The sequence below is a fragment of the Rhodamnia argentea genome, chromosome 3, assembly GCF_020921035.1.
Source record: "Rhodamnia argentea isolate NSW1041297 chromosome 3, ASM2092103v1, whole genome shotgun sequence".
Lineage (NCBI taxonomy): Eukaryota > Viridiplantae > Streptophyta > Magnoliopsida > Myrtales > Myrtaceae > Rhodamnia > Rhodamnia argentea.
Window position 1 is genome coordinate 33,257,889 of NC_063152.1, and position 66,384 is coordinate 33,324,272.

The 66,384-nt window shown below is 40.7% G+C and overlaps 6 protein-coding genes across 9 annotated transcripts; 4 read left to right on the forward strand and 2 right to left on the reverse strand.

Annotated features, from left to right (window-relative positions):
- Positions 1 to 551: 551 nt before the first annotated feature.
- LOC115748065 (probable trehalase) lies at positions 552 to 5,187 on the forward strand. 2 transcript variants are annotated; one of them, XM_030684452.2, is made up of 11 exons: positions 552 to 1,275; positions 1,565 to 1,684; positions 2,055 to 2,170; positions 2,248 to 2,345; positions 2,440 to 2,549; positions 3,677 to 3,749; positions 3,843 to 4,010; positions 4,086 to 4,173; positions 4,392 to 4,491; positions 4,613 to 4,826; positions 5,004 to 5,187. In XM_030684452.2, the coding sequence occupies exons 1-11, from the start codon at positions 698 to 700 to the stop codon at positions 5,088 to 5,090; spliced, it is 1,752 nt and encodes a 583-aa protein (XP_030540312.1). In that variant the 5' UTR covers positions 552 to 697; the 3' UTR covers positions 5,091 to 5,187. The 2 variants fall into 2 exon arrangements, with proteins under 2 accessions (XP_030540312.1, XP_030540311.1); XM_030684451.2 differs by having other exon boundaries at positions 4,919 to 5,113.
- Positions 5,188 to 11,609: 6,422 nt separating this feature from the next.
- Positions 11,610 to 15,745, forward strand: LOC115748067 (probable trehalase). Its single transcript, XM_030684453.2, has 11 exons — positions 11,610 to 12,308; positions 12,601 to 12,720; positions 13,093 to 13,208; positions 13,286 to 13,383; positions 13,478 to 13,587; positions 14,200 to 14,272; positions 14,366 to 14,533; positions 14,609 to 14,696; positions 14,922 to 15,021; positions 15,143 to 15,356; positions 15,534 to 15,745. The coding sequence occupies exons 1-11, from the start codon at positions 11,731 to 11,733 to the stop codon at positions 15,618 to 15,620; spliced, it is 1,752 nt and encodes a 583-aa protein (XP_030540313.1). The 5' UTR covers positions 11,610 to 11,730; the 3' UTR covers positions 15,621 to 15,745.
- A 14,345-nt stretch (positions 15,746 to 30,090) lies between these two features.
- On the forward strand, positions 30,091 to 32,819 carry LOC115748073 (short-chain dehydrogenase TIC 32 B, chloroplastic). Of its 2 annotated transcripts, none has more exons than XM_030684471.2 (8): positions 30,091 to 30,570; positions 30,680 to 30,911; positions 31,030 to 31,109; positions 31,230 to 31,386; positions 31,671 to 31,752; positions 31,868 to 31,955; positions 32,047 to 32,093; positions 32,541 to 32,819. In XM_030684471.2, exons 1-8 carry the CDS (start codon positions 30,450 to 30,452, stop codon positions 32,739 to 32,741), a joined length of 1,008 nt encoding a protein of 335 aa, XP_030540331.1. In that variant the 5' UTR covers positions 30,091 to 30,449; the 3' UTR covers positions 32,742 to 32,819. The 2 variants fall into 2 exon arrangements, with proteins under 2 accessions (XP_030540331.1, XP_030540332.1); XM_030684472.2 differs by having other exon boundaries at positions 30,315 to 30,570; positions 31,230 to 31,390; positions 31,675 to 31,752.
- Positions 32,820 to 35,158: 2,339 nt separating this feature from the next.
- On the forward strand, positions 35,159 to 40,652 carry LOC115748053 (rsm22-cox11 tandem protein 2, mitochondrial). Of its 2 annotated transcripts, none has more exons than XM_048276894.1 (13): positions 35,159 to 35,424; positions 35,560 to 35,825; positions 36,263 to 36,336; positions 36,417 to 36,511; positions 36,840 to 36,937; positions 37,127 to 37,210; positions 37,346 to 37,426; positions 37,560 to 37,640; positions 37,755 to 37,850; positions 39,088 to 39,167; positions 39,528 to 39,616; positions 39,799 to 40,144; positions 40,236 to 40,652. In XM_048276894.1, exons 1-12 carry the CDS (start codon positions 35,292 to 35,294, stop codon positions 40,134 to 40,136), a joined length of 1,515 nt encoding a protein of 504 aa, XP_048132851.1. In that variant the 5' UTR covers positions 35,159 to 35,291; the 3' UTR covers positions 40,137 to 40,144; positions 40,236 to 40,652. The 2 variants fall into 2 exon arrangements, with proteins under 2 accessions (XP_048132851.1, XP_030540286.1); XM_030684426.2 differs by having other exon boundaries at positions 40,289 to 40,652.
- Positions 40,653 to 51,545: 10,893 nt separating this feature from the next.
- LOC115748056 (transcription factor MYB1-like) lies at positions 51,546 to 53,083 on the reverse strand. Its single transcript, XM_030684427.2, has 2 exons — positions 52,784 to 53,083; positions 51,546 to 52,517 (listed from the first exon to the last, which is right to left on the reverse strand). The coding sequence occupies exons 1-2, from the start codon at positions 52,914 to 52,916 to the stop codon at positions 51,649 to 51,651; spliced, it is 1,002 nt and encodes a 333-aa protein (XP_030540287.1). The 5' UTR covers positions 52,917 to 53,083; the 3' UTR covers positions 51,546 to 51,648.
- Positions 53,084 to 61,993: 8,910 nt separating this feature from the next.
- LOC115748043 (ORM1-like protein 2) lies at positions 61,994 to 65,542 on the reverse strand. The gene is made up of 3 exons (XM_030684412.2): positions 65,109 to 65,542; positions 63,448 to 63,596; positions 61,994 to 62,425 (listed from the first exon to the last, which is right to left on the reverse strand). Exons 1-3 carry the CDS (start codon positions 65,283 to 65,285, stop codon positions 62,287 to 62,289), a joined length of 465 nt encoding a protein of 154 aa, XP_030540272.1. The 5' UTR covers positions 65,286 to 65,542; the 3' UTR covers positions 61,994 to 62,286.
- Positions 65,543 to 66,384: the final 842 nt, after the last annotated feature.

Below are 66,384 nucleotides of genomic sequence, written 5' to 3' on the forward strand. Positions count from 1 at the left end.
GAACGAATTTAAAGTTCATGGATCGTAATACTCATTAGGTCAAAGTTCGGGAACTATTTATGTCATTATCTCGGACCCAAATGATCCCTTGCAATATCTACTACAACACCCTAATTGTTTTAAAACTACCAAACTTTCTTACCGACTTGCCAATGTTAACCCGCAATCGCCTCTCATGTTAGATTACCAATCTTAATTTGAGTTACTAATTTCTATAGAGTCTTATTCTTTGTAATTTCCCCTCTTCCCAATTACTAACCTATATTCAGCTCCATAATTTCTCAATGTCTTCAAATTTGCCATCTTTTGAATGGAATCATCAACCGCAATTGGAGCGCATTACCAATTTTTTTCCTATTAAAACTACCAAAGGTTTTTTTTTTTTTTTTTTGGTCTGAACTACCAAAGGTATTTGAGTCACTATTATTGGGATTGATTCGCTAATTAATTGGGTTATTTCAAAATTATCAATTTTCGTGATAATTAAGCAAGGAATTTGTCCTTTGCGTGCCGACGAAGGCCGCGTCACCCGGTGCATCACACGACAACACCCCAACCGGAAATCCCCAAGTCAAGTCAACCGTCGGTCCCACCCCTCTCTCTCTCGGCCCGGCCGTTATCAATCCTCCGAAGCTCCAACCATGCTCTCCTCCGCCTCCTCCGCCGCGTCACCGTTGGGTAGCGGCCTCCGACGACGATGCCGGACGCTCTCTGCTCGCTCTCGCTGCTCCTCCTCCTAACGACCTCCTTCGCCTTCACTACTGGTTGTCCCTCACGCACGTCCGCAATGCCCACGGTTGCCTCCACTCCCTTGCTCACCTTCCTCGAGCGCCTCCAGGAGGCCGCCCTCGCCTCCTTCGGACCCCGGAACTTCGATCCCAAGCTCTATGTCGACCTCTCCCTCAAGTCCGACATCGAGACCGTCGAGCGAGCCTTCGCCGACCTCCCGAAGTCGTCTAACGGATCCGTCTTGGCCGGGGACTTGGAGAAGTTCATCGCCGTCCACTTTGGGGGCGCGGGGGACGATCTGGTGTCCGTGCAGCCGGCTGATTTCGTGCCCGAGCCGGAAGGGTTCTTGCCCCGGGTGAAGAACCCGGCGGTGAGGGCGTGGGCGCTCCAGGTGCACGCGCTGTGGAGGAACCTCAGCAGGCGCGTGGATGATGCGGTGAGGGAGAGGCCGGATTGGCACACCTTGCTTCCCCTGCCTGGGCCGGTCATTATTCCCGGTTCCCGGTTCAGGGAGGTGTATTACTGGGACTCTTACTGGGTCATCAGGTCAAACCTTTTCCATTTTTGGCTCTTTGATTTTCACGTTTCGTTTTGGTTGATGAACTTGCAAGTTACAGTCTCCTTTAATGGGTACTAACACGAGGCATGGATTAGAATCAGTAGTGCCAGTTGCCAAATTTCACATGAGCAGCCAGACACATGATTTGTTTGCTTATAAATATGGTTTTTTTTTTTTTTTTGGGACCATTAGCCGGAAAGAAGACAATGCATAAAGAAGCTTGTGTGAGTATCGAGATTTGATTTCATAGGACTAATATTAGCAGTCCATGTGCAGGGGCTTGTTAGCTTCTAAGATGTATGCAACGGCGAAGGCAATTGTGACCAATCTTGTCTACCTCTTAGAACAATATGGTCATGTCCTAAACGGTGCAAGGGTCTACTACACAAACCGGAGGTAAATGCTTCTCAATCATGTAAATATGAGTTTATCTTCTTGTGAAATGAGGTCTTTGTTTTATTTGGAAGCTGTTTAATGTGGTTTTTTGTCCACATACATGCCCTTGGATGGAGCTCATTTAGACTAGCCTACTGCTTCTGCGTGATTACTTGTTAAAAGGATGCCACCAATTCTACTGAAATTCTTCAAGGCTAAGTTTTGTCTAGTTGATGTTCTACTGAGATTTCTAATCCAAGTTCCAATCTTTTTTCTGTCTTTTTTGTTTTTGTTTATGTTCTGTAATCAGGATTTGTGATCCACTCATCTCATAAGGTGTGTCATGCTAATGGTTTGAAATTTGAGTTACATTCTGGGTTACTTTTTGCAGCCAACCTCCCCTTCTGAGTGCAATGATTCGTGCCATATATGAAAGGACACATGATGTGGAATTTGTCATGAAGTGTCTCCCTGCTCTTCTGAAAGAGCATGAATTTTGGACGTCGGGTATCACAACATCCTTCACTTTGATGTTTTGATTAATGTGCATTGTCCCTGTCACCATGTCTGTGCTTATTCCACAGGTCTTCATCAGATTACCATCCAGGACCGTCAATGTAGTCATAATTTGAGTCGCTACTACGCAATGTGGGATAAACCCAGGCCTGAATCTTTCACAATCGTAAGTCCTTTCCGATTTGGCTATCATAATGTGTGGTCTGCTATCTGAAGCAAATCTAAACCTTATGAGTAGCTGTTCATTGCCCATTTGACAGGACAAGGAGTCTGCTTCAAATATATCAGGTACTTCTGAAAAACAGAAGTTTTATCGGGAAGTAGCTTCAACAGCTGAATCTGGGTGGGACTTTAGTACCAGATGGATGAGGTAGTTTGACATTAGCAATCTATCAGTCTAATCCTTTTTGTTTGCTTTCTTGGATAGTTATGGTTTATATAATGACCCAAATTTCAGTTGTTATTCAAAGAATGGTACTTGTCTTATTGTTTGATGAGATGTAGTCAGTTTTTTAAATTTGTGGACCCAATTTTGAACCGTTCGTGCCAAGTGTTAGATTTCCCTCCAACAAGTATGTTCTTGCTTCTATTTGCTAAATTGCCGTGAGACCGTTACATCCTTATGCCTTAGAACAGCTTCTGAAATTTTTTTCGTCTTGTCTTGTTCCTAAGCTTTTGCTTTCACACACACAAATTATCCTTTTGCTTTGGAAACGGAAGAATTCTGATTTTATAATTCTTTCTTTTGTGCAAAAAGCAATTGTCCTGATGTCTGCATCTGAGATGTTTCAGTCCTCTGCTATTTAGAGGGTATGATGTAGAAGAGCAAGATCTATTTGGGCCCTATAGTTTGGTCATTTATTGTAACAATAGAAGATAACAAAGAGCTCCACATAATCAAATTTGACATGCTAGTGACATGGGCCGAGATTTTCGTGCCCCAACCAGTCGTGCTGATGGCCGAGATGATCCCCAAGACTTGCTGTGTCTTGGTCCCCTAGGGTTTGTCTAGGATTTTCTACTATCTTCCGTAATATTCTAGAAGGTTTCCGGGACGGGCGAGTCGGTAATTTGGCAAGGTTCTGAAACCTTTCTATTTAATGTTGGTAGTTGAGGAGTCGGTAGATAAAGTCTTAGCCGTTAGATGAGAGATTGATCTACGGTTGTAATTTGAGGCCCCTCCTATATAAAGGGGAGTCCTCTTCTCATTTGATCATCCCCTAGAGAAATACAAAGCATTCCTCCCCAAAGCCTCTCCCTCTCGATCATTTCCTCTCTCTACGCGATACAGGTTAGATCATCTCCTCTCTCTATGCGATCCAAATTAGAAAGAAGGCAAAATATAGAGAAAAGGCTTGGCTCAGGCGCTCCAGCGATCCAAAGGAAGCCCGAGTCGTTGCACGGGTCGATCACGATCTCCCGGCCCGTGACACTATCATAATTGCTTGTTACTTTTTATAGCTAACAAATCGCGTAAACTCCAATTGTCTTTATTAGGAATCCTGAGGATTTTACTACTCTGGCAACAACATCAATTATACCGGTTGATTTGAACATATACATATTAAGGGTATGGCAATGTCACTCTTTAGTTGCACTTGAAATCCCTTATCAATCGACTGTCCACTTCCTATAAGGAGTTCTCTGGAATGTGTTGGTTCAGATGGAACTTGACATATCCTTCTTTGGAAAAGTTGCTGGGAATCATAACATTGCCAAGCATTTCTTAGAAGCTTCAAAGGCTAGAGAAAAGGCTGTCAGCACCATTTTCTGGAACGAAAGGATGGGACAATGGCATGATTATTGGCTTGGCAATAGCAGTTCGTGCATGGTATTACAAGCGCAATAAATTATCTGTGTATTCCTTGGTGTAATAGTATTGCGATATTCAACCTATTCCTGACAGGAAGGTCAACACTGGGATGCTGCAAAACAGAACCAGAATGTGTTTGCTTCAAATTTCATACCTCTGTGGATCGATGTGTTCAATTCAGGTTTGTTGCTTGCTATAAACCTACTGTAGTCAGTCTCATAAAAATCAAGCCCTTCTTAATTTTATGTCAGAGGTAGTCACTGAATTTCATCTTTAATTTGCATCTTATAAGCACTGGTCAGGGATGTTTGATTTGGGAGGAGTTATTAGTTGTCGATATCATGTCATGTTGCACTGGTTGATTAGTAATGAATAGCTGTTGTTATGAATGAGATGTAGATAAGAATTTGGTAGACAAAGTTGCCAAGAGTTTACGGAGTTCAGGTCTGCTCCATCCTGCTGGAATTGCGACTTCATTGACAAATTCAAGCCAACAATGGTTAGTAGCCAATTCGACATTATGAACTCTACTCGATCAGTTTTCTGATACCTGCAGAGGGACAAAGATGTTTTTGAAGGTATTATTTATTTTCACTGGCTGGACTTGTATATATGTGCAGGGATTTTCCAAACGGCTGGGCCCCTCTGCAGCATATGATAGCTGAAGGCCTGGCTAGATCTGGGTCTAGCGAGGCAAGGTCTTTGGCGGAAGACATATTCATCAGGTGGATAAGGACCAACTACGTTGGCTACAAGAAAACTGGCACAATGCATGAAAAGTACGATGTGGAAAAATGCGGGGAATTCGGGGGCGGTGGTGAATATGTACCTCAGGTATGTCTATGTCACCTCATTAGGCCAACTGATGAAGTATTTCGAAGACAAGGGTTGATGCTTGTCTGTTCTCTTTTTGGGATTATTGGCAGTGGCCATTGTTTACGCAGCTGCTCGAATACGGCATATATATGTGCTTTAATCTGATCACAACTTCGCCTTCATGTTGTGCAACAGACTGGTTTTGGCTGGTCGAATGGCGTCGTGTTGGCTTTCCTGGAGGAGTTTGGATGGCCAGAAGACCGGAAGATAGATTGCCAGTGAGAGATTAAACCTGTCAATAATGAATTGGGCATTTCCGGTGTGAAGTGTTCTTCCCACTATGATCTGAAATTTTGTGGGATTGCTACCAAAGTATTTTAAAATTTAAGCTAATGAATAAAGTTTCAGACTCTTCCTTGTGATTGGGCTTATAGCTCTCCTCAAGCCTTATGGGACCTTGTATGTTCCGAAGCCCGTCTGCTATATTTTTCAAATGTTAATTAAAGAAGATGAAAGTGAAATTTTTTCTGGAAAAAAAAAATTGCAGCTTAAAAGAAAATCTTCATATGTTGATTGATGTGCCCTTCGTAGATCAAATGCTTTAGTCATTTTCTTCAATGTCCGGCACATGGTAAATGTTTGGCTCTGTCCATCTTTAATGTAAACTGGCGTTTATTGATGCTAGGAATCGTTGATTGGTCGGTCACAACACGTCACTATTATTACCCGTTACATGAAATACTTTATTCTGAATTGACGGCCTTAATCCAGAGTGATACCTACGAGACATTGTACATTTGGGAATGTCAATAGCAAGTCACTACACTGCCTGCACTGAACATGCTTGTTGATTCGGAAACTTCTTCGGGATTGATCTCGTCTCTCAGGGCCCAATTATTTTGCAGTGTATCCTTTTCTGCTTCTATACTTCATGTTTCACAAAAAAAAAAGAAATTCCATGGTTCGGCCAGTGATTCTTTTTTCACCTTACGTTCGTTGAATACAAATAGCTACTGATTTCTGAAATTACGAACGGACTAAAGCGCCAATCTTGGGAGTGCTCTCGTATAAGCAGTTCATAGATGATGCGCCGATCTAACTCTCCATGCGACGAGCGCGAGAAAGATTCGTATCTCCGGTTCGCTCTATCGACTAAGTTCTGTTGTTTTGCTGGGCAAAGTGTCTCTGTCTCATTGAATCTGTATGTGCTATACTCTTTGCCCTTCAACACCTAATAATGTAAAATTTCGCTCTGTCCATGCAATTTTCGGGTTGCATGGCCAGTTTGCTTTGGTTTGGACAAATGGTGCCTCTTGTCGGTTAGACCTTTCGATTGGGTCGAGAATGTCCTAACCCAAATAGACCCGTTTATGCCGTTTTGACCCATCTCCATGCAATACAAATCTAGTTAGACATATCCAATCGGACTCATATCCCTAAATACTTCTATTATTCATCCCAAAATTTAAGAAAACTCATATCTAAAGTGAGGTGAGAGTGTTGAGCGAGCGAGCGCAAGGTCGAACGGAAATGAAAAGAGAGTTATAGAAGTGAGTTAGATCTAACTAAATTGTAAACTCATTTATTACCCATTTAACACCTATATTATACTTAAATTAATATATGACCCATTTATTATATATAATTTAGCCATATAATCATTCAGCTCATCATATATGAATTAAAAAATTAGATTCACGATCCCTTTTGGCAAGTCATCGTGTCACTAAAGTTCTCACCTATCCTTGCCCCATACGTTGGAATTTAAGCTCTCTGTCTCTTTCCGTGGGCTTTATCTACAACTGCGAATCAGTACATCGATCGATGGTGTGCTTATACAGGAATAGGACGATGTCATGAACTTTACTCTAGGATTATCCAAGGCATCATTGGCCATAAAGTTGCGATTATCCGACATATGCAGGGATCGTACCACATCCCAGGAAGTTTCCACTCCCCCCCTCGCCAAAAGGAAAAGTCCGAATTAAAAGATTAGGCTATGGGTCACGACAGAGATCTCGGATTGGATCAAGAACCACTGTGTAATTTTCCGAAAAATAATGAAAAAAAAATTAAAAATTAAAAAAAATACCCATGTCATTATCATGTAATGTTGTTCCAACGCTGGTGTAGTTCGCCTCGCAAATTCTATGTCGACATATAGAGCCTCGAAGGAAAAGACAAATGGGTTAGGGCGCAAAAAGAACTGGACAAAAAGATGGCAACACTAAATCAAATCAAGATCCACACAAGCTTCTAGATTCCTCATGAACTACTCGTCTCTCCTCCTAAATTAGTGTGCGTGGTTGCTTTGTGGACTCTTAATTAAGAAAAGATTAAGCCATTTTAGTGTGTTATTAATCAAAATCATTTGATTGTGGTGGGCCCCCAACTCTTTTGTCTTGGGCACTGAAGGAGACTCTTAAGGATAACCGGGCCACTCTAGTTTGTAAAGCCTAATTTGTAGGGAGATTAGCATGTGTTTTGGTGGAAAAGGAGGAAAAGAGAGTTGACAAGATTGTGCAGCATTTCTCATACAAATCATCATAAGCAAAAGGAAATGGTAAAGGAAACTTGATTAGTAGCGTCATAATTATTATACATGTGGAGCACTACAAGTTTGACAAGCTAGAATTAGGGTTAGCGTTATGTAATCCTCACGCTCCGATTGATTAGGTCTATTGAACTCGGCCGTGGGATTGACCTCCATGAATAATGCAACTGGAGAAAACCCCCACGTGCGATTCCCTTTTGACCAGCCGAAGCACCTCGGCCCGCGTGCCCCACCCCCCTCAGCTTCGTGATTTGACTAATCGCCAGCTCCACCGATTAAAACGAATTTGATTAACGATGATAATCGCCGATTGATTACGCAAATTGAGAGTAGCGAGCACTTCAATAGCATTCCTCTTAGTGAGAGGTGCATATTAGATGCGATGGATGGAAATGGTAATGATCAGCTTTTTTTTTTTTTGGTCGGAATAATAAACTTTCGTTACTAAAGAATCCCGAATAAACCAAAATTTTCGACATCAAGACATAAAATAAGTAAAAGGGATTCGGGAATAGAATAAAGCCAAGTAGAGGGACGAGTGTCGGATAAGTGGGCTTTAGCGATCCAATCAGCAGTCCTATTAGTAGCGATCAACTTGAGTTGGTGTCCATAATAGGATTACCGAAAGCAACAAGTCGACTTTGAATGTGACGTTTCGTTTCCCAACATTGATTTACCTAATCGGGTCAATCATAACGAATGTCGTAGCGAGTGTGTGTAAACTTAGTGTGGTAAAGGATTGTGAATGCTATGCCACGAGAGTAGTCTCGATACTTCAAAATTCATGATTGGTACAATTCAAGCTTTTGTCCACACAGTACTAGTCATTATGCGTTCGATAAAATTTTAGAGGAGATGGGTTGTACAATTTAACATCATCTATCAATTGAGCAGTCCTAGAGAGAGAGAGAGAGAGAGAGAGAGAGAGAGAGAGAGAGAGAGATCTCCTCTTTGCTTTCCTCCTCCCTCTTTCGAAACTTTTCTTTTGTGCGGGTGAATAAATTTCTGCAGCTCATCTTGAGTGAACTTGGAGATCGGTTCGTTGATAGGCACCGAGGAAGATGACCGTGATGTGATTCCATAACATATTCGAGATTAGGCCATTCTCTTCTCTCAATTTAGTAATGATATAGACTTAAGAGTTTTTTTACGGTTATATTGATATTGGTGTTTACGTACGACGATGGTAATGAGAACGTTGAACCTATATGCGTACCGCACGCCCTTGCAAATGGAGTGGAGCATCTCGGCGCGTTCTCATCACTAAATTTGGTGATTGGCTGCAGAAGTTTTACGGTGACAGATTTTTTTTTAAGATACGAGAGTGTACTTCTAGTTGCGGACCGTGCTTTATTATTCTTGGCTTATGCCATTATTTAGGATTTACTATGATGGAAAGATGTAACTCTCAAGTATTAAATAAGTGACACATATTCGAGTATGCAACGTAATGTTACTACATAAACAGACTTCATGGAAATACTATTTTTCCCCCTTATTCTATCATCTACCCAATTAGTGGCGTTTCGATCTTGTGACCTATTTAATCATATATGTAACCAATATGTAATCGCATGGGAAATGGTGCATGAATTTGACAACGTGATTAACGGAATTCAAGGTGAATACAGATGGTTTCTCGGGGAAAATAAAGAAGATTTTATGAGTCGCCTTTGTCCCACGTTTCGACCATCCCATGCATACGCCGATTCCATAGCGATGCTTGCACGTCGTTAATTTGACTCGTCCTAATCATTAAATTAGGGTCGAAAATGGAGTGTGAACCGTTCGTGTCTTTAAGCACACGTCGAATCCCATCGTAATTGATGCACGACTAATGATGCCGGTTGTGATTCTTATGCTTCTAAGGGAAAAATTATCCAAAAAATCATAAATTTATTGTATTTTTATCAATTGAGTCATGAACCTTTTTAATTTTGCCAATTGAATATCAAACATTTTTATCTTTAGCCAATTGACTCCATCCTGTCAATTTTGATTGAAAATCACTCACAAAATTATTCACAAAATCACGGTTGGATGGATAGGTTCATTACCCAAAACCACAATATCGGTTCCAAATGTTGGGACTGGAAGCCGGACCCGATTCCACTGGAATCGAGAACCGGGCCTGCTTCCGTGGGCGGTTCGGTCTAGCTCCCGGGTGAAAACGGACCGCTTGCGCGGCCCTACTTTTCATGGCATCATTGCCTTCGAGAAAATAATTCCAGCCCATGTATTGTCCGGGCAAGATGGGCCGAGACCGAATCCCACTTATTGCTCGCTAGATAAAACCAAAACTAGGGCGTGCTGGGGAGAGGGATTCACTGTTCAGCTTCGAAGTCCCATGGTCTTTTCAATCTTTCTCATTTTGGTCGTCGATGGAGCTCGAGTTTCAGAGCAATCGAGCCACCATTCGTCGTCGTATCTTCTCTTACGATGCGTAGTTCCCGGACTTAAAATTCTCTTTCGATCTCTGATCTGTGTCGCTCCAGTGATGAATGCTGTATGATGTCGTTCCAATCCCTGAAGCTCCGATCTTGCGGATCGGAGCTCGATTCCGTGTGGAGCTGAAGAGACATCTGAGGAGCTTGATAATATCCCCACCGCCTCCCGCTTCGATCGAACACCGATTCTTCCTTCGATTGTAGCTGACAGAAAGGGAAGACCTTCTTCTCCTTGCTTCGTCCTTTTAGCTTCTTCCGTTCCGTTGGTCCGGGAGACACGATTGCGGCAGACTCATGCTCTTGCGCCTCTTTTCGGCAAATCGTTTTTTTTTTTTCTCTTTGATTTGAGCTTTGGTATGAGCTAGGGTGAGCAGTTACCGGTTCAGGCCGATTTGATACCGGTTCAGTCCGATTTGATGGGACTGATGGTCTCGAGAATCAGATCGGATGGACAGGTGTGGTCTAATTTTCAGGCGGTCAAATAGAATCAGTAAAATGTCTGATAATCAAAGGAAATAAATACCAAACAAGAAATAAGCTCAATTTTTATATAATCTCGTTTCATTTGGCCTCGCGATATTTGGCCTCGCGATATTATATTATGATCTGAGAAGGATGAGATCGTAATGTGAGTGAAGAGATCGTAGGAGCAATATAAAATTCAAATTTTTTTCAAAAAATTGGTGGTGTGGGTTGGTTTTATATCTTGGAATCGAACTGTAGGACTATCAATTTTAATTTTAAAGATGGAAAATCGGACCGCAATCCTCTAGAATGGCCAATTGGATTGTCGGGCCAGTGTCGATTTGATTGGTCCAATTTGCTCACTCATAGTTTGAGCTACATGGACTCCAAACAAATCCCAACATAGGAACTGTTCAATGTTTGATTATGATATTTAATTACGATGATACACTGTAACATTTTATGGTGTAGCTGAAGTATCGTACAAATGTTCGGCGAGGTGGAACTTGAGTAGCGTTTGGATCATTGGATGTCTGTTTACTTAGGGGATGTTTTGCAGAAAGACTTTGAAATCTCGGTGCATAGCAGCTGACAAAAATCTATCTCAGAGTCTCCCTCGAAGATATCTTGATGAGGACTTCATGGGTGCGCTTTCGCGGGCAAACAGTCTTATATTATCTTTCACGACGCAATATGATATTCAAAGTGCATCGTTATCTAGAGTCTCGTGATAAATCCAACTGACCCCTTGCATATTTACTTCAACACCCTAATTGTTTTCAAATTACCAAACTTTCTCACCGACTTGCCAATGTTAACTTGCAATCGCTTATCATGTTAGATTACCAATCTTAATTCGAGTTACTAATTTCTACACAATCTTATTCTTTGTAATTTACCCTCTTCCCAATTACTAACCTATATTCAGCTCCATAATTTCTCAATGTCTTCAAATTCACCATCTTTAAAATGGAATCATCAAGCAATTGGAGCGCATTATCAATTTTTACCTCGATTAAAACTACCAAAGGTTGCCAATAGGGCGCTGGATGAGTTGATTGAACTTCCTGAACTTTAGATGGTTAATTTGATAAGGTCCTAAGTTCGACTGCCAACAATCGTGTCTTGGGGACTAACCTGGCGGGATTAGCATACCCCCACTACCTTGAAGAATAGTTCATATGGGAAATCTCGATTATAAAAAAAAAAAAACCACGGCTTTGTATTTTTCCTCTTTGTCCTTTGCGTGCAGACGCAGGCCACGTGTCACCCGTTGCATCGCACGACAACACCCCAAACGGGAAACGACACCAGACATCGACAAGTCAAGTTAAGTCAACCATCGGTCCCACCTCTCTCTTTCTCGGCCCGGCCGTTGTCAATCCTCCGAAGCTCCATCCATGCCTTCCTCCGCCTCCTCCGCCGCGTCACCGTTGGGTAGCGGCCTCCGACGACGATGCCGGACACTCTCTGCTCGCTCTCGCTGCTCCTCCTCCTAACGACCTCCTTCGCCTTCACTACTGTATCTCCCTCACGCGCGTGCGCAATGCCCACACTTGCCTCCACTCCCTTGCTCACCTTCCTCGAGCGCCTCCAGGAGGCTGCCCTCGCCGCCTTCGGGCCCCGGAACTTCGATCCCAAGCTCTACGTCGACCTCTCCCTCAAGTCCGACCTCGAGACCGTCGAGCGAGCCTTTGCCGACCTCCCGAAGTCGTCCAACGGATCCGTCTCGGCCGGGGACATGGAGAAGTTCATCGCCGTCCACTTCGGGGGCGCGGGGGACGATCTGGTGTCCGCACAGCCGGCGGATTTCGTGCCCGAGCCGGAAGGGTTCTTGCCCCGGGTGAAGAACCCGGCGGTGAGGGCGTGGGCGCTCGAGGTGCACGCGCTGTGGCGGAACCTCAGCAGGCGCGTGGATGATGCGGTGAGGGAGAGGCCGGATTGGCACACCTTGCTTCCCCTGCCTGGGCCGGTCATTATTCCCGGTTCCCGGTTCAGGGAGGTGTGTTACTGGGACTCTTACTGGGTCATCAGGTCACTTCTTTTCCATTTTTGGCTCTTTGATTTTCACGTTTCGTTTTGGTTGATGAACTTGCAAGTTACAGTCTCCTTTAATGGGTACTAAAACGAGGCATGGATTAGAATCAGTAGTGCCAGTTGCCAAATTTCGCGTGAGTAGCCAGACACATTATTTGTTTGCTTATAAATATGGTTTTTTTTTTTTTTGTCTGGAGAACATTAGCCGGAAAGATGACAATGCATAAAGAAGCTTGTGTGAGTATCGAGATTTGATTTCATAGGAGTAATATTAGCAGTCCATGTGCAGGGGCTTGTTAGCTTCTAAGATGTATGCAACGGCGAAGGCAATTGTGACCAATCTTGTCTACCTCTTAGAACAATATGGTCACGTCCTAAACGGTTCAAGGGTCTACTACACAAACCGGAGGTAAATGCTTCTCAGTCATGTAAATATGAGTTTATCTTCTTGTGAAATGAGGTCTTTGTTTTATTTGGAAGTTGTTTAATGTGGTTTTTTGTCCACATACATGCCCTTGGATGGAGCTCATTTAGACTAGCCTACTGCTTCTGCGTGATTACTTGTTAAAAGGATGCCACCAATTCTACTGAAATTCTTCAAGGCTAAGTTTTGTTTAGTTGATGTTCTACTGAGATTTCTAATCCAAGTTCCAATCTCTTTTCTGTCTTTTTTGTGTTTGTTTATGTTCTATATAATCAGGATTTGTGATCGACTCATCTCATAAGGTGTGTCATTCTAATGGTTTGAAATTTGAGTTACATTCTGGGTTACTTTTTGCAGCCAACCTCCCCTTCTGAGTGCAATGATTCGTGCCATTTATGAAAGGACACATGATGTGGAATTTGTCATGAAGTGTCTCCCTGCTCTTCTGAAAGAGCATGAATTTTGGACGTCAAGTATCACAACATCCTTCACTTTGATGTTTTGATTAATATGCATTGTCCCTATCGCCATGTCCGTGCTTATTCCACAGGTCTTCATCAGATCACGATCCAGGACCGTCAATGTAGTCATAATTTGAGTCGCTACTACGCAATGTGGGATAAACCCAGGCCTGAATCTTTCACAATCGTAATTCCTTTCTGATCTGGCTATCATAATGTATGGTCTGCTGTCTGAAGCAAATCTAAACCTTATGAGTAGCTGTTCACTTCCCTTTTGTCAGGACAAGGAGTCTGCTTCAAATATATCAAGTACTTCTGAAAAGCAGAAGTTTTATCGGGAAGTAGCTTCAACAGCTGAATCTGGATGGGACTTTAGTACCAGATGGATGAGGTAGTTTTGCATTAGCAATCCATCAGTCTAATCCTTTTTGTTTGCTTTCTTGGATAGTTGTGGTTTATATTATGACCCAAATTTCAGTTGTTATTCAAAGAATGGTACTTGTCTTATTGTTTGCTGAGCTTTAGTCAGCTTTTTAAATTCGTGGACCCAATTTTGAACCATTTGTGCCGAGTGTTAGATTTCCCTCCAACAAGTATGTTCTTGCTTCTATTTGCTAAATTGTCGTGAGACCGTTACATCCTTATGCCTTAGAACAGCTTCTGAAATTTTTTTCATCGTGTCTTGTTTCTAAGCTTCTGCTTTCCCACACACACACAAATTATCCTTTTGCTTTGGAAACGGAAGAATTCTGATTTTATAATGTCGTTCTTTTGTGCAAAAAGCAATTGTCTTGATGTCTGCATCTGAGATGTCTCAGTCCTCTGCTATTTAGAGGGTATGATGTAGAAGAGCACAGATCTATTTGTGCCCTATAGTTTGGTCATTTATTGTAACAATAGAAGATAACAAAGAGCTTCGCATAATCAAATTTGACATGCTACCGTAATTGCTTGTTACTTTTTATAGCCAACAAATCGCGTAAACTCCAATTGTCTTTATTAGGAATCCTGAGGATTTTACGACTCTGGCAACAACATCAATTATACCGGTTGATTTGAACATATACATACTAAGGGTATGGCAATGTCACTCTTTAGTTGCACTTGAAATCCCTTATCAATCCACTGTCAACTTCCTATAAGGAGTTCTCTGGAATGTGTTGGTTCAGATGGAACTTGACATATCCTTCTTTGGAAAAGTTGCTGGGAATCACAACATTGCCAAGCACTTCTTGGAAGCTTCAAAGGCTAGAGAAAAGGCTGTCAGCACCATTTTCTGGAACGAAAGGCTGGGACAATGGCTTGATTATTGGCTTGGCGATAGCAGTTCATGCATGGTATTACATGCGCAATAAATTATCTGTATATTCCTTGGTGCAATTGTACTGCGATATTCAACCAATTCCTGACAGGAAGGTCAACACTGGGATGCTGCAAAACAGAACCAGAATGTGTTTGCTTCAAATTTCATACCTCTGTGGGTTGATGTGTTCAATTCAGGTTTGTTGCTTGCTATAAACATCCTACTGTAGTCAGTTTCATAAAAATCAAGCCCTTCTCAATTTTATGTCAAAGGTAGTCACTGAATTTCATCTTTAATTTGCATCTTATAAGCACTGGTCAGGGATGTTTGGTTTGGGGGGAGTTATTAGTTGTCGATATCATGTCATGTTGCACGGGTTGATTAGTAATGAATATCTGTTGTTATGAATGAATGAGATGTAGATAAGAATTTGGTAGAGAAAGTTGCCAAGAGTTTACGGAGTTCAGGTTTGCTCCATCCTGCTGGAATTGCGACTTCATTGACAAATTCAAGCCAACAATGGTTAGTAGCCAATTCGACATTATGAACTCTACTCGATCAGTTTTCTAATACGTGCAGAGGGACAAAGATGTTTTTTAAGGTATTATTTATTTTCACTGGCTGGACTTGTATATATGTGCAGGGATTTTCCAAACGGCTGGGCCCCTCTGCAGCATATGATAGCTGAAGGCCTGGCTAGATCTGGGTCTAGCGAGGCAAGGTCTTTGGCGGAAGACATATTCATCAGGTGGATAAGGACCAACTACGTTGGCTACAAGAAAACTGGCACAATGCATGAAAAGTACGATGTGGAAAAATGTGGGGAATTCGGGGGCGGTGGTGAATATGTACCTCAGGTATGTCTATGTCGCCTCATTAGGCCAACTGATGAAGTATTTCGAAGACAAGGGTTGATGCTTGTCTGTTCTCTTTTTGGGATTATTGGCAGTGGCCATAGTTTACGCAGCTGCTCGAATACGGCACATATATGTGCTTTAATCTGATCACAACTTCGCCTTCGTGTTGTGCAACAGACTGGTTTTGGCTGGTCGAATGGCGTCGTGTTGGCTTTCCTGGAGGAGTTTGGATGGCCTGAAGACCGGAAGATAGATTGCCAGTGAGAGATTAAACCTGTCAATATGAAATTGGACGTTTAGAGTGTGAAGTGTTCTTCCCACTATGATCTGAAATTTTGTGGGATTGCTACCAAATTATTTTAAAATATAAGCTAATGAATAAAGTTTCAGACTCTTCCTTGTGACTGGGCTTATAGCTCTCCTCAAGCCTTATGGGACCTCGTATGTTCCGAAGCCGTCTGCTATATTTCTCAAATGTTAATTAAAGAAGATAAAAGTGAAATTTTTTCCGGAAAAAAAAAATTGCAGCTTAAAAGAAAATCTTCATATGTTGATTGATGTGCCCTTCGTAGATCAAATGCTTTAGTCATTTTCTTCAATGTCCGGCACATGGTACAGGTTTGGCTCTGTCCATCTTTAATGTAAACTGACGTTTATCTATCGATGCTAGGAATCGTTGATTGGTCGGTCACAACACGTCACTATTATTGCCCATTGCATGAACGTACGTTTGGGAATGATAATTGCAAGTCGCCGCCTGCACTGCACTGCACAGGCTTGTTGATTTGGAAACTTCTTCGGGATTGATCTCGTCTCTCACGGCCCAATTATTTTACTGTGCATCCTTTTCTGCTTCTATACTTCATGTTTCACAAAAAAAAAAAAAAAATTCCATGGTTCATCCAGATATTCTTTTTTCACCTTACGTTCGTTGTATAAAAATAGCTACTGATTTCTGAAATTACGAACGGACTAAAGCGCCAATCTTGGGAGTGCTCTTGAATAAGCAGTTCATAGATGATGCGCCGATCTAACTCTCCATGCGACGAGCTCAAGAAAGATTCGTATATCCGGTTCGCTTTATATATGTTCTCTGGTTTTGCTGGGTAAAGTGTTGCTGTCTCGTTTAATCTGTATGCTATGCTCTCTGCCCTTCAACACCTTGGGGATGCAATCCTGATTTCACGGCCACATAGCAGTACTAATTTCACGGCCATAAGTTCGTTTTTCTTATGTTATTGTTCTTGAAATATTGAGTAGAGTCAAGTCAAGTATTGCCCCAAATGTTTCTGCAGCGATCTAATAGGTACTTGGGCAATTTTATCTTCTTAAGCTCATTTCTACTTGACGGATTGCTAGAAACTCGTGCCTATTGCATAGATAATCCTCTGTTGAAGTACCTTATTTTTTACTATGTTATTTTTCTTGAAATATTCAGCAAAACCAAGTCAAATATCGATCTAATATGTACTTAGGTAATTTTACCTTCTTAAGTTCATTTCTACTGAACGAATTACCGGAAACTCGTGCATATTGCATAGATTGTCCTAACCTAAGGGTTATGACACTTCAAAAAATTGAAGAGATTAATTCGAAGCTTCAAAAGTCCGATCAAGGTCCAGATTGGCTTGAGTCCGGATCCTAGGAGCAAGAAGCGATGATTGTGCAACAAGCTGATGAAGGAGAGTTGTTGGTCATCCATAGACTTTTACACACTGTGGTTGGCCCAAAGGCGAGAAAAGCAAAAGGGAAAACATCTTTCGAACTCATTGCACAATTAACGGGAAGGTGCGTAATTTGATCATTGATGGTGGGAGTTTCACCAATGTGGAATCCCCGGCATTGACAGAGAAATTAAAGCTAAACCATTAGCTCACAAATTCCATTATGAACAATTCAAGTTTGCTTTCACAACTCCTCAATCATGATGCCAAATTCACATGCCATGCATGTGGCTCCGTTTGTTACGGTCTTTATACATTTCGCACCCCATCACGATGCTGCTGGGTCGTTGGCTAGCTAGCTCGTGTGGCCATCTCATTCTAAGGTTACCCCGATCACACAAGCAGGACCTTCTCCAACTCACATTTGGACGCACACACAACCGACTTTCACCAACTTCCCATCAAGCGTTTTCGGGCATTATTCACTTATCTAGCAGCATCTCAATCCCTTCATCCTTTCACTCACAGAAATGCAATGTAATGCCATGCATTTTTTTAAGACACTTCATATTTTGAAAATCATTTCAACTTTAAAACAATGCAGTTTTCAAACACAAATCAAACTTAGCCCGATACCTAGATCCACCTTTTTTAATGTATGACTTGGTTCATTCTTGCTCCTATCGTGCATCTTAGAAGTCGCCAGGAGCCGCATCTTGCTCAAGCTTCTCTGTCCCGACATCACTCCCCACCCTCATTAGACTAGTTAGTTACGGGGCCACTAGCTTACGTCTGATTTGTTCCCATGCCACACATCTAAGAAAGGAGTCCCGTGAGACTTGTAATCTAAATTTTGCTCTGTCCATGCAATTTTCGGGTTGCATAACCAATTTTCTTTGGTTTGGGCTCAAATAGTACCTCTTGTTAGTTAGACCCATCAAATAGGTAGATTGGGTCGGCTCGGTTCGGGTCGAAAATGATTTGTCCCAAATAAACCCATTTGACTCGTTTTGACCCATTTTCATGTAATACAAATTTATTAATTCATACCCGACCCGATCCATAATCAACTCATATTCCTAATCACTTCCATATTTGACCCAATATAGAAAAATTGATACCCAAACCGAGGAGAGGCTGCGACAAGAGTGAGGACGAGAGATAACGAAGAGAAAGTTATAGAAGTGAATTAAGTCTATGCATATTTGTAAGCCCATTTATGACTTATTTATGACATACTTAACACCCATATTATATTTAAACTCTTTTATGATCAATTTATTATATGCAACTAACCCATATAATAACTAAGCTCTTCGTATATATATATATATATATATATATTTTTCAATATTATATATGAGTTAAAAAATTAATATATGGTTCATTTTGACAGGTAAGTACAGTTCTCCCGTTCCCTTACCTCCATGCGTTGGATTATAAGCTCTGTCTCTTTCCGTGGGCCTTTATGCAAGGCATCATTGGCCATAAAGTTGCGATTATCTGACATATGCAGGGATCGTACCACATCCCAGGAAGTTTCCACTCCTCTCCTCGCCAAAAGGAAAAGTCCGAATTAAAAGATTAGGTTTTGGGTCACGACAGAGATCTCGGATTGGCTCAAGAACCACTATGTAACTTTCCAAAATATAATGTAAAAAAAATTAGAAATTAAAAAAAATACCCATGGCATTATCGTGTAATGTTGTTCCAACGCTGGTGTAGTTAGTCTCGCAAATTCTATGTCAACATATAGAGCCTCGAGGGAACAGACAAATGGGTTAGGGCACAGACAAATGGGTTAGGGCACAAAAAGAATTGGACAAAAAGATGGCAACGCTAAATCAAATGAAGATCCACACAAGCTTATAGATTCCTCATGAACTACTCATCTCTCCTCCTAAATTAGCTAGTGCGCGTGGTTGTTTTGTGGACTCTTAATTAAGAAAAGATTAAGCCATTTTAGTGTGTAATTAATCAAAATCATTTGATTGTGGTGGGCCCCCAACTCTTTTGTCTTGGGCACTGAAGGAGAAGGATAACCGGGCCACTCTAGTTTGTAAAGCCTAATTTGTAGGGAGATTAGCATGTGTTTTGGGGGAAAAGGGGGAAAAGGAGGAAAAGAGAGTTGACAAGATTGGGCAGCATTTCTCTTGTATACAAATCATCATAAGCAAAAGGAAATGGTAAAGGAAACTTGATTAGTAGAGTCATAATTATTATACATGTGGAGCACAACAAGTTTGACAAACAAGAATTAGGGTTAGCATTATGTAATCCTCGCGCTCCGATTGATTAGGTCTATTGAGTATCACGTGATTCTAGTAACAATAATTGTGGCGTGTTACGATAAGAAACACTATCTATTTTCTTACACTAAAAGATTGAAATAATTATCCAACAAGTCCTAAACATATTGTACGGCGGCCAATTCAATCATAAACCTTTTAATTGTGCTAATTTAGTCCCAAACTTTTGAAATTTTGCCAATTTTAGTCCTAAACCTATTATTTGCATAATTGGCAAAAAGGACTATTGGCAAATTCCCAAAAAGGTTTAGGACTAAATTGGCAAAACTTCAAATATTTTATGACTAAATTGCATAACCGAAAGGTTTAGGACTAAATTGATAAATCGCCAAAGATTTAGAACTACATTAGCACAATTGAAAGGCTTATAACTAAATTACCCATCATACAATAAGTATAAGAATTTTCGGACTGTATTGGCGCAATTGAAAATCTTAGAATTAAATTGCCCGCCGTTTAATAAGTTTAATAATTTTTGGACAAAATTTCCCTAAATTTTTTTTCTAGTTCATCAAATGAAGCTGAACTTCATAGTTCATGCCCTCCACTTCCCCTGCCACCTAGCTTGCTTTGCCCTATGAGAAAATGCACTATTCTCTGCTATATAGAAGCAACTTGGTAACAACAGCTTGATATTGACATCTCTGGTTCAATTCCAATCAAACCAATGAAGCAATCGTTGCACAACTGACACATAGCTCAAGATATTTTTCTGTTTTTTTCTTTTGGTCTTTTATATTGGAGAAGGTGGGAAGATGATTAGGCTCATCAAAGACTAAAAGAATAAATCTTAGACACCGAGAGATTGTGTGAACCCTAAATCTCATATAATTTTCAGGGGAGGGGGGACCCTATGAGATTAGGGTTTCCCACAGAAAGGAGAGGGCAATCATTGAAAGCTAACCCTATTGAATGGCACAATCCATATGTGCTGTTCTTATTAAAATCTTGATTTTCATTTGATTATTTGAGGGGAATATGTAAGTGTGAGCATATAACTTAAAAAAGATTCGATCCACTTTGGATGCGCCACACTAGTCAAATGGAGTTGGCTAATTGACATTGAAATGAGGGAAAAAGGGGGTGAGTTATTGGGCTAAGGAAATACATATAGACTATTCAGATTTGATTTAATTGTTTAATTAGCTGCATTTGTTTCATGATGGGGTTTGTATCCGCCCATAGGAGACAAATCCTAGTGAAAGCTGCCTTGATGGACTGCAAGGTGGATCCCGGGGGGAGTCCCCCTTTTGAATTTTTGCTGATTTTCACAGCCAGAATAATTAAGAATAGTCTCTGCTAAATTGGCATTGTTAATCAAGGTGCCTTTTTTGTACTTTTAGGTATCAAATTAGTAGTACTGTGGAAACACGTGTGACATGCCAAGGTTTAAGAAGCTCAAAAGTTGCAGTCTAATGGAGAGTTTGGTCATAACTGGTCATAACAAAGAACTTGGGTTGGAAGCTGAGTTGCCAATAATACAAATGCTTTCACTATGGACTAAAGACCCTTTGGTTAGTTTTTCATTAATTAATGCATTTGTAAGTCATGTGATATAATCATGTTCTTCGGAGGCATCAATTATATTGATGGAAATTGTTAGGATTAAGCGTACAATTACAGTGAAGTAAAGAGTAAAGGCAAAAAAGAGAAATCGAGAAATAAGATTTATCTTTGTTCACTTACTGGGACTATATCCACCGGGATTTCACTATAATTAGCATATTTCATCTCTTGTAAAGAGATTATATATAAGAGTAACTATTCGTAAGTTCATACCCAAATTACGATGCTTTACTGTCGATGGGGAGTATAAACCACATCTCAATAAAAATGACCAAATGAGATTAAATCAACTCAAATGCTCATAAAAAATGGTGATCCCTTGGGATTTGGTTTGGTGTATGATTTGATTTCAATAGACAACATGCGTGCATGAACCTTAAAATCTGCTATAATCACTTGTTACCATAATTCTGTGTGCAGTGAACATGAAGTGTTAGTCGACAAAAAGAACTTGTGGAGTTCAATGAATGAAGTACTTTCTATCTTTCTTGTGAGCAAATTATGGAGGATGGTTGACCTTGTTCTTCCCCTCTTATGATCTCTCTCTCTCTCTCTCTCTGGAGGAAGACCATAGCATGCATTACAGCAAGGAACCGACCAAAAATTGCAATGAAAGTCAACTAAAACAATGTCATAAGCCCTAAGAATATCTTCTAATCATAATCTCATACAAGTGGGAGACGATTCATAGAGTAAGACGAGTCAAAAAAAGTTGGTGATCTTAAGGAGGCTGATACAATGATTTTGCAAGGGATAGGGATCTGGGCTCGATGTTATGTGCTGTACTTATTTTATTTATCATTATTTTAGATAAAAATACAATAAAATTAGGGTCCATGAGGAATCTAAGGATGGTCGGGTCGATGTCTTCCCATGTGCTTGTGTTTGAACAAAAATTTGCCGCCCGAAAATGCAATTGGGTCCTAGAAACATGGATGAGGGGGGAGCTTAATACCTAGAATTAATAATTTACCTCGAGAATCAAACATATATTATCTCAGGATTGACCACGATGCTTCCTTTGGTTGTTGACTATAATATCTTGATCATACTTTCCACCCAAAGTACATATGCAAATCCACCTACTTTGATTGTAATCATAGCCATCTATTCAGATGTTGATAGCTAGCCAGACATGTACAATAATGTACTTGGTACAAGTCATATTTGCTAGGCATCTTGATCACAAAAATGAGCATCTAATTCATGCTCTCCACTCAGCCTACAAGAGATGTTACCAATCCCACTTACACAAAATCTCTTTCTCGTTTGGGCTAATCTTGGCAAACTAGGGTTTTTGTTCAAATCCTCCTCTCACTATCTCTCTTTCCCATCCCTCGAAACAAAGAATTGTCCTCGACATGTGAGCGAAAAACATCACAGCTTATTGATAAGGAGGATCTCACATACGATCCATCAAAATCTATGTCCGTGATGCACCGAACTCACCCGAACCCGATGCGCGCTAGAACTTTCGTCGAGCGATACCTGTTTTGCCACGTGGATCAGCAACGGTGCCTCAAGTTATGCATTCCCATCTCCCTTTTTCTTTTTTGGCTACTTGCGAATCATTTGTTTCCATAGTTGGTGCACCATTGTAAAGTTGTGAGCCTCTTTTAGCTTGGGCCACGAAGAGCACTACCACATGTTTCTATCTCAGCTTTGAAACTGGATAAAAAGGGACACATTTTTTGAGCTGGCCAACAATTACAGCATGTGTTGGCCATGCTTGACATGTCGGATAATGTACACATGATGACGAGCAATTTGTGCAGGTGCAGTTTTTGGCCAATGAAAGTACAACAAAACTAGTTCTTTCTTGCTGAAGATCTCATCGTATTGTCAGTACCTTACTTTTACAAAATTTTTTTTTGGGGGGGGGGGAGGAGAATAAGTTTTATTCGATTCTAACAAAAAAATGAAATTAAGTTAGAAATGTGATACAATATATGAAAGAGTATGTGAGGCCCAATTTGATAAGATCAAATTGATTTTTTTTTGTAAATGTGGTAAACAAAAGAATTGGGTGAAGTTGAAGGAATATGATGTCACTTGGCCTGGCCCCTCCACTGGGCCACGGGGATGCGAAGTGCTCCTAAAAAGCTGAAAGGTCTCCAGAAACTTTTTGCTCATGATCAAGGCCCTCCACCTACCTTCTTCTCCTTCTTCTTCTTTTTTTCTTTACATATAGTCACAAATTGAGGCTTCCTTTATTGGCTTTCAGGATTTTACTCATCGGCCATTGCTGTCTATATTTGCTTTTCTGTCTTCTTGTCCCAAGCTTGGCATGTTAAAGAGAGTTGGTGATGAAAGAAACCGAAAAAGGAGGGTTATACACGATCTCGAGATCTAAGTTTTGCGCAGTTAGATGGGGGCATCAAGGAAATTTGAGCTGGGAACCGAAGACTATTTGTTCAGACCCAACCGATCGCGTGCAAACTATTTAAGATCGGGGTCACATATTCAAACCAAAAGCCTAACTTAATCGATTCATGGAATATGATCTTTAGATAGTCGAGTCTTTGAATCCATGCCTCTATCTTTGTAAAAAAACAAGAAAAATAGTAGGAAATTAGTTACAATGACAGGAAAAAAAGACTCTAACATTTGATATTTCCAAAGTAAATTTCACTGGTAGTCGCTCACTAAATAGATTAGGTATTGAAGCTTAATGTTGTGTCCGGAATTAGTCAATGAAGGGACAAAGGAGAGGTTAGTAACTTAGTAATATGATATGCATAATATCTCGTTTATTCAAGCCTCAATAATAATTTAAATCCGGAACCACATGGGTTCTCGGTTTAATCTTCCGTTTCCACCCCTTTAATACTAAAGTAATCGAATCGTTGACCATCAAGAACTCGGCCGTGGGATTGACCTCCATGAATAATGCAACTGGTGAAAACCCCCACGTGCGATGCCCTTTTGACCGATCCTTCCATCTCCAGCCGAAGCACCTCGGCCATCGTGCCTCCCCTCCCGCTCCGTGATTTGACTAGTCGCCGGCTCTGCCGATTAAAACGAATCCGATTAACGATGATAATCGCTGATTTATTACGCGAATCGAGATTAGCGAGCACTTTAATAGCATTCCTCTTAATGAGGGGTACATATTAGATGCGATGGATGGAAATAGTAGCGATCAACTTGAGTCGGTGTCCATAATAGGATTACCGAAAACAATGGATTAATTTTGAATTTGACGTTTCGTTTTCCCCCATTTGGTCCACCCAATTGGGTCAATCATAACGAATGTCGTAGCGAGTGTGTTCAAACTTAGTGCGGTAAAGGGCTGCAAATGCTATGCCACGAGAGTCGTCCCGATACATCAAGATTCAAGATTGGTACAATTCAAGCTCTTGTCCTCACGGTACTAGTCATTATGCGTTCGATAAACTTTTAGAGGAGACAGGTTCATTTACCAATTGAGCAGTCCTTTAGAGAGAGACATAGGTCTCCCTCTTTGCTTTCCTCCTCCCTCTTTTGAAACTTTTCTTTTGTGCGCGTGAATAAATTTTCGCAGCTCATCTTGAATGAACTTGGAGATCGGTTCATTGATTGCCACCGAGGAGGATAATCGTGACGTGGCTCCATAACATCTCCGAGATTAGGGCATTCTCTTCTCCCAATTTAGTTGTAGGTTAAGATTTGATGGTTTTACTCTCCCGAACTAAATCTAGATGTGGACTTGAGAGTTTTTTTTTTACGATTATATTGATGTTGGTGTTTTTGTACGACGATGATAATGAGGACGTTGAACCTATATGCGTACCGCAAGTCATTGCAAATGGAGTGGGACATCTCGGCTTGTTCTCATCTCTAAATCTGATGATCGATTGCCGAAGTTTTACGGTGACAGTTTTTTTTTTTTAGGGATGAGAGTGTATTTCTAAATGCAAACCGTGCTTTGTTATTTGTTTTCTTGGCTTTTGCTTTGTTATGTCTATATTTGGGATTTACTATGATGGAAAGACGTAACTCTCGAGTATTAAACAAGTGACACATATTCAAGTTATGCAACGCAATGTTACCACGTAAACAAACTTCATGGAAATACTATTTTTTCCCCCCTTACTCTATCATCGACCCACTTAGTGGCGTTTCGATCTTGTGACCTATCTAATCATATATGTAACCAATATGTAATCGCGTGGGAAATGGTGCATGAGTTTGACTACGAGATTGACGGAATTCAAGGTGAATAGAGACGGTTTCTCGGGGAAAATAAAGAAGATTTTATGAGTCCCCTTTGTCCCACGTTTTGACCGTCCCATGCATACGTCGATTCCATAACGATGCCTGCACGTCGTTAATTTGACTGGTCCAAATCATTAAACTAGGGTCTAAAATGGAGTGTGAACCGTTCGTGTCTTTAAGCACACGTTGAATCCCCACCGTAATTGATGCATGACTAATGATGCCGACTGTGATTCTTATGCCTCTCAAGGAAAAATTATCTAAAAAATCTTGAATCTATTACATTTTTATCAATTCAGTCCTACATCTTTTAATTTTGCTAATTGAATATTAAACATTTTCATCTTTAATTAATTGAGTCCATCCGATCAATTTTGATCGAAAATCACTCACGTGAACGCTGTCTTACATGACACCTCTAACTTGGATGAGTTCTTAATAATATTTCAATATTTTTTTTAGTTTTTTAAAATTTTAATTATTTATTTATCTATTTTTATTTTTATTTTCTATGTTTATTTTTACAACTATGGTCGACGATGTCACCGGCCGACCATTTTCGACCACGGGTAAGGGCGTCGGGCCCTCGCCCAAATCCAGGCAAGGGTCGCGATGCCCTAACCCACATCACTCAATGAGCAATAGGTGACGACCTGATACTCTCGCCTCTGGCGAGAGAGGGCATAGAGGCCCTCCCGTAGACTAGGCGAGGGTTGCTGGCCCTCGCCCGTGGTCGATAACATTTGTTAAAAAAAAAATACGAAGAAAATAAAAAGGGAAAATAATATATTATAAAATAATATTAAATTTGCGTACATCGGCGTCGGTCCTATCATGTAGGAAGGCCGGTGTCCACATTAATGATTTTCGATCAAGATTGGCTAGATAGACTCAATTAACAAAACTGAAAAATGTTTAGAATTCAATTGATAAAATTAAAATGCTACGTTTAAATTAGTAAATGTGTAATAGGTTCAGAACTTTTTAGACAATTTAATCTACCTTCAAGCGTAGATAAGAATATAAATTGCATATTGCTCGCATAACGGCTAAAACAACGTGAATCTTTATGTTCTCCAGTTATGATCGATGTCCTTATGTCTTCCACTTTAATAATTCCGATATGTTACTAAAAGAAGCAAGAAAGATTGAATTTTTACAAATTTTAGAGGAAATAATAAAAAATTTCTTAAACCTATTTTAGTGCCAGATCTTTAAATTTGGCAAAATTAGTCAAATATCTTTTAACAATTTGTTGTTAAATTAGTTCATTCATCAATTTTAACCGAAACTTGCTGACATGATAATTCAGTTAGCACCGGCCATCATACATAGCATGGTCAGCACCAACATGGATAATTATTTTTTAATTTTTCTTTTTAAATTTCTTTTCCAACCCTCGCTACCACAGGCGAGGGTTGGCGACTTATTTTTTTTTTTTTTTTTCTGTTGGACTAAATCAATTATGCTTTAGCTAGCACTAGTGTATTTATCAATTACATGTATATTCGGAGTGGGATTATTCCAATTACTCTAACTGTTTTAAGGAAGAGGAGTTAAAAAAGAAAAAAAGGAAAAAAAGATAAATAATAATGAAGCTAAGAAATTCTAAAAAAAATTAAAATTATAAAAATTGTCTATGTCAATATCGGTCATGCCACATAGGATTACGGACGCTTACTAGACCACCATATCAACAATTTTCGGCCAGACTCAGCCTTAAGAATTAAATTGGCAAATCGCATTTAGAATTAGATTGGCAAATCATCAAAGGGTTTATGATTAAATTAGCCAAATTGAAAGGTTCAAACTGAGTTGGCGTAAGTGCAATATTCTATTACTTTTTTAATAATTCTCTCATTTTTTTATAGTAATCATGTCTTCTTCTTCTTCTTTTCTTTTTTTGGTCGGCAGTAATCATGTCTTCACGATGATGAATGAGTGCATCTTTTTGTTACATCGAATGCACCCTTGTTTGCGGAGGTAACTAATAATCATTCGTCGTCCGATAAGATTGTGCATAGTAGTTATTACCAATTTCGCAATCGAAAAAGGGAATTACTAAACTTTCAAGCAAGATATAATTATTAAAAAAATTTGAAATAGCTTTCCCTTAACTACTTTCGGAGATTGCGTTGATTTTTTATCTTATTCATTTTTTTTTTCGTTTATATGAGATCTCCCCAGTAGTGGCTCCGACATTTTAGGCAGCCTTATTCGCTTTTTTTCTTAAGTTTGTTCATTTTTGTCTACATAGTAAAACTAGAATTAGTCCTTAATTGTTGGGACTTTTTTTATGACATTTTGAGCTTTTTGTTGAGGTATGGGTCATACTCCCCATCAACATAAGAAAGACACGTGGGTCCTGCTCCATGGTGAGCGGGCAAACGTTCGAGGGAGCCGCCTCGATAAGGGTCGCGGTGGCAACACTCTCGAGCTGCCAAATGATTTTTATAGTTTGAGTCCATATTTTTTATTTGATACTTTCGGCTTGAACCCAAGAAAAGCTACTATTATCCTTGCTTGACGTAGCTCTAGTTTAAGGGTGAATCAAGATAAACCTTATGACTTGATTTCCTTTTCTTGCTTTTACTTTTTACTTCGTTTATGGTTTGTATGCCGAATCCTAACACTTTTTAAGGTTTAATATGCCATCATCATAATGTTAAATGTGTTAGAATGAGGTCAAATTTACTAGCTACGAGATTGAAAAACTTGAGGGTATGATGGTCTGGTGAGAATTAGCTTCATACTGACAACAATGATTTCACTAAGAGAAGATTTTTAATTCAGCCCCTTCGATTTTGGGGTTGGTGCACATTTTTTTTAATCGAAAGACAAATTTTCATTTAATACATAACTTCAAGACAAAATCAATCCAAAGAGTTACAATTTAGTGCAAATCTGAAAAATTAATGAACTCGGTATAGCTTATAATGACTAGCTCATTCCACAAGAATGGACTTGCCATAAAATCCTAATACCATCGGCCAATCACCGAAACTTGCATCACCATTAGTGACGGGCACACATCGAGAATTGCCAAAAGGCGATGCGTGTCTAAGTTTGACATCTCCAGCACCATCGTCGTGTAGAAATAACAATAGCACTCAAAGGTTGAAAGAGTACAAATAATGCCTTGTAAATTCCGGAGAGAAGAGCTGCAAATCGGGAGTTTTGGAGATTTACAGAGCTGCAAAATAAATACCAGTTGATTAGAAAATTTCAGATAAGCCCGCCATTGAATACCGTGGGTGAGGAGTTTTGGAGATTTACAGAGCGCTCGTTTTCGAGAGCAAGCATCTAAATCCAAAGCGAATGAGCAAATACGGAAAAAGCAGCTTCTTTCGAGTTGCTCGCGCCTCGATCTTCAGAACTTATAGGGACAAATTTTTCACCTCGGTGGGGGAAGTCGACAGCATCTACCACGAAATCAACGAAAAAGCTTGAACAGAAATCACGAAGGGGCTGGTGGCTGGGAGACGGGAAGGGAGAAACCCTGGGAGCTGGTGCACATTAAACCCCGAATTTTTTGTTAAACAAATCGCTTTTTTTTTTTCCTTTAAAGTGTCAAATGTCCTTTTCGCCTCTAAGTCATTTACATAAAGTATAATATGTGTACAATCTAAAATTGCCACCATTAAATGAAAAGTTCACTTGTTTAATCTATTCAATAGACAAAAACACATAAATTAATCGAAGATACAAAATACTTGTATGGCATGGAAAAAATTTAGAAAAGACCTACTTTATAAACTTGAAGTTGATCCATAAGTTAAGATTGATTTGAAACGAATGGATACTTTAGCATCTCCTAGTCGTTTTCAATTGCATAGCTTTCGTTGACAGCACGACGACACCTAATTTTAAACGTTAACGACGCTCTTTGTCTCTTCACCTCGAAGCTATACCAGTTTGTAGCCAAAATATTCTTCTGTTATTTCCAAAAAAAAAAAATCTCAGTTTGTATCTTATCTTATCAAATCTCAACATTAATAGAAGAATATTTGGGCTACAAACTAATAAGCTAAATCACATTAGTAAGGACCATTTCAAAAGGTTGAGGAATCTTGCAATTTTTTTTGCGAATCAGGAGCAATTTACTTTTGATACTATTTTTCTATCTATCCTCCTTTTAAATGTTTCGGAATGTTTTCTAAATTATCTTTTTTTTTTATGTATATTGTTTATTATTTGTTTAAATCGAGGGCAAGAAGCGCATTTCAAATAATTTGAAGAAACGGTTGCACGCACGTGAACGGCACATGCCGACTTAAAAGAATTAACCGCACTAACAAGCGCAGCTATGACCCAAAAAACAAAAAAACAAGCGCAGCATAATTCGGGGTTATGACAAGCACGAACGACAAAATTGAGGGGGCACAGTGAAATTTGAGAAATTCGTTTAAAAAAATATTAATTCTTACAATTTTTTCAATTGAGTCGTAAACCTTTTAAATTTATTAATTGAGTCCTAATTTTTTTTTACATTTTACCAATTAAGTCCATTTGACTAATTTCAATTGAAAATAACTAACGTGGATGTGGACCGTTCTACGAGCCACTGTCATCGTTGGACTTGAAGCTAACAATTTTTAATAATATTTTAATATTTTTCAAGTGGCATAATGTGAAAAAAAATTTAGGATTCAATTTAGAAAATATAAATTTTGGGATCGAATTAGCAAAAATATAATAAATTTAAAATTTTTTTGAACAATTTTCCTGCGAAATTTTGTGTATTGTTCCTTTTTATTGCATTCCTTTCGTTGACCTATCTACTGTCGGTCTCCTGTTATTGCCCTAAGCAAACAATCGTCAGCATTAAAGCTGTCAATAATCTAACGTATGGCATCTCCGAGGATTAAGCAATTACCCAACACAACAAAGCGCTAATCCCACTCCATGTCACCTCTTCATCTTCATCAATCAATGACAAACATGTCATCTCTCTCTCTCTCTCTAGCGAACTTTGATTCTCAGCTCTCTGGACCACTATAAATCCTTGCTTCCCCCCCGCCCCGTTCTTCCTCTTTAGTCCTCCTTCTCCGCACCCCTCTCTCTCTCTCTGTCTCTTCTTTCTCTCTCTACTGTTGCGTAGCTGCAGAGATGGGCGTATAGAGGGCAAGCGTATAGCCTGCAGAAAGAAGCTGACAAAAGTCGACGACGACCGTAGCGTCCTTTCACTGCAACAACCGACACGTACTCGCACGCTTCGATCCCCTCGCCACCACTTTCCACAGCTCGCTTCCACCCATCTTCTCTCTCCTTCCACAGTCACCACCACCACCACCGCCACCGCCATCGTAAAGAGCTGTTTCGCTCCCCCCTCGTCGGCGAGCGCGTGGCTCGAAAGCATGCTCGAGACCGTGAAGTACCTCATCGGCTCCCGCGGCCCCAGCGGGTACGGCTCCAAGTCCACCGCTGAGCAGGTCACCGACCGCCGCGATCTCCGCTCTATCACCGCCATCATCACCGGTAACTGCTGAACTCGGGCTTCCCGGCGATTTTCTCGCTCCGTAGTTCGCTTCGGGCGCGAGGGGAATTGACGGAGGGAACTTGCTGATGATGGTTTGATTTCATTCAGGTGCGACGTCGGGAATCGGAGCCGAGACGGCCCGGGTACTGGCGAAGCGCGGCGCTAGGCTGGTGCTCCCGGCTCGGAGCCTCAAGGCCGCGGAGGACGCCAAGGCTCGCATCGCGTCCGAGTGTCCGGGCTCGGAGATTGTCGTCATGGCGCTCGATCTCAGCTCGCTCACCTCCATCCGCAACTTCGTCGCCGAGTTCGAGTCCCTCGACTTGCCTCTCAACCTTCTCATGTACGCAAATCAACACCTCTCGACACGTTTTAACAGCGAAAAAATTTACTTACTCCCGGCGAATTCTAACTCCGATTCCGTCGAAACTGCGGGTTTTCCTCTCCGCCACTGTTTGCAGAAATAACGCGGGAAAATACGCGCACAACCACGCCATCTCCGAGGACGGCATCGAGATGACCTTCGCGACGAACTATCTCGGTAAAATCGCCGTACAAGAATCATCCCTCCGCAATCTTTTCCGATGTTTCGAATTTGGAGAAGAAGTTTCGTTAGCTCGGTATTGAATTCGATTCTTCCGGTGGTGGTGTTATTACTCAGGTCATTTCCTGTTGACGAAGTTGTTGCTCAACAAGATGGTCGAGACGGCGGACGCCACCGGCGTGCAAGGGCGGATCGTGAACGTGTCGTCGACCATCCACGGCTGGTTCTCCGGCGACATCATCCACCATCTCGGGCTCATAACCCGCGACAAGAGGCAAGTAAAATCGGTCGAAGTCCTTACATTTTGATACCCGCTTCGTACGAAGTTCATCTAATTCTTGCAACTCCACCGTGAGCTAGCTAGGCCTTTAGAATCACATGCATCTCAAAAAGTACTTTTACCATAGAAACAGCATAAGTTTTGGGAATTACCAAGAAACAACCCTAGGTCGTGATTTGAGATTTTTTTTTTTTTTTTGTCGGGATTCCTTCGGAAGAAGGAAAAGAATAAATTTGGTGGTAGCCATAAATGAAGTTAAATTGACTTGTGCACTGCAGTCAGTACGACGCGACACGTGCTTATGCTCTCTCGAAGCTGGCCAACGTTCTGCACACCAAGGAGCTTGCTCGGAGACTCAAGGTCCGAATTTTTTTTTCTTTTCCTATTATACTCCATAATTACTATCTGGGCCATTTTCATTTATGCTAAGCTTGTTTTGGTTCCTAATTTAATGGACAAAAAAATTGTGTTGCAGCAAATGGAGGCGAATGTGACCGCGAACTGCGTTCATCCGGGGATCGTGAGAACCAGGCTCACCAGAGAGCGAGAAGGCTTCGTCACCGGTCGGTGATTGGCTCCCGTTCATACTTCGAATCCATGGTTTTGTCGATCTTCTGTGATCATTTCCTGAATGTGGTTCTGAAATATGTGCAGATCTGGTTTTCTTCTTGGCATCCAAGCTTTTGAAGACGATCCCTCAGGTAGTTGCCGGTTACCCGCTTTGATCCAAGATGGGGTATTTTGTTTGTTTTATTATGTGACGCTGACGTTATGCAAAAGACAATAATATCTGGATAGTACTACGGATAAAAGGAATGGCGCAAGAATCTTGTAGATCGAGGTAAGCTTAGGGTTTCAAGAATATGGCCGACTGGTTCCTCGCCACCTGAGTTAAGATTATTCTGAAGACAATGTGGCTTTGCATAAGTAGTAATGCATGCTCAAGACAAGAAAACGAAGCATCTTTCCAAATTCGTCCATAGCTTCACATGTTTGAACTGAGTAACTATCAACATCTTTGGCACAGGAGCCACCGAAGCTTGGCGCGTGACTGTAGTTTATGTACTCAGTAAATACATCTTGTGTAGGAGGATCTTGGTGAAACTTTTGTAATCTGACAGAATCCGAAAACGTCTTGGTTTTTCTAGGCTGCTGCGACCACATGTTACGTCGCGACGCACCTGAGGCTGGCGAACGCGTCGGGGAAGTACTTCTCGGACTGCAACGAGGCGTCGACTTCGAAGCTGGGGTCCAGCTCGCATGAGGCCTCGAGGCTATGGTCCGCCTCAGAGATCATGGTTTCCGGAGACCCGAAAGCAGCTTTCAGACCGCTCCATCCATCACATTGATTGAACAAGAAAGAAGATGCACAAAGGAAAGCAAAGTCTGATAAAGACATAGGAAAGGAAATAATGGAAACCAAAAAGATTAAAAAAAAAAGGAAGAGGGAAAAGAAAGGAAATCTAGATTATACATATCTAAGTTCTGAAAGGGAGCCGGTAGTCCATGGAGAACCCAATATTAGAAAGCTAGCTAGCTTAGTGGGTGGGCAAAAATAAAGAGCAAAAATACTTTTGTACATACACTATAATCAGTAAAGATACCTACGTGATTTTGTACCTCGTATTGTTTTTTTTTTTTTTGCCTTCTTCTTTAGTCGATACATGTTAGGCAGCTTCCTCTTGGGAGCTGTTTAGCAATTTTTGTGGACTAAAACAAAGTTAGATTAAGGTTGGTTCTTGTGATGATGATACTATGATTGTGGAGGATCGTGTCGATGGGGTTTTGAATAATGGTAATAATTGGAGTGCTTAGATACCCTTTTTTAATGCTATAGTTAAGGTGCATTGAGATAAAATAAAAAAAAAAGAATTGAGAAATGAAGGGAAAAAATTTTAAGAACATGGGGTCGGTCACCACCCGCCATGTGGTGGTTTCTAATTTTTTTCAATTTGTGGAGTATCCTTGAGAGGTGGTGGGGGTGGGCCTTATCAACGTGAGCCGCGAGATTGAGGGCTTTGGGGAGGCCATGCGTTTAAGCAAAGGAAGCTCTTTCCATGGTTAATACCTCCTCCTAGCCACCTAGGCATCGGCTAATAGGCCTCGATCAAGTCAAAAAGTGGTTGTATAGACAAATCTCTAGATAATGTCGCCCGATCTCGCCCTCGTCCGGGCTAACCCCGCCTGTGATCGGCAAGGGCAGCCTCTGTCCTCGCCCAAGCAAAGCCGGCTCTCGCCGACCGCCACGGCCGAGCACGGGAAAAAAGAAAAGGAGAAGACAAAAAAGTAAGGAAATAATTCAACAAAATTATTTAAGAATTATAAAAAAATAAAAATTCTCTACCTTTGCAGCGGCGATGTCATGTAAGAAGGCTAGCATCCATGACAACAATTTCTAGTCTAAATTGGTCGGATAGACTAAATTAGTACCGATGCAAAAAAGCGTAGAACTAAATTGATCCAATTGAAATGTTTAGAACTGAATTGGTACTAATACAATACATTTATGACTTTCTTGGTACTTTTTCCTATAATAAGTTATCTCTAGAAGGGTTATAGTTATTCCCATCTAGGATGAAGATTGGTTGAAGATAAATAACTAAACCCTACATCGCAAAACAAAGATCTCCAAATAATTCTGCCTCCGACCACTATTCGAATGGAACCTAACTTGTATACAAAGTAAGTAAAAACCAAGATTATCCGAGAATGGTCGTACTTGAGCCGGGCCTCGATCCATAATCGGGAGGTTTAACCTTGAAAGATTCCAAACAAGAAAACTACCCATACTCAAAGCGGCATTTCGACATCGACCTAGTGTGCTCGTTAACCACCTTGGATTTTATCTTCTTTTTTGTCTATCCAATTTCTAACTCTCATTATTTCTCTTAGACTTTTGGTGTGATTACGTATTGAGCACATGAGTCGAATCTTGCACCAGTGATACTAGCATCTCACCACTCAATTCCCCTATCACTAGGCCGCATGCCTAGTGGCACATTGGGTTATATCTGGTTAGCATAGTTATTGACAACATGCATCACACCAATAGATTCTAAGGTACGTTTGGTTCAGCTGGGAATTAAGCTTTGGGGCTCTAAAAAACATTAGGCAAATGCCAAACTTTTTGGCAACTATTTGTGAAATTATGGCATTTCCAAAGCCTTCCAAAGTCTCTTAGCTCAAGATAGGTTGGGGGCTTGCCTTGGGCTTTCGGAAGCCATTTCTAGGGTTTACTGATTGCCCTCGTTAAATTATCAAAATTCTAATTCTACCTTCAAGCTACACACCAATCTCTCTCTCTCTTCCCTCTCTCCTCCATCATGCCGGCACTCAACCCGCCATCTCTAGCGAGCTAGCTGGCTCGCCGGTGTGCGGCCATCACAAGTAAATTTTTGTTTGTTTATTTAAAATATGCAACTAAAGTTATTTACACGTCTAGTTGTTTTTCAAATAGCATTGTTAATTTTTAAGGTACTTTTCAATCACACTTTACCAACACACTACGTGCATTTCGAAAAAAACTTTTACACCTAAGTTTTTTGCATTTCTCTAAATATTTTTCCCAAGTGCCGAACCAAACACGACCTCAAAAGGTCACGTGACTTGATTTTCATTTCAGGCGGGAAAGAACACCACCGGGATCGCACGGAGACAGAGAGAGATCAGAAGCTGGAAGGCCCAATGTCAGGGCCCAATACGGCCTCGTTTTGACCTTGTTTCTTCACAAAAAAATGCAAAGTCCATCTTCTCCACCGACCAAATTTAGCCCACAGCCATCGAGGGCCTAAAACCCTAAAAGGAAGAGAAGTCTTCCCTTCCTCTGTCACGCTAAAACCCCGAAATCGCCCAGCTCCATCGCAGCAACGCCTTCATCCTCCACGAGCGCCCGCCGCGAAATGGCGGCTCTCGTCTCGGAAACCGTCCAAAAGGTGTTCACTCCCGAGACCCTGCGCGCCGCCGCCAAGCAGTCCCGGGGCTGCCTCACCGTCCCCGTCCGCCTCCGCCGCGCCATCAAGAAGTACCTCCGAGGTCCGATCACACCTCTCTCTGTCTCTCTCCAGATTCATTTGTTCTCTACACTGCCCGGGAATGATTTAGCATCGCCCTTTACTTGTGGAAAAATACTTTTAACTCCTGTTGCGGTTGGTTTCTCTGGAATTGCAGAGCTGGAGGAGCCGCACCTCAAGAGGAAGGTCTTGAGGTTATCTGCCTCCTTCAGTGAAATCAAGGACGTCAATCTTCTGCTGACGGCCTCGACGTCAAATCAGCTGGTCGAAGATCCTCTGAAGTCGGTGGAGAGCTCCAAGAGATGGAAGATTAAGAGCGCGTATGGTGACATTGGTCTTAAGTACAGTGATGATGAGACGGTCGCTTATGTCGCTTCGCGGATGCCGGCCGTTTACTCGGCTTGTTATAGAGTCCTCAAAGAGGTACGGGTGTAGTAATTTTGCCTGGGAAAAAGTGTGTTGTGTATTGCCTTTCCGGAACTGTATCTTACGTGATTGGTTGAGGAAAATGTTAGCTGGCGTTTTCAGTGGATCTAATGAGAATTCACTGAAAAATAGCAGTCATGGCCGAAGAAAGAAAGTTTCCATTTAGAGAAACTTGGGGGATTACTTGGCCACAAGAACAGTACAAGTAAAAAACTTCATTCAAGGACCCATAGAAAGGGCCTTTCAAAAAGGAGCAATTTTATTAAGCTTTTTGCTGAATGAGGCATGGCTGTGCTCGATTAAACTGTATGTAGCCGTGTTGTATTTGCGGTTTTCCCTGCTCCGTGAGCAACCAAAGAATGCATCTCGGAATTGAAGTGAAAGGTTTAGGATGCTTGTGCAGTAATGAGAGAACTTTTGATGTCTTCTTTCAGATACGCAGAAGGTTACCTGATTTCTCTCCATCTAGAGTGTTGGATTTTGGTGCAGGCACGGGATCAGCTTTCTGGTAGTCAAAATGGATTTGCAATGGTCTGTCACCCAACCTTTTGATGCAAAAGTATGGTCTAACTAGATTAACTATTGCAGGGCGCTCCGGGAAGTCTGGCCACAGTCTGTGGAGAAAGTTAATTTTGTAGAGCCGTCTCAATCAATGCAGCGTGCTGGTCGGAGCCTCATACAATGTAATTATTGGTCCTCTATTTGGTTTTTCCATATCTTTTGATAATCAAAATTGGTTAGTTAGTAAATAGGGATCCAGCAGATTTACAGAATTAAATGGGTGTCTCTAGTCAAATTAACACTTTTACTGCTGCATCAGCGGCATGTGATAGTGCTGCTCTGTGAGAAAGCGGTTACTCTGTCAACCTGTCAGGTTCTGCATGATATGAGACTGGGGGATGACATTGTCACCTGTTGGTTGCATTAGTATTCCTCTCTTCATCAAAATTCATCGCTACGCTGATCAAATTTTATGCAGAATGATATCTGGCTAATGCGTTAATTGTTTAGGTATGAAGAATTTGCCACTTATTCATAGCTATGATAGCATTCAGTCACTTTCTAAGAACATCAACAAGTCCGAGAGGAAACATGACCTCGTGATTGCTGTAAGTTATTCTCTTCTTGCCTTGTTACCTGCAATTGAGCAATAGATTCTTACTGTTCATTCGATCTGAATACGGGCATACTCTTCTCTGCATTTACTGTCGGTATGTCTACTGACCCATGTCCTTTGGAGTATTTGAAAGTTTTGAGTCCCTTAGTGCTGATTAATTCTACTATTTTTCTTTCTGAAGTCATATGTGCTAGGAGAGATACCCTCATTCAAAGATCGAATTACAACAGTTCGTCAACTGTGGGATCTCACAGACGATGTTCTGGTATGTTGAAAACTTCATGGTTGGGAGTCTTCCCTAAATGAATAACAAATTCTTACTACTTTGACAGTTGGACTTTTCCACTCTCTGGCTATAGTATCTCCACTGTTAGCATTTTAAATGAGAATGAATCTTCAGGTGTTAGTTGAACCGGGGACACCTCATGGATCTAAGATCATAGCGCAGATGAGATCTCACATATTATGGATGGAAAATAGGGTAAGTTTCCTTTCACATTGTTTAGAAGTTGAGTAACTGTGAATTCATTAGAATAAAACGTATGCTTGATTTCCCATTTGTGATGTTTTGTTTGCTCTGCTCATGTTGTAATAGCATATTCATGACTTCCTAGAAATTGCGCAAAGCTGCAAAACTAAATCAAGATTGTAAGGATTTGTTGGATCTCAAAAGCGGGGCATTTATAGTTGCTCCTGTAAGTCCAAATCAGATTCTACTATCTTTACCTCTCTCTTGGTTTGTGTTGTTTTCTGTGTTGCTTTGTTACCCCGGTTCTTCTTCATCTCGTTTCTCTCTTTTGTTATTGCAGTGTCCTCATGATGGGCATTGTCCATTAGAGAATACAGGGAATTATTGCCATTTTGTTCAGCGCTTGGAGAGGACATCTTCCCAGCGGGTTTACAAGGTTAGTTAATTTGCTAGGTTGTGCTGCCTTAATTCTTTAACATGTTATAAACATCATGCAGTACCATCATCCTCTTCAGTATGGTTTGTTCATGGACGCAATTATGTTTAATGAGGATACTATGCAGGATTGTGAGCCGGTATGTATGTTAATTATTTTTGGGGTTTTAGGGCTCCTCATTAGTCAAGATATCATTTCATGTTACTTAGGTTACTGTATTTTGCTATGTGTTTGCTCATTATATGTGTGTGCCAACAATTTAATTTTTATTGGAATTCATTCACATTTTATGGAGTCAAACTTAATTAGACATTGTCAAGATTATTTGTAAGTGTTTATGATAGCATATCCAGGACAGGCATCCCATCATGTAATACATTGTAAAGGATCAAAAGTATAAGTAAACTTTGGGAATGCGATGAGAGCTTCTGTTGCTGATACAGATGTATATTACATTAAGGATAGTTGGCTCAAGAGTCAATGCTCCATCTCCCACTACTGGAGAAATTTTTTATTGATGATACATTGAAATTGTAGATGTTTCATCTTGCTAATGTACTTATGATGTTTTCCATGCATCGGGGTTATTCTTGTGGTGATATTCTTCCTCGGTTGAATAATTATAAGCTAGTTGTTGCCAAAATTCAGCAATTATGTGAGGGGATTTTTCTATTCTGCAAACAGCGGGTTATTTAATAAAGTTGTTTTCCATTATACTAATATAGACTCGATTGGAAATAAATTTTTATATAATTATTTCTTTTCCCTCAATCGGTCTTGCTTTTATTTTATTTATTTTTGGGTTCATCGATTGCCGACCCCAACTAGTTTGGGATAAAGGTGATGTTGATGTTGATGTATCTACGCTACTCCCATGTCATTTCAGGATTTCATGTAACTGATTAGCGTTGATATGTTCTCTTCCACACTCGTCTAAAGACAGAGATGGGTAAATTACCAGGATACTGATACTGGAGTGACATCCTGAATGCCATTTCAACTCTCACATGGCAGTTTCTCTAGGGGTTTTGATAAAATCTTGGAATGCGGAATGCAATGATAATTTGGTTGGCATGAGTATAATTTGCAAATTGACTTTCCCTCTGCTGTTGCCTTGATTCACTATCAGAGATGACATATACTATTTATCTTGGATGCAATTTGAATGCATGCTTCAACACGAGGCCCAATGTGTGATTCGAACTTGTCATTTCTGATAAATATCTCTCTTTTGTAGCGCTCAAAGGGTGGGCCTTTACGAGGTTTTGAAGATGAGAAATTTTGCTACGTTGCTTTCAGACGGGGACAACGACCTAGGTAAATGAGTGGAATTTTGTTTTCCTCAAATTTTGCTTTGTGTAGATATATCTTACAGAATATCTGTTTAGGTTAAACTGATTTTAAAATGGCGAAAAGATTGAATTCCTAGACTCTACCTTAAAGGATAAAATGAGGAAGAGTTTTTAAATCTATGGTTGATTGATGTGTGGTTTGATTCAAATGACAGGATGACGTTAACATCCTCTCTCTCTCTCTCTCGCATCACTTTGACAGTTGTCACGATTTTTTTTTCTGAGATGTCCTTTATTGGGATTTGCAGAAAGAAGATGCTTAAGGCGATTTTCTTGTTCTTTCATAGATGGTTGACTTAACCCCTAAACTAGATTGACTTGACAGGGGAGCTTGGCCACTGGATGACATGAAATTTGAAACATTGAAGGAGCTGCATGCTAAGAGAAATCCTGAGGATCTTGACATTGATCTTGGTAAGGACATTTGCACGTGCATAATTTGTACTCATTTTGCTTCACTCCATAATTGGCACCTGAAACTTGATGTCACTCTTTCTCATTTCACAATTGCATGCATAAAAGAATTTCCATTTTATGTATGGACTTGTTTTATTGAGATGTCTTATTAGCGTTCAATTTTTCCTCCCCTCAATCAGAGGACTACATGAAGATGCAATCAGTTGAGACTCCACATGAAGAGATAGATCCCGTTTCATATGATTCCGACTTCATAGAGTCAGACGCAATTGATGATGAAATCAATGAGGAAGGAGACACAGATGAGTTTACTCGTGCTGATCTTGGGGGTGGTTGGGGCAGGATTATCTTTAGTCCCGTTCGTAGAGGCAGGCAGGTTGCAATGAATGTGTGCCGGTCGACCCAACGTGATGGCTCAGAAGGTGCATTTGAGCGCTTGGTGGTCACAAAGAGTAAGAATCCTAATTTGCACCATCAAGCTAGGAGATCTCTCTGGGGAGATTTGTGGCCCTTTTGAGATTAAAGGTTTGGTCTCCACCCCTCCTATTTTTTCTTCGTTTTTGATATACTTGTCTGTAATTAAAGGCATAGGAGATTCAATTTTTTTGCTACAAAGTGCTTCTCTCTGTGTTCGTGCGTTCGTGCTGACTTCGGGGGTTGTTGGGGCAGGATTATCTTTACTCCTGTTCGTAGAGGCAGGCAGGTTGCGATCGATGTGTGCTGGCAGACCAAACCCGATGGCTCGGAAGGTGCATTTGAGCTCATGGTGGTCACAAAGAGTAAGAATCCCAACTTGCACCATCAAGCTAGGAGATCTCTCTGGGGAGATTTATGGTCCTATTGAGATTAAAAGTTTGGTCTCCATCCCTCCTATTTTGTCTTAGTTTTTGATTGTTAGACTAGTCTGTAATTAAAGGCATAGGAGATTCATTTTTTTGCTACAAACTGCTTCTCTCTGTGTTCCTGCTTATGATTATGTCAATGTAACCATTAAGCACTGTTTTGTATTGGCAAAAATTGCTCAAGGGAAAGCAGATGAGTTTGTTCTCAATGTCTACTTCCAACCGTAGTAAACTTCATTAGCCTATCAATTAGTGACAAAGTGCCATGAGTTTTGATACGATATTCTTTTGTTTGCTGAACCATCATTTCCCCGGTTGTTTACACCAGTTGACATGACTGTGCTGGCCTTTTCTCTCTAGGAAAATGAGCGTTTGTCGTTAGACTCGTAATAGTGCTATCAAATGTATCATATGGTGAGAAATAGGGAGATTCATGCTTATTTCGACACGCTTTCTAAATTGCCATTCATTCTGTCTGCCATATCGTTCTTCGAAAGGTGGGTAGCTGCTTTGTTAAATTTCGGCTTTAAAGAGAAATTTGTTAAGGTTTTGGTTTTCATAAGTTTCTGAATGTTTTCTCTGATGCTATCCATGGGAAGGCTTCTCTCCACATTGATAAGTCACCATTAATCTGGTGTTGTTTCTGTCAAGAAAAGGATCGCATGGGGAAAATAACACTAGAAGTGCCATAACTTTCATAATTTGCTTATTTGGGCGTCAAAACTTTTCACCGGATCACTTAAGTATCACTTTTTACAAAAAAAAGAAAAAATAATCACTTAGGTGTTAACTCGAGTTTAAAATGCTAGAAATCTATCATATTAATATTTTATCAATTTGCTCGATTCATGTGGCTTGTTGGCGTGCTTAGTTATCATTAGTAGCCCTAGACAACATCGTCCTTATGTTTTGCGCTAAATATAAACCCTAATTCAGAAAAATCAAATCATTTTCCCAACTTCTTCAAGAAAAGGATCCCATGGGGAAAATAACACTATAAGTGCCATAACTTTCATAATTTGCTTATTTGAGTGACAAAACTTTTCGTCGAATCACTTAAGTATCACTTTTTACAAAAAAAAGAAAAAATAATTACCTAAGTGTCAATTCGAGTTTAAAATGCTAGAAATCTGTCATATTAATATTTTATCAATTTGCTCGATTGATGTGGCTCGTTGGCGTGCTTAGTTAGCATTAGTAGCCCTAGACAATATCGTCCTTATGTTTTGCGCTAAATATAAACCCTAATTCAGAAATCTTTGTTTATGGAGTAGAAAGCGTTCCTTAAAACTGAATTTTGCAATGGAGAGTAGGGACAGGACAAGCGGCTCAAATTTATACCAACAAAGCCAAGATGAAGGTGAATAGCCCCTTCTGTTTGTTGTGATCCAAGACTGTGAAAAACGTATAAGAACTTCAACTTTGGTAATAAAATGGACATACAACAACACTAATAGAAATTGTGCAACTTACTTTGACATTTTCTCCTCGTCTGTGCAACACTAGACCGTGTTGGCTCAATAGATAGCACTGCAGTTGGCCCTGTAGCTCGTCCTAGGTTTGTCCCTACACCGTTGCCTCTGGTTGTCCTTGTGGTTATTGCTTCTTCCATCACACCTAGTCTTACTGTGCCCTTCTGTACGAGTGTCAGCAATTAATTTTCCCCCCTGCCCTGGCCCCTGCTCATTCTCTTACCTGTGCTCTCAAAGTTACTGCGTTCTCCTTTTCCGTTTTTGCGTGCCTACTTGCTTCTTTAATTATAAAGGGGCAGGAGCTTCATGATCCATTGGCTCCCAGAATTTGTTACTTCCAAGAAGCTGTATTCTGAACTGGTATTAAACAAGCAATTTGCTTCTCTTGTTCTAGTCTTCAAGGTGTCCCTTAGGTTTTTATTGCTTGAGCTAGATGGCACAAATGACATGTGCATAGGGTTTAAGTTACTTGCTAGGCTCGACATGAACAATTTCTCGTCTCCAGGTGGACAACAAAATTACACGATTTCATATCCATGATCCACATAAGAAACTGTATGGCAGAACATACTAGCAGCTGTTTGTTATCCAATCTCTTGGCACTCCTAGGACCGCACTTTCTAGTAGGGGTGAGCAAATTGGACCGGTGGTTTAGTTCCCGCTCCTTAAAATTAGAGCCGGTAATTGGGCGGTCGGGTTCCCGGTTCACCGCCCGGACCGGACTGGATCGGTCGATTTTAATTTTTTTATTAACTGCATCGGAGGCTGTTGCAAGTTGCAACCGCTTTTAAGTCTTTCCCGTGCTACGTATTTATAACGTCCTTTCAACTCTGTCTTCAAGAATACACACCCACTGAGCAGCGACATCAGAGCCAAAAAAGATTCCAGGAAAAGCTCTCTCTCGAACGAGACTAGAACTTCACGAATCTCCATCCAGTGGGGTGAAGAAAGTGAAGGGAAGGAGGAAGCAGACCAGCGCACCTTTGTTGGCTTTCTCTGCTTTTCATGTGAAGGCCTTAGCCTCTTCCTCCTCTGCAAAATGGAGAAGGCCAATGACCCCATTCCCATGCTGCTACTTTCTTTCATCCTTCATAAATGTACAGAACATGCATCAATAACAGAGACAGAGAGAGAAACAGGGAGAGAGAGATGCAGTGGACCACCCCCCACTTGGTGATTGGAGTGTGCATGTTGTTCAAAAGTACTACTATGAAGTATCTCTCACATTATAATAATTTATTTAAAATTCTCATCATAAATCCTAAGGACATGTATAATTTTTTATTCCAGAGTCTCCTCCCATTTTCTTCTGCTTCGAATCTCTCTTGTGACAGGTTACTAGACCGTCGGCCTGGTCCATGTTTCCCAAAATTTGAAACCGGGACCATCATTCTGGTCCCCGGTACTTGAGGAGAACCGGACCGGACTAGGAACTGCTCATCCCTATTTTTTAATCCACTTTGTGTGGCCTCATATCTTTATCTTTACAGTCTAGTCATTACCATAACGTGTGTTTTCATGCATGCTGATAATTGATTTGCACCTGGCCTTTACGATTCTACCATTGAATGATTCACAAAGGTTGTTGTCAATGATATTACACTTGAATTCTTCACTGAAAAAGACTCTACACTAATATCTAGCTTTTATATGAAAGAGTGCATCAAAACTTTCCCTCGTCAAGGCATATTGCCCCAATTATGAAATCTACCATCTTGGTGCTCTTTCTAATGAGCCAAAATTACTTCTGCAGTTGACCCTTTTCATACTTCTTCATCCAGTTTGAATGTATGTGCCTCATACGCATTCTGTGCTCATTACATAACATCAACTCAGTTAATGTAGAAACAAGTCCCTACAATAATTCAGCATATGACATCAATAGACATTTGTAAGCAACATTATACTGTAAATATTAAAAAGACAACAGTTGCCAATGTGATTACTTTTTAATGATTGCTCATGAATGCCCAACCTCGCCCATTAGTTATCTCAAGATCAGTCATTACATTTTTAAGAATCCAGGATCAAGTGTTCATGTTCTCCCCGTTCACAACAGCCTAGGCTAGTTAAAACATATGATTATTTCTATCTCTTCCAACGGTAGCCAATAAATCTCATTTGCGTGAACTCTTCATAAATCATCCATCCAATCATTTAACTATTCTATAGCCAACCAAGAAGCCCTTTCGACATGCATCAGAGCAGAAATATATCCTATCAAACTTAGTCCGAGAGTCAAGCAGTGGCCTCTCCATGACCGCCACATAAAATCTTACTGGGTGGATTCTAAAGCCCACATATCGAGCATAATGCCATATCTAAGCATATCTTCATTGTACCTGCTCATCAATATACTCATCACCTTGTGTTTTGACTCTTTTGCACTGATTTCTACACACGCTAACTCCTACTTGCTCCTTCACTAAATATTTCAACCGATGGTTCTTGATCTCTGGAGTTACCCTTGATAGTATTAAAAAGGTGTTTGGCCAACCACACACTTGTTCCCCTTTTATTGCAAAAGTGATGGGTGTAGTGGCGTCACCCATGCCGAGGTTGCGGACAAGACAAAAAAAAAAAAAAAAAAACAAAAAATTTGTTTTCTGGACCACAACGCAGAAACGATGACAACTTCACATGAGGTACTTGCAATCCCACCAAATGAAATAACTGATGGCTGATTTTGCCCCTCAGTGGAGAAAAACAGAAGAAGAAAAAACACTACGATGCATCATCTCACCAAACACAATAATCACTCACATTTTCCCTATTGCGGGATTCCTTGCTCGCTCACGCAGTCGGCGACTTCGAACGTCGAAAGAGAGTGAACGTCGAAGTCCAGGGAAAGACTACAGCATAGAGAGATCTGTCTTTTGTTTGGAGAACAACTTGGTGCGGCGTCGTTGAGGCCAAGACCAGCCACCTCATCGCCCACGTTGGACTTGTTTGAAAAAAAAAAAAAAACCACTTGCGAATAAACTTTTTATTAAAAAAGCCACGTAGGAATTTATCGCCTGAGGAACCTAGTGGATTTTTTTTTTTCCGATTTGACACTTAGCGAAAGTTTTAGCACAAGATTGTGAGCCGAAAAGTTATGGACATTTCTAATGTCCTTTTCCAGGGATCTCATCTACATTTGGCTCTGATAGGAGACTCTTTACCGAGAGTGGTTGAAGTCTTCGCTTGAAGTGGAAGTTCACTAATCCTTGATACTTGATGTGGTGCTGTAGTCCCCGCTAGTGACTCCATTTTAAGTATGGTGTTGATGGTCCATTTGCTGTAATGATGGCCGTAGTATGCTTTTCTTTTCTTTTTTTCCGGCAAATTCGACGGTTTTTGTAATGCAATGCTGACTTAATTATCGAAAAATACCACGAATTTTCACTCAAAAGGACTTTGTGATTCGGAGGGCACCTTTTAACTCGCCCGGTCGACCGACCGGACCCCGAGCAATAATGTGTCTGGCATGAAAATTACTCATCGATGTCCTTCGATGCAAACGATGTAACCAAGTCATACAACGGACATCCTAGAATCCGACTCATTTTTTTTCAGTAAGTCACGTGGAAAATGGTACGTCGTTTCTCTGTGTAGCGAGTGACAACCAAAGAGTACATCGCTTTGCATTTTCCTCCTTCGGCCAGCGTCAGGAAGCGTCCCTACTTGTTAAGCCGCTCTAGGACCCATCTTCAGGCCTTGTCTTTTTCCGTCCGTCTTTCTTTTCTTTGTTCTTCCAGATGAACTGCTTCTTTAACTCCAAATTCTATCTGTTTATGAACTTTGCCCCATCGTGATAATCAACCTCATTGAAGCCGAGGTGAAAGGAATCACATCCAAGTTCCCTGCTAAAGATGTGCCTTTTGCAATCAAGTTAGCATGCATCAAAGGTTTTGCATTATGGAATTTGACGTAAATGCACGATAGAATTGGTACTGATTCGTGCGATCCCACAAATTATGGGAAAACTTTTCGTCGGTCCGACTCCGAGGGCTTCCTCAATGAGGATTATTCCTGTATTTCCACTCTTTGGTAGGGAAGATTACTAAAAAAGTCATAAACCTATTATAGTTGTGTCAATTTAATCCTAAAATTATCTTTTGCTGATCAAATCTTAAACCTTTTGTAATCGTGCCAATTCGAGCTCGAGTTCGTCAGGCCTCTACAATTAAGTATTTAAATATTTTAACAAGAGGAGACCGAAGTTCACACGAGCTCCACACATTTCATGGGAGTTGTTGCGAAGAAGTGCAACGATGGTCGAGGAAACGGGTGGAAAAGCATAAAAAAAAAAAAATTGGGCGACAGCAGGAAGTGACAAGCAGTAGAAAAACGGCGTGCTTTTTATCCCATCATTCTTCGTTTTATATCAAAGGGGGATAAAAAACAATATCGTGTCGCTAACATGAAGAACATTTTTCATTCATTCATGCGAATTTTTATCGGACCCCACGGCTCGTAAATCTCGACGAGAGATTTAGTGAGCCGGCGATAGCTCGGAGTGTCTTTTACTTTTGAATTTTTTGTTCTTCTCGAATATTGATGTGCAAATATTTTGACCTTTTTTTTTTAAATCTTAAATATGTGAAACTATCACGATTTTATCATAATTTTCGTATTGTAAATTTTCAATTTTGGCCTAGACATGGACAGTAAAAATAGCAAAGGCGAAGAAAAAGCGGTAATTTCGCCTTTTTGCACGGGTGAAAAAATTGGGTCAATCATTGCACTTTTCGATGACTGAGAGTAAGATCTTTTTCAGATTAGCCCCCAGCTTTTAAAGTCAACAAATTCAGTGTCACATAATCTCTACACTTTTGAAAGGCTCCTCCTCCAGTCGAACCATGACACGTGGCATACAATCCCACTATAAGACATCCGCACGGTTGACCTGACGCTGACGTTCGTACTCATAGGCCCACCACATGTATTGTATAGGAAATTGGACTAAATTGAATGAAATTAATACGTCTCGCCGACGATTTTTTTTTTTCCAAGAAAAATTATTTAAAAATATCTTAAACCCATCGTAATTGTGTGAATTCAATTTCAAACCTATTTTTTTCTTTGCAAATTCAATACTAAACCTATCTTGTATTTATATCAAGTCAGTCCTAAACATTTTACATTTGTGCCAATTTAGGCCGAAAATCGCTAATGTAGTGTGACCGGCACTAACGTAACAATTTTTAATATATTTTTTTAAAATTTTATTTTTTTTCTTTTTGTTTCTTCCTCCAGCCGGCTGCCAAGCCTGGAGACCGACGAGGTGAAGCTTGCCCCCCTGCCACCAGCCAAGACGATCCTCACCCGGATCCGGTGAGGCACGACCACCCCCAATGACAGTAAGGCCAATCTCGCTCATATGGCGAGGTCAGCCTCGCCTAGCTTGGGGGGTCGAGCTTCTCTGCCCTATCCATTGGCTGGTTGTTGGGCTTGGTTGCCGGCTGTAAGAAGAAGAAAAATAAAAATAAAATAAATAAAAAAATTCGACAAAAATTAGAGTTTTATTAGAAATTGGCCATGTCAGTGCTGGTTGGGCCACGATAGTGATTTCATATCAAAACCGACTGGAAGGACTCAATTAGCACAATTATAAAAGGGTCATGACTGACTTAGCAAAAAAAAATTATGACTTAATTAGCATAATTACAATATGTTTAGGATTTTTTGGATAATTTTTCCATTTTTTCACGAGGGATCTTTTCTCGAATTTAAGCGAGCGCTTACATGTACCGAATAGAGGTACGATTGTTAGTTTAACTAGATAAATAACTATATGAGTCATAACTTTCGGCAAGTCAACAAGTGAAAGAAAATGGAATAGAGTACGGTGACAAAAGTGAATTTTCATAGGTGTGAACTGTGAGAAGAACCGGCATCGGGATGAATCGTCGCTGCTTTTTCATGCAAATGATGCAATCGCATTTCTCTATGGACACAAATGTTTGCACAAAATTTCAGCAAAGAGAAACTAAAGAGCGGAGTGCGAGAAGCGACCCACTGACATTCGCTATCACTCTACGTTCAAAGAAATCTTAACTGTCAAATGTGAAGTGAAGAAATTCGAATTCCGCCCTATTTGTTATCGTTTTTCCTTGGAAATGGATGTTTCATCTAATCCTCGGACGATGAAGTTTAGAGTTGATGTAGTTCCTCGTTCTCGACTTCGTCGGCGAGCATAACGGTTTTCAAGATATTCTTGTGAAACCAAACATGTCGAAGCCGAGAAAAACATCGTCGCGGGTCTTTTCATCAAGACCTAAAGAAGTTTCATCCTTCTACATGTTCACCTTAGCATTCTTAACCAAGGTGTGGGCGGATCAACAACCTCAGATCCACCACCAAACCGTCAACGAGATATGCCACCCGAAATACTGTAGCTCGTCCTTTCTGGACAATTTTTCAAAGATGCAATGCCTCTCATTTATTGTCCTTGAAAACGGTGAACGTAAACGTTAGGTGTGTCAATGGGCCGGGTCGGGTCGGGTCTTGACCCGGCCCGGGTTGACCCGAAATTAACAGAGCCGGCCTTGGCCCGACCCGACCCGGCCCGATACCCGAGTTACATGCTTCCCAGATCTTCGGGTCGGGTCGGGTCGGGTCGGTTCCCCTTTTTTTTTCGCAGTTTGAAAAAGAATTAAAAATCAAGCTCTATAATTAAAACATCAAACCATACTCATAATGAACACGACCCAGTTTTACTCATTACCCTACAACTCTATTTATTGCAGCAACATTTCCAGTTCTTTAAGATTTGGATGAAATCTTTAAGAAAGAGACGGCACTTCATAGGTATCTTAGGATTGGAATATACCCAAGAGTTCACTAACAAGAAGAAGAAGAAAGAAATGATTGCAAAACTACGTGGTCCAGAAAAGCTAATAAACCAACATTTCTTGCACAAGCTTGAAGGGCGGCCGGTGAAATCAGCTCCGTCACAAGATGGCCGAATCGGTTGCAGCAAATTATATGAAAACAGCAGCGACTTGGCGGATTGCTCGGATGCCATCTACAATGCGTGATCCTGCGGTCTTGAAGTTGACACGGTTGGACACGAACAATACCGATTCAGGAGACAACCTACATGAACTCACAAAATAAGAGACGTGAAAGAGGGTCGATTCAAGGTGGCGGCGCTGGAGATTACATGAAAACAACTGTATGAAAACAGTGAACGTAAACGTTACACCTCGAGGCCGACCGAACAAATCGATTGTCCTTACCTTTCGCTAAGTTGTACAGATTTTTTTCGGATGCGATATCGAAGATATTCGTAGAGAATATCGAGCACTTCAAAGGATCCTACGCGAATATAATAGAGCTACTCCGAAGCTTTTATGGCTCGTACTACTTAATCCAGAGGAAATGACATGGGATTATTCCCATGCATATCATGCCACCAGAAATGTCATGCACCAAGCATTAGATGCGCACAAGCATAATTAGCCAGAGCTAATGGATTTTTCTCAAGATCCATGGGGTTCCGCAGGATCTTATCTTGAAGACACGTGACACGTGGCAACCAGATGTTTGCTCTGATGAAGATCCTAGTCTCGACCCAAATCATGGACTCATTCGTGGGTGAGTATGGTCTTTCAAAGTACTCGTGACTACTTTATTACCGTCAAAAGTTATAAACCTCATTGCGTAATTGAGTCCATGCCTAATCTTTTCAGCTTTCGTCTGTCTCATTACTCTCTTATATCTCTTGCCAGTTTGTAATATGCTTTCCCGCTACACTGGTCATGAAAAATGTTTGTATTGCCCTCAACCTCAACTATATAAGGTGATGCGATGATTGAATAAAAAAAAATGACGGGGAGAAGGACACTAGAAGTGCGAAAAGTTTCTTTCGGATCACTTAAGTGCCAAATCGAAGAAATTTCAGTCAAATTAATTAGGTGAAATTTATAATTAAATCTTGATATGACGTGGCATATTTTTAAAAAATTAATTCCACGTGGCATTTTTGTTTAAACACACTCAATATATTAAAAAAATTAAACTTAAAAAATCAAGAAAAAAAAATTAGGCTGACTATGGCCGAACCCTAGCTAGTGGTTGTCACCACAACCACCGGGAAGGGCCAACAAAAGTCGCCCGAGCCTTCCTGAAGCTCAACGACCCTCGGTGGCCCTCGTCTGGGGCTAGGCAAGACCCTCACTCAGATTTGGGGCAAGGGTCGCGCCTAGCCCCAAATGAGGGCCAATAGGCCCTTATCAGGCTTAGGGAAGGGCCAAGTGACCTCCTCCAGGCCTTCCTGGCGACGGACTAGCCACAGCCTGCTTGAGGATTTTTTTTTTTCAATTTATTTATTTATTTTATTCTAATTAAGTCTGTTTTTTTTTATTAGTAATTGTTTTTAACATTTAGGTTTTTTTTAATACTTTACATGCCGATTGAACCCCTGGCGAGTCACGTTGGCTCAAGATATTAATAATAAAAAGCCGAGTCTAATTTCCGGCCAAACATATCGGAGTTGGCACCGAGAATATCGTTTTTCAAAAAAATCGGCACTTAAGTGATCCAATAGAAACTTTAGACACTAAAGTGAATTCCGTATCTAACTTTTGGCACTTTCAACGTCATTCTTTACTAAAAAAATGTAGAGTCGGGAAAAGAGAGAATTTCCCATTTTCTGCTATGTCTCAAGCATTCTCGTAGACCCTTCTCCTTTCGGGCCCGGTGATATTTGCAAGGGCATATTTACAGGTTCAATTCAATAAAGATGAGATGGCTCGACAAGTATGCTCTCGACTTGTCTCTTGAATTGGATCCTGCGGATGGGAAAGCTTTTCTGAGGTCAGAGGTCCTTAAGATGGACATTAACGGTATATGGAGGCCGATAGGCAAACTCATTTAATGACCGAGAGTAGTAAAGGCCTGAACGGCGAGAAATGCATACACATCTCCATTCGTCATCTTCCTCTTGATCACCTCACCCACCTTGATAAGAAGTCTAATTTGACTAAAGGGCAAACGGCATCGTGCCCCCCCACCGTGTTAATGTCAAGGCCATTATCTTTCCACAAAAATAGCAAAAACTTCGAGTGCGTCTATTCCATAAAAGAAATTGAATAATTCGAAAAATATTTTCTTAAAAATATCACTCGTATCGCCTACAAGAAAGAATTAATAAAAAGAAAAATCCATCCATCATGCATGTAATGCTAATACATAAATTGCTGTCGATAACGAAAGCAATTTTCGTTGGTTAATTATTTTAAGAGGTACGAACGATCATTTTGAGAAAAGTGTTCTTCGAATCATCCACTTTTCACGAAATAAACGGAGCATTAATTGTTAGGGAAAAAAAACTAACCATATAGAAGCTTATTGACAACACGCATGATGATACTACTGGAGTAGAATTTCTGCTCTAGCAAAAATTTGTTTGATTTCGCAACTTTATTTTTCTACTTATAGAGTATATTTTTACTTCATTTTTTTACTTGAAGAAATAAAAAAAAAAATTTACTTAGCTTTAAAAGTAGAAAAATGAAATTTTTCTCAAAAGTAGGAGAAGCAAAACCAATTTCAAAAGACGGAAGATAACAAGTAGACACGTGAGGCGTTCAAAAAATTTCTAGAAAAAACCCGACGAAAAGATAAAAAAGATGAAAAGCTTGACCAATGGATGATCATTGACATGGGACAATGGACCCTGATGGTCCTACTCACATTTCTTCCAACTCAAATAATGGCAAAAACTTCAAAGCAATAAGGAATCGACAAAAGATTCCAGCTGAAGGTGATCCTCCGACCTAAGCAGCTCGTGATACTCCTCAAATATCTTCTCCAGCGTCTTCTTGTTGCTGTTGTCGGGCAACCAAATTCGATGGCACGGGGAGGAAGACGACGACGACGGCGCATTCTTATTGTCGCCGGAGCAGATCATCTCATCACCGCCGCTGCCACCGCCGCCGCAGCACCCTTCCACATCCACTATGTCGTTGTAGTCGTCGTCGTCGTCGCAGAACCAGTTGTGTTCTTTAGCCTCGCTGATCATCCACGAAAGATCGTTGTTACTGCAAGTGTTGTTACCGTTGATGATCATATCGTGGCTCTCGTGCTTATCATGCGCCATGGCTTCTTCGTCTGCGGTCTCCACAGTCTCGAAGCTTCTGTTCCTCGCGATGGAGAATATTGGGGAAACCCTAATTGCCTTGGGCTGGTGGACTTTGATCTTCGTGGCGGCGGCAGCGTCTTCTTCTTCTTGATCTTCTTGAGGGCTCTTCTTCGATTGCCTCTTCTTCTTGCTGGTGCTGATGAGATTGCTGACTTTGTTGTTGTTGTTGTTGTTGGTGCTGCTTCTCTTCTTTGGGCCCTTCAGTCCTCTGCTGGGGTTGTCATTGCCGTCAGTGGCGACTCGCTTGCTGAGGTGGGAGTTCCAGTAGTTCTTGATTTCATTGTCAGTTCGGCCCGGAAGTCGCCCGGCAATCAGTGACCACCGGTTTCCGAGGAGGGCGTGAAGCTTCATGATGAGGTCTTCCTCATCCTGAGTGATGTTCCCTCTCTTGATGTCTGGCCTTAGATAGTTCATCCACCTTAGCCTGCAGCTCTTCCCACATCTCAGCAACCCTTCACGCATTGCGCAACAAGACAGAAAGAGGAATAAAAAAAGGTCAGTTTCTCTCAAGTTCTGCTGAAGACCCACCCATCATTAATCCTCATAAAGTGCATAAAGAAATTATACAAGCTCGGCTGGAAAATCAATCCTATTAAAGTGGGTCAAGAAAAGTTTCACGTTTGGCTCTAATTCCAATCAAAACGGCATCGAAAAGTTCACATTCGCCCTCCGCGAAGGTTTCGGTCGAACTGGAAAGAAGAGTAATCGGAAGTTTCACCTGCTTTCTTAGGCAAGGATCGCCAATGACCTTCGCCGTGCGTCTGAATGTACTTAACGAGCATGGTGTCTTCTTTGTTCGACCACGGCCCTCTACGTAAACCCACCTTAGAGCAGCATGGTGCTCTTCCCATGCTTTCTGCTTTTCTCTCTCTCTCTCTCTCTAGATTTCTTCAATCAATATGCAGCAGACAAGCTACGAAGTGGTCCTCTTATATACCATGTGAACCCTTTGAACTTTTCTAGGGCATAGTTATATTCCACCAACGAAGAAGCTGTCAATTATTTAACGGTTATCCCCACATGTTCCATGCCTTTGGGTCATCCCTTCCCAGCTTCCATGAACTACGTGGCCAAATCAAAAGTTACTCGGAAGGTTGAAAGATGAGATTTTATATTGCCACAGATAGAATAGTGCTTGTTATTATTATGTGGACCACCAGATTTATTGGGGTTTGGGAAGAAGGTGCTTGGGTTTAAAGTAAGTCCCAAGCAAGTGGACCGTCCCACTTGAGTGTGTTCGATAACAAGTGTAAAACTAAAATAATATTGAGTAAGTACGAGCTTGCTTCCGATAGTAAGTGAACTTTTAAATTACCAGGTGGGGAGAAGTTACGAATTTGAAGGATTCACCGGTCAAGGTGAGTTTGATTTCTCAAGGTTGATGTGACGTTAAAATCTATAGGAAAAATTTCAAAAAAGGACCCGAAAGTCGTGTAGGGCTTGAAGTAGACCTTATTTTAAATAAAAGCCTAAAATACTCAAATTATTTCAAAGAAAGGCCCAACCTAAGGGCATTTTCGTCTTTTACTTTTTTTCTTTTTTCCCCCTCCCCTCCCCTCCCCAAGCCATCGTCCCCCTCGTGCCGCCCTTGCCCGGGCGGCGTCAGGCTACCTTCGTTGGATTTGGCGAGGGCGAGGGCAACCCTCGCCCTCACCTAATGCTAGCCTTGGCGAGGGTTGCTCGACGCCAGCCCGGGCAGCGAGGGTAGCCCGACGCTGGCTCAGGCGAGGGCGGCCAAAGCCGAGGATGGCCCGGGGAGGAGAGAGGAAGGGAGAAAAAAGAAAAAGAAAAGGCAAAAAGAAAAATTTTAAAAAGTAAAATATAAAAATGCCCTTCGGCCAGGCAATTCTTTGAAAAAATTTGGGCACTTCAGGCTTTTATTTGAAATAAAATTCACTTCAGACCTTTATGAGAAAACGATGGCACTTCAAGCTTTTTTTTTTTTAGAATTTTGCAAATTCTATCTGCAGATTGGGAAAAAAAAATGCTTTGTCTTTTGTGATATTATTTGCATAATTTTCGCAAGGGGAAATTAACTTTTCGGCCTGTCCCTTTCCCCCATGATCTTGGACACTGACGGATGGCTTTCGAGAAAAACGCATTATTGAGGTCCTAAATTTACACCTGTCTCTCAGCACCTACGAATGAGGGGAAAAAATCATTGGACCTCCCCGTAAATGATTTTGACATGAGCGGTAAAGGTGGGAAAAGTGAAGCACGAGCACCAATTCCACGGTGTACATTCCCAAAATGGTGAACGAAGAGTGCGGCGGAACCCGGTTCTGGTATCGTTTCGGAAAGTCCGAACTAAATGCTCGAGCCAACAGGTGGAGGTAGATCGCATGAGTGCGAAGAACGTGAAAACCCTACGGACAAACGATGCCGAATACTTCAACATAAATCGAACGAGAAAGAAAGGGAATCCTTATTCACTACTAATAACATAATTGTACTTCAAGCCGATGAACGAGTGATTACTACGTCGTTCGGGGGTAAAATACTGAAGATGTCGGCCAGTTGAGTGCAAAAGAATCATGTGAAGGTTAGGAAATCGAAACGAGACATTGGCGACGAAGGGTGGACGTGAAATCGCCAAAGGAAGAAGATAGCCTCGAGCTCAACTACCCCTCCCTTCCCTTTACTTCACCTTCTTCATCTGCCCTTCTCCCACACGAACGTCAATTTAATCACCCCAAAGATCTTGGTTGGTGGCCAATTTTTTATGGAGACGCGTATTTATTAAATCAAAGAGCTGATCCCACGAAGAATTTTAAATCGGTACACCTATGGCAAATTTGCCCTCAACTAGTTATTTGAAATCCCGAATGGATACATCTATGATAAATTTTGCCATCCGTTAGTTTCCGTTAAATTTTATTGTCGAATTGCCGGGCTGCCACGTCAACAGGTGTACCGGTTTGGGGTTTCTACCATCCGTTTGTCTAGTGTACGGGTTTGAAGCTTTTCGTGGTATTAACTCAATTTCACGAAAACTAATGAAGAGTAAATTTGTTATAAGTGTACCGGTTTATGATCTTCTGTGATTAAAAAATTAGTTTATGATAAATTTATCACAAGTGTAATAGTTTTGAATTTTTTGTGATATTAACTATACATCAAAGCACAACAATCGACATGATGTTCTCAATCATATTGATTATAAGATGCAAAAAAAAAAAAAAAAAAAACGGTTGAGTGTGAAGCACACGACTTGTAGATAGGGCACGAGGAGGAGGTTGTCCAAATTGGGGTTTCCCCCAACTCACGGGGATGTGTCGAAGGATCAAACGGTGTTGCTTTTGTTTCTAGTCAATTCGGATCGAGTCCAACGTACGAGCGAGGGTTTGTGCTGTGTGGTATTTACAGCATATGGGGAGAAGATATACTTGGCTCCATCAAGCTTCATGTCTAGGCCACTACTTCATATTTGTCGCGAAATAACACGACATGCCAAACTTTGCACACGAAAGATTTATCGATTTGAAGTTTGGAAGCCCACGTGCCACATAGAGTCGAGTCTGCCTGGAGAAAGACGACCGACCGACTGACGATAATGCGAGAGTATCGTGTCGACAGTCCTCGTTTTTCGTTTGCGCGAAATCGCGACGTGAGTTAGAGTTAGATTACATTGCCGAAATAGGTAGGGATTAAGCAGGAAACATCGGTGATTTGATTGGTAATTTACGCTTTCATCTCTTTGGCGACATGGCATGACTATTATGGGACAAAGCAGGTAAAAGCCTAGGAAGTCAAATTTGCCTTTTCATTTTGTCCCTTTGATTTCGCAAGTGAAGGGGGACAATCTCCCAATTGGGCATGGCCCCAGGAGATGAAAGTAGGAATAAAGTGATCCTAGAATTCACATCGGTCGGCATAATCTTTTTCTTTTATTTTATGACGACATCAATCGTTCAATCATTGTGAAGGGACAATCTCGCAGTTGAGCATCGGCCCTTTTTTGGAAGCCACAAAAAGAAATCAAGTGGTTCTAGATTTCACGTTGGATGGCATAGTCTACATCTAACCACATTTTTTGTTGGATTTTGTTGCCTACATAAATGGGACAATGGATAGAGACCCTCCAATTCCATCGACGTGGGTTATAACCGTTGACGTTTAGAGTCACAAACAACAGATGAGACAAAGTGTTTATGGTGACCCAACTCAAATTAGGGTTGTGTAATATGCATTTGTAGAAGTAACTAATTACAGCAAGGGTACATATAAAATGTAATTATAGGAATACCTCAATATACATGTAAATTACAAGTTATTAGTAACTTCCTGGATATTATGGGTGAACAACGGAGCCGATTTGACCCGGGAACCGAATCGAATTGGCTTTCCTTTGCTGGTTCATAGGGGAAGTGGTTCGTTTTCGGGTTCCATCTGGAACCTACTCATTAAAACAGGTTTCGGGATCTACCCAAATTTCACATGTATTGTTAATTGAACGATAGCAATAAATCACCACCTTTTTTTTTTGTCCAATCCTATTCTATTCTATTTTATAAGCCACCATGTATTATATGTGTTTGCATAGATTACGAAACTCTACTCCCTCTTCATGCATCCCCACCCCAACTCCCTCCTAAGGTGGAGATATGAACTCCGTACCCGCCCCCCCTTTCTCGAGTAAGAAGAGTGGTCATTGAGGCAAACCCTTAGTAGTTAATCATCACTTTTAATGATCATAATTTGCTGTTATAATCCACTGACCACAACTCATATTTAGATACGCGAATAAATATGAAACATTAACAAAGTAAATGTCTCAATCATAAATATCGTCGGAAAGGAAAGCTACGATTAGCTATTTCGGATTACACGCTCATCATTAGATGCCAAGTACTATAGTAGGATAGCGCGAAAACAAGTGTCTAGAAAAACACAAAAACTTATTACAGTTTACAAGTTGTTTACTGGAACCTGTAATCTGCTTGTGAACTAGGTTTTCCAATATTTGAAAATTGTAACCCACTCCGCACATTTTGAAACCATGCTCTCCCCTAGCTTTGAACCGGTTCAAAACCAAATGGAGCAAGTCGTTGAATTGAGGCTTTTTGGGAAAAACATTTTGACTTTGAGCATCCCGACATAAGTAGGCCACTTTTTTCTACTTTTATGGTCGAATACGTAGGCCACTATTGAGAACTTTTTCCTAACTGCTCCACATTTTCTATGACATGCTCCATGCTCATCCACTCGATCTTTGCGGCTCCTAAACCAATCATGCACTCTACAACGACCGTCCCTTCGTTCACGGACCAATTCGATTCCAAAACCGTTCCTGCCCTCGATTCGAATGGGTCCGGGTACCACTTCCTTACTCCGATCGAGGTTAGTCGTGAACGCATCTCAGGTCGAAGTCAACTACCACGAACCCTCTGCTCGAATTCGGACAAGGCAAGCACCGAATCGGGATCATACTCGACCAAACTTAGACTTCTCGTACCACGCTCTGCTCTGCTCTCCGCTCTACCTCATTTCAGTACGTAGATGTTGCCTCAATATCCGGGTCGTTGAATTTCACCACCAATCGTGACATCCTCAATCTTCTCGAACGGGCACAGTATCCCATCCACGGCGGTTCACTGGCCCACGGCACTGGGATTTGGCCAGTGCAAATTTAATGGGGGTAATACTATATGGCAAAAAGAATTCTAAGCTGGATCTCGAATTCGTTATTCTAATGAAGGTGTTGGAGACGTGACTAATTTCAGCACAAACGAGAAAAACCCTATAAGCAAATCGCTAAACCAAGATTAAGTTGGTCGCGACCGAGCGATTATTTGTTGACCCTAAATTAATCAAGTGCTCTTATGTTGAGTTTGCATGTGATAATCCCTGTTGCTAGAGACTGGCGTTGGCCAGTGGGAGCTGAATGGTAATTTTTTTTTTTTTAATGTTAACCGTCCGAGACGATCCGGATAATATTTCGAAAGAGTGGGAAGAGATCCCAATGAGCGATTCCTCTTGAGTTCAGAGTAAGATTCCACGAGCATTCAATGCTCTCCTTGTAAAATGTCTGAATGATGAAGCATTTATGTCATCGCACGATCATGAGCTGTTTCCGTGGGGAATGGTGGAAAACCATCCACGTTCTTCTTTTATATGGTAGTAGCAATTCCGTCAATAAAAGAGGCAGCGGTCGTAAATTTTTCCCTTTTTTTCGCCTTAATATAGGTAACATCACGAACTCTTTCAAAATTTTTCCCTTTTTTTTTTCCCTTAACATAGGTAATATCACTTACTCTTTCCATTTTCGGTTGACATCTCGAGCTAGCGAAAGTCTATCGTTTTCCACCACACTGTCTTGCTCGTGTTATGTAGAGTCAACGCACCGCAAAAAGAAACTTCTCTTTACAAACCATGGCCGATAAGTGTCTTCGGGACACTCGTTAACAAAACCCTTAAAACTCAAACGAACGTGACGATGATCTTGTTGTTATTTAGGCTCTTCATGTATTGATCCTTATAGGTGGAGTCCGGTGGAGGTGAACCACATATATACATAGCATATAAGCCCGATATTGTCGGGTGATGCAGGGAATTTGTACACGCTCTCTTACATGCAAGCTATGAAATTGGGGTAACATGAGTGATCGCACCCTGCAAAAGGGTCGATGCCATATGAGAAAGTTCAAGTTTACAGGTAGGTGGAAACTCTACATAATAGAGCATATAAACCCTATTGTTAAGTGACGTTCGTAACCCTTCTTAGCTAGCAATTAGCAATGGTTGGTTTCAGGGGAAAAGCTCAAATCCTAGATGTCAAAGCGTGATCCTAAGAATCAGCAAGCGAGAATAAAAAAAAGCAAAACCCAAAGGACCTCCGGCCAAATTGGAAGACACCCTCCGTTTGTTTTCTCCACCACGTTCTAGGGTTTTGGAGCGGAGGAGACGAGGAGTTGTACGTTAGGTTTGAAACACTCCGATGAGATATTTTTACCGGAGTTGGATAGATTCGGAGCGACATAAGAACCGTTGAGGTATTGGATCCAGCCCCCGCTATTGAAGGGTGGTTGACAAAAAAAATTGAAGTTTTGATTTTCGATGTTTCGTCCGACCTTCAACGTGATAAAACTGGAGCTTGTTTTTTTTTTTTTTTTTTGTTGGGGGGAGGTGCAGTTTCTGTCTGTAACGGACGGTGGAGATCGTGTACTGAAAACGCAGGAGGAGCCGCGCTGGAAGGACTTGTGTACGTCCGGTGTCATCGTGCGTACTTCGCGATGGGCATGTGTTGATTGACTTCTACAATGGAGACAACTTTACGTAAGGCCAGGATTCGTTACGGGTGTTTTTCCAAAATAATTTTTTTAAAATAAATATTTATAAAATTATTTTTTAAAAATAAATATTTACTGATTTGGGTCTCGCTCGGCGGTTGGGTTGCCGAGCAAGGCCCGCTCGGTAGTGGGTCTGCCAAGCAAGGCGCTGGGCCCACCCCAACCCCTTGCTCGATAGGCCCACTGCCGAGCAAGGCACAAATCCTGCTCGCAATCTTTTTTTTTTTTTTTTTAATTTCGTATTTTTTTAATTATTGATACTTAGAATATTTATTTTATTTATAATTTTTTTTCTTGTGAAGCTTATATTTATAACATTATTAGCAATAATTAATGTAAATATTTATTAAGATATATAATTAATAAATAATGTTGTGATATAATATAATATAACCGCAGGAATATGTTAGAAACCGCAATAATAGATATATGGGAAACCGCATCAAAAGAGTTAAAAACCACATGTAAAGATTAAAAACCACAGCAAAAGAGTGGAAATGAATAAAGAAAATGCAAAACTTTGGAAGGGCATATCTCATCGCTCGGGCGTCCGTTTGAGACAAATTTTTTTTTTTATTTCACGTAATTTCCGTTTGCAATGGATTCGTCTCGAAAAATTACGTGAAATAAAAAAAAAATTCGTCTCAAACGGACGCCCGAGCGATGAGATATGCCCTTCCAAAGTTTTGCCTTTTCTTTATTCGTTTCCACTTTTTTGCTGCGGTTTTTAATCTTTCCATGCGGTTTTTAACTCTTTTGCTGCGGTTTCGGGTTTTTTCCAAAATAATTTTTTTAAAATAAATAAAATAAATATAAACATGTTAAAAAAATACGAAATAAACTAAATATTATAAGTATAAATAATTAAAATTATTAAAAAATTGAAATTAAAAAAAAATGGACCGCTCGGTAGCCGGGGCGGGCCCAGCCCGACCTCACTCGACAGTTGAACCGCCGAGCGAGACCCAAACTCGTAAATATTTATTTTTAAAAAATAATTTTGTAAATATTTATTTTTAAAAAATTAAATTGAAAAAAAACCCGATTCGTTACACGGTGCCCGATGCCATTATTTATTTCTTTTATAATTGGTAAGATTCACGTGTAAGTTTTATTAAAAAAATCTCGTATCGAAGAGTTCTTGTAATGTGAAGGAAAAATATATCGTAATTGACTAATAATTTATTATCTTAATTTTTTGATTAAAGGTGAGTCAAACTAAATACGTTGACGAGCTTGAATTTGAACTTTTTATCAATGAAAATGAAGTTTTTACACTAGCCATGTGATATTTAAAAAATGTAACGGCCCTGGTGCAAAGCAGGAAATTGATCCGATGGCCCACAGATTCTCTCTCCCTCTCTTTTAATTGTGGATGTGATGTGTGATTAGATTGTTCGAGACATGCTACAAACAAGTACCAACATACTAATTCGATGCCGTTATGTGACCGCACTAGATACTGGACATGTTCATCGTCTCCTATTCCGGGAACACTTCTCTAAAAACCCATGAAATGACAGTCGCGTCATTTAGTTCTCTACATTTTCAGTGTAGATAGCATTGGTCGTGTTCAATCCTCTAGACCTCTTTTTCTTCTGTAGGAACAGAAATCGTGATGAAGATATACCAGTGAAACCATTTGTCCAGTGCCACTCCCCAGAAGATACACAAAGTCCTTAAGAAAGGAGGCTGGATGTTCCAGCTTCAGGAGGGAGCTTCCTGAACCAGACAAAATGGCCCAACTGACCTGAGTGCAGCAGCCCAGCTGGTGACTTCAAAATGCAAGTAGGGCATCGCCTTACTATAAACTTTATGCAGACCACTTGCGGTGACTTGCACATATGGAAACCAAACCCCAGCCACATTACGCTCGCTACAACAAGACGTTATGGAAAAGGATGTAGCAACTTCATTTGCGACTCCACAGAAATTGGGGGCCTGTGGTTTGTGACCAGAGTTCTAGGTCGATCGTGTGCCCCTAATGAGTTTCATCAAAGAAGTTCTTCACTGGGAATGAGTGAATTCAGACCAAGGAACGCAGACACGCTCGGCGAGCCCGTCATTGCAATGGCAAGTATAGTGGGTGGAAGAAGGGGACATTCTAAGGACAACACCATAACAGCATGGGACGGATTTGGCTTCAGAGCTGGTCACTAGTCCTAGTTGGGAGCAGCCCAAAGCCTTAACTAATCTACTACATCCGTGTTGTTCTCTAAATCAATACTTCAGTGGAGGCAACTCACCTGGACCAACAGTCTCGGCATCAAGCAAAGTCTGGATCGATGATGAACGTTGCGTGGGCTTCAAGTTTAGGCATCAGCAGGTAGACACTCCATATCACGGAGGGGGATGTATTGCAGTTAATTACAAGACAATCAACCCTTATAAATGAACGGTGCAATAGTTAGATGACTTGCACCATTATGGGATGCTCAGGATGCACGTTTGGGCAGACCATCCATGGACCTAACGTGATCCAATAGTATAGATGTTCGATCAGCACAATTAGAGAACAATCTTCATCTTCCCTTTATTGGTAATGGGTATAGATATACTTGACCACCGTTTAACAGCAAATACATCATCAGTTTCCTCACCTCCCAACACAAGTAGCACATAGCATTGACAAGTAATCATAGAGCAAAAATCATCATTAAGCTATAGGAAAGATAAGAAGATCCCCATGAAAGGTGAGCAAAATAGCAAAGCAATAAGCTTCACCTGATATCTGTAAGAAGACATTCATCCTAGGGATCCGGGCTAAGAAGAATATACTTTTTCTGTTTGATGTGTAACTAGGAGCATCATACATTAAATCCTTAAAAGCAAAGGGGGAAAAATACATCTTCCAGTTCTCAGCTCTCACACGGCACAGCAACATCACCATTGGCTCATATATCCCAAAATAATCCACCTAGGAAGCCTCCGGTTAGTGATCACCATTTATTCCAAATATACGTACCTTGTGCATATTGGGAAACTTTGCTACCACCAATACGAATACTGCCAATGTGTTAAGGAAGAGCATTGGGTTCTTATAGTCTGTTGTGTGTGAGGCTATGAGATACCTGCCAGAATGAAACGGGGCTATGAAGGATGTCTTCTTGTGACTAAAAACAGCATAAGTGACTCTAAAATCGTGAGGCTAATTGTATCTAAGATAGCAGATTTTATAGAAGATCTTATGTGCAACAATGTAAAATTACCCAGGTCTAAGAAGCTTTTATGCCCTCCAGATTCCTAGCTTAGTGGGGAATATTCTACATCCTCTAACGCTACCAAAAAAGATGCGCATTATGTAAACTGTATATATACACAGCTGTGCAATTTTTCATCCGATTATACATATCTAAACATGATGCAGTCAACAATATACTGTAGCGTGTAGAGCAGACATAAATATGAGAGTGATCGACCATATGCGAATTGGAACTGATCTGTGATTTATGAGCAGTGGACGTCCAAAAGCACTAAAACGACAAAACTAGTTGTAAGGACAATACAGGGGTTAAAGACTTCCTCACAGCACCAATGCGCTAATTAGGATGAACTCCACAAAGAACTACGTAAAAGTGTCCTTGAACTAGACCATAAACAAAATGAAGTTTGTGCCTTTTTCGGTTGGGGTGGGGCGGGTAAGAATCATTCCTTCTTTCTTTTCACTGAGAGCAGGATATAGGCAAAGAATGGTCAGTGTACTTGCAAATCAACAGAGGCTGGTTTCACGATTTTTTTCATGATTTGTAAACTTCGCAACAAAATGCCAGGAACATAAGAGCAGCACAGGTGAGAGTAGATGGGGTACAAATAGAAAACTGACGGTCAGAGGTCTAAATACCCAGAGAAGCAATTTCAGATGAATTAGTTCGACACATCCTTGGACCTATTTCTCTTGAACAATCAATCATGACACAATAATCAACAAGTTTCTAACTTAAATTAGGATAGACAAAAATGTGTTATAGAGGATATCCACCAACTCCATCAACAAGAAAGAGTGCATGACATGGCCCCATGGGTGCAGTAGACATAACTATGTCACAAAAGTAGAGCAGGTGACAAGGCTTAAAATGACATGCAAATCACTTACAGCACCACAGGAACAACAGTCAAAAACTTCCTATTCCGAGTGAGTTGCTTGCCATTGTCTATCTGTTCCCACCAAGTCAAAGCATTGTAAATTCCCTGGTCATCGGAAAATGGCGTGCCCTTCTTCCAATGAAAGAAATGATAAGTTACCTGAAGGGAGATGTAACAATCACCACACAGTCAGTAACTTGATTGGAGAGACGGAGACTATATATTTGCCGAAGAAAGACAATAAACCATACCAGATGAAGAAACTTCAATAGACTTCTATCCAAAATGTAAGATATTCAAAAGAAACTTCCGCAATACAGGTACCCCCTCTAAATAAGAATTACTTGAGAAGACATTAACTGAAATAAAGAAATTCCTGAATTATTGATCCCATCACATCAATCAATAACATTTTACTCATTTCTCAAAAATAACGTCCCGTGTCTAGAAGCCACAGTAACCAGATAATGTAGTCAAATATCTTCGAGAACAAGTATTTATCCCAGAAGCAGTAAATGCTGAGTTATATCATGCTGGACAATACGGCTTGTTGCCTTTGTGGCTTAATGTAAGGTTGCCTGAAGTAAGACTAAAGAAGAAAAAGGAGATTACATAAAGATGCCAAAAGTGACTCATGGACTTATCACAGGCACTCCCTGACCAAAATTTCAGTATAGATCATCACTTTCACGATCATTAATCTGATTGCCAACATATAGAGGCAGGAGATTGTGCAAGATATTTAACATTTGCACACACAACCACAGCTGCAACAAACAGGAGTAATCAGCAATACTTGGGTTAAAATGATGAAGTTCAAGACTGAGAAACTTAGCAGAAATGGTACTCATGCACGTAGTACAGCCTATTAGAACACGACTATACAAAAGTGCCTTAAAATTATACGAGTGAAACGTATCAATACTGACAGTTCTAGGACACTATGGTGTATAATCAGCAGAAAGCTGGAGAAATAGATGTTATCCATACATTCATGGCACTATTCAGCAGACACTCATGCTGAAATTTCTGCCTGGCAGAATAGAAAGGCACAATCTCTTTCGTATTCAGCTCTTCTTCACTACTTGAAGGTAGGTTAATCACAATTCTCAATGAAATGATAATCTACAGCCTAGACACACTAATGCTAGCCAATGCTCCGAAAATCTGATAGGACACTCCAGAGTTCTGAATGTGATTATCAACCTACTTACAAGGAAACACCAGAAACACGGAAAAAATCCCAACTTATAGAACACCAACATAAAAATGAGACCCCCCCCTCTAAAGCCCACAACACCACTCTTTTTTCTTACCTGTAAGAGTGGACTATCCTTAAAAAGACACAAAAAGATGAATTCCCAATCGACCTACTTTTCTTTAACTCTTAATGCCAACAATCAAGGAGCCTAGGGACGCCCAAACTAATCCACTCCAAAATCCATTTACGATCGACTCCTTTAAATACTCAGCACCCTAATCCTCCAAGCAGCGACTCAACAGGCAGCAATGCGAAAACCTTAACGCCCCAGGTCACCACGCAACAAAGACAGATGACCGATCCTCAACCTCGATCGATCACTCGATTGACACAACACCGAAACTCCCCCCAGCTCCGGAATCGAAGAAAACCTGAAAAAAAGATAAAAGGGCGGGTAAAAAGAGACGTACGAGGAAGTGGGAGAGATTGACGATGGTCCAGGCCATCCCGGGCGAGCAATTGAAGAGCGAGAGGACAATCAGCCACGAGATGAACACGATGAGGATGTACGTCGTCCACACTCCAGGATACGTGAACCACTCGGTGTTCCTGTTCAGATCCGTCGGAGGCACCGCCTTCACGTACATTCTCTCTCTCGCTTCGTCTCCCTCCTTTCAATCCGATCCGATTTTCCGAATCAATCCAAGTATCGGGATGAGCGAAGAAGGAGAAACTCAGGACGACGGATTGTGATCGCGAGCTCCTGAACGGATCGATCGATCGATCGAGAAGGACTGAGCCGATCGAATTGGGGAAATAATAAAAAAAGGGTTCGTGAGATTCGTGAGGGAGGGGGGGCGAATGGTCAGCGTGGGAGACCGGCAAGAGGTTGAGATAGCGATGAATGAAACCCAGGGGGGAAAGACATCTCCTGTTTGGCTAAATAAAGAGAGAATTTTCATTTTTTTTCAGTAGGTTTAATTTAATTTCTATTTTATTTTAATGAGTTATAAATCGGAAAACCAACAAATTAATTTGATGGTTTTTTTGTCTCTCTAATTAATTGGCTTAAATTGCAGCAAGGCAATCATTAAAAATAGTCATCTTCATATGGCATCCTAGTAACAATTGGAATTTCGAAATCAATGAATTTTGATGCTGGTTCATATCCGTAGTTGGGGGACTAAACAAGAAATGGAATATCTTCGATTATTTAACTCGAATTACTTTTATATATCTGTGACGGGATGCGTCTTGTAGATGATTTTTCCTGATTTCAAGATCGTAGATTCCAGAAAGCGATTGAGCAAAATATCGTTTTTTGTATGAATTATGAAAGATTCGATATATTAAATAGGAGAAATTTTAGGGTACTACTTTGCATCTTACTATCTTAGATGTGATTCTTTTCGAAATTCATTTCTCAAACCCTCTTCTTCGAAAGAAAAGATCCTGCTAAGATTTTAACATTTTTGGCTAGATGTATGTATCTTGAATGTATGCTCGTTCGATATTCTGTGAGCGAATTAATGAGCATCAAATAGAATGATTAAAATGATTACTGCTTCCTTTAGATTTCTAGACACATTTGTTGGAATACATCATTTCATATTTTGACCTTTTCTTGTAATCGTTAACAAAAAAAAGAAAAGAACATGTCTCGAGTTTTAAAGGATTAAAGAAAAGTTTAGTGTGTGCATGAACATGAGCAACTTTCTTTTTTGGCAGTCTTTATTTACCATCGGC

Bases quoted from the DNA above. Each gene is read 5' to 3' on its own strand.
- LOC115748065 (XM_030684451.2), top strand. From the start codon at position 698: ATGCCGGACGCTCTCTGCTCGCTCTCGCTGCTCCTCCTCCTAACGACC. The intron at 2,550-3,676 runs GTAGTTTGACAT...TGTCTTTATTAG, and splicing joins TTTAGTACCAGATGGATGAG to GAATCCTGAGGATTTTACTA. The intron at 4,174-4,391 runs GTTTGTTGCTTG...AATGAGATGTAG, and splicing joins GATCGATGTGTTCAATTCAG to ATAAGAATTTGGTAGACAAA.
- LOC115748067 (XM_030684453.2), top strand. From the start codon at position 11,731: ATGCCGGACACTCTCTGCTCGCTCTCGCTGCTCCTCCTCCTAACGACC. The intron at 12,309-12,600 runs GTCACTTCTTTT...GTCCATGTGCAG, and splicing joins GACTCTTACTGGGTCATCAG to GGGCTTGTTAGCTTCTAAGA. The intron at 15,022-15,142 runs GTTAGTAGCCAA...ATATATGTGCAG, and splicing joins ACAAATTCAAGCCAACAATG to GGATTTTCCAAACGGCTGGG.
- LOC115748073 (XM_030684471.2), top strand. From the start codon at position 30,450: ATGCTCGAGACCGTGAAGTACCTCATCGGCTCCCGCGGCCCCAGCGGG. The intron at 30,571-30,679 runs GTAACTGCTGAA...GATTTCATTCAG, and splicing joins TATCACCGCCATCATCACCG to GTGCGACGTCGGGAATCGGA. The intron at 32,094-32,540 runs GTAGTTGCCGGT...TGGTTTTTCTAG, and splicing joins TTTTGAAGACGATCCCTCAG to GCTGCTGCGACCACATGTTA.
- LOC115748053 (XM_048276894.1), top strand. From the start codon at position 35,292: ATGGCGGCTCTCGTCTCGGAAACCGTCCAAAAGGTGTTCACTCCCGAG. The intron at 36,938-37,126 runs GTAAGTTATTCT...TTCTTTCTGAAG, and splicing joins AACATGACCTCGTGATTGCT to TCATATGTGCTAGGAGAGAT. The intron at 37,641-37,754 runs GTAAGTCCAAAT...TTGTTATTGCAG, and splicing joins GGGCATTTATAGTTGCTCCT to TGTCCTCATGATGGGCATTG.
- LOC115748056 (XM_030684427.2), bottom strand. From the start codon at position 52,916: ATGGGAAGAGCACCATGCTGCTCTAAGGTGGGTTTACGTAGAGGGCCG. The intron at 52,518-52,783 runs GTGAAACTTCCG...CAATGCGTGAAG, and splicing joins ATCCTTGCCTAAGAAAGCAG to GGTTGCTGAGATGTGGGAAG.
- LOC115748043 (XM_030684412.2), bottom strand. From the start codon at position 65,285: ATGTACGTGAAGGCGGTGCCTCCGACGGATCTGAACAGGAACACCGAG. The intron at 63,597-65,108 runs GTACGTCTCTTT...ATCTCCCTTCAG, and splicing joins TCAATCTCTCCCACTTCCTC to GTAACTTATCATTTCTTTCA. The intron at 62,426-63,447 runs GTAAGTGATTTG...TCATTCTGGCAG, and splicing joins ACTGTTGTTCCTGTGGTGCT to GTATCTCATAGCCTCACACA.